The sequence below is a fragment of the Gossypium raimondii genome, chromosome 8 (assembly GCF_025698545.1).
Source record: "Gossypium raimondii isolate GPD5lz chromosome 8, ASM2569854v1, whole genome shotgun sequence".
Lineage (NCBI taxonomy): Eukaryota > Viridiplantae > Streptophyta > Magnoliopsida > Malvales > Malvaceae > Gossypium > Gossypium raimondii.
Window position 1 is genome coordinate 62,261,936 of NC_068572.1, and position 72,089 is coordinate 62,334,024.

Genomic DNA, 72,089 nt, shown 5'->3' on the forward strand with positions numbered 1-72,089 from the left:
TAGAATTAAATTAGCTTGTAACTTAAATTATACTATAATCTACTTTTCAACATCGTTATCATCGGATCCTAGCTCATCAACTTTTATATTATTATACAATCCAAATTAACTTACTCACAAGCAGCATTATCTGGATCAAATAAATTGCAATTAAAAATAAAGCAAGATTTCCAGATCAACCAAAATTTCAAGTAAACTAAATCTTAAATTGAGCTAACCAGACCACCGCCAATTCTCAAAAGCGCCCTTCTAACACGCGCATCAACGCTCTCAGGTACCCGCATTTGAATCCTCATAAGCTCCCCTACAGTCGTCGGCCGCTTAGACTTTCCCTGGCCCGAGCTTGGAGCTGAACCGGGACTCTTCTTCGATCCAGGTGATTTCAAACCTAAAGCCTTCTTCATCTTACTAGCAGCTGCTGACGTAAGCGAGCGTTGCAACGCGGGGGAGCTAGGCGAGTGGTTGTGGTTTTGACCAGGCGAGTTCTGACTCGACGAATCGGAAATGGAAGAGGCGGAAGTGGAGAGAGGTTTGGAAGCTGAGGTACGGCATACGGCGAGGAAGACGTCGTAAGCGGTGAGTCGAAGGTCGGAATCGGTGAGTTGAGAGGCGAGTTGGCCGAGTGGAGATTGGAGATCGGGGGAGGTAAGCTTGTTCGTCGGCATTGGTGGTGGTTTAGTTTGAAGTGGCGGTGGCGGGGGCGTTGACTCTCTCTTTGAGTGGCCGAGTGAAAGGTCTCTAAAGAGATGCGCCATTGTGTGTGACTCAGTGAGAGAACATGAAACTATTCGGACTTAAAACGGAAGATAAACAGAAAGATTAAAAATTGCAATATAATAGCTGTTTATCGACTTTTAAAAAAATTTAAATTCGAATTAATCGGTTATTAATATTCGATAATCATACCATGAATCCATGACTGAAATACCCATATATATATACACTTCAATCCATATTTTTTTATTTAAGGAAAGTGAGTATGGATAAGGTATTTGTATTAAGAATGAGGTTGTATTTTGTTTTTTATTTAATAAAAATTAATACATTAGATCAAAAAGTAAATTTATATTTCTGTTAAAATTAGTTTTTATACATAACCATGAGGTACATGCTAGTTTATAACAATATAAATAGATGAAACTTTTAACAGAAATGATTAATTTGCTCATGGGTCTCGGTAGATGATTGTCGAATTATTGCTTAAAATTTACTAATTGGATTTTAAAAAAATTATGAAATAGTTAAATGAGGATATTGGAATATTTTATGATGGTATATGACATTTGATTTTGAAGGAGAGGGCAGCATGAGTTTTGATGGAAATGGGAGATAATTTTTTATCAAAAAGAAGAGTGGATTGTGGATCGTTGATTGGTGGGGTCCAGGCGCACCTGTAAGCAGAGTAATGCACAGCAACAAACAGCCTAGATTGAGAGTTGAGAGTTGCAAAAATTAATATTATTTGCCTCACAGGCCAAAAAGGAAAACAAATTCCATCCTGTTGAATTTGTTTGTTTTAAATTGTAGTGAATAAGATAAAAGCCAAAAGAGGGATGCGAAACTGTGATGAGGATAGTAGTGCTTTATGTCGGCAGCAATGAAGAAGACCAACATGCTTTCTGTCATGAAACGACAACGTACCACATGCATGTGCCCAATGAGCCTACATTCAGGCTTTTAAGTAGATTAATTGGCCTGTTCACCCAAGGTCATTAAACTTAAAATATTTACAAAATGATTATCGAATTATTCAGAAATTTTCATCTAAGTTATTGGACTGTTAAAATCGATGTTGTATGGCATTTTCGATTTGCACCGTCTGCACATATTGAAATTTCTCCTTCTTAGTCTCTTTTATAGTTCAATCTTTTTTCATGAAATAGCTTTTATCATCACGAATTTGTGAATTAAAATCCAAATAGTTTTCTTCTTCGATCTTTGAAACTAACCGTCAAGTCAACTTAGATCTAAGGTATGTTCTTTCACTTGTTGATGAGTATCGATCCACCGTACTAATCATTAAATCGTTACTTGAAGCTCGCTAACCGAAAATTTTCAAAAAACTTAACAACCCAGTGACTTAAATAAAATTTTTGAATAGTTCAATGGCTTAAATGAAAACTTTCGAATAGTTTAGCACTCATTCTGTAATTTTTAAAAGCTAAGTGACTAAAACGTAAACTCACTAGTAGTTTACTGACATCGGGTGTAGTTTACCCAAAAAAATTGAAAAATTGAAAATATGAATTAATAATTTTTATATTTTAAGTTGATCCTTAAATTTTAAAATGTTCTAATTGAATCTTAAAAGAATAAGTATGTATCATGAATCAAGTCATTCCGCCAATGTAACTATTAGCTTGAGCATCAAAAGGTCAACTCAAATTTGACATGAAGCACATTTAAAACACTTGAATTAAATTGTAAACATGTGTGTACCTACCATGTATATAACATGAATCTTATGCATAATAAAGCAAATAGTGTCAATAAAATTTAGAAGGGCTAATTATTTTAACACATTATATCCAAACTGTCCACATAATAGGTACATACATATTTATAATTTAATCCAACTGTTTTAAATATATCTCATGTCAAATTTGAATTGACTTTTAATGCTCAAACTAATAGCTACATTAACGGAAAAACTTAACTAATGCAATTTTAATACATCAAGGGCTCAATTAAAATGTCTTGAAATTTGAAAACCATTTTAAAATCATAATCATATTTTTGATGTCATCCGGCGAGTTTATAAATTTAGTGTTTGGACAATTTATTGTGGATTTATAACAATTTAGATGTTATTAATTACATTTCACGAATAATTTTTCTTCAATTAAATGTTTTATATTGCGTCGATTGGGTCTTATCTAGATTGACATCGATATTGTTGTCAGTACAAGAGAACGTGGATTCGAGTGCGCTAAAACGTATTATCCTTTTATTTAAGGGTCAGGGAGGGGTTATGGGTAGTTCTAGGTATTGTATAAAAAAGAACAACTATGATAATAACCTATAATGAGACTAATGTTAAAAAAATGGCTTAGATCACAAAGTATACTATAATTTTTTTATTGTGATGATATTAACAATAATATTTTGGACAAATCCCTAGGATTTATCTTTTTTTATTGAAAATTAGTATAATTTTGGACCATTCTTTGCATTGAGTTAATTATTTATTTGTGTTAACTTACAGAGCAAAAATTTTTAGGTTAAAATTTATTTTAAGTCACTAAACACTTCATATATTTGGAATTTAGTCACCTTACTTTTATGAATTTAGTCCCTTTATTTTTGGACTTAATTACTACTAAAATTCTTCTATTAAATTATCTGACGTGACATTTTAAATTTTTAAAAAATTCACTTAATAATAATGTAACAATAAAAATAATGCTGGAAATATAAATTTAGATTTTTTTCTTAAAACACTCATTTGAACTTGTCATGATAAAAATATAAATTTTTATTGGAATAGTGTTCTTAAAAAATTGATGTTAACATTTTAATTAAAATTAACAGTATTAACTATTTAAACTAATTAATATTATTATAAATATATAAGAATGAAATTATGTTATAAATTAATTTAAAGAAATTTTGGTAGGTTCAAACCTTTTATATATCGGTATATAAATTTAAAGAATGGACCAATCGTTTCAAGGGATCTGTCATGTTGCATTATGGTAATCTTTAATTCAGCAAATTACAAATTAATAACAAAATATTTAATATAATTTTTGTATATTTTCATTTTTGCTACTTTTCATCATTTTTATAGTTTTTGACATGCTTTCTAATTTTTTATGCTTTCACAATTAAGTTTAGAAAATAAAATAAATTTTGGTATAAAAATATTACTTTTAGGTACTAAGAAATTTGGTTGAGATGAACATACAAAATATTATTTTGCATACTAATAAATTTATTTATATACAAGGATAAATTAACAAATATTGAAAAATAAATAAGTAAATTAATCAAATTTTCAAGTTTCAATTGTTAATAAATTGTTAAATCGAAAATTTGACACGTATAATTTTTATTATTATGTTACACGAGCTGTCACATTAGTGTTTAGTAAAATTTGGAGATTTAAGATCAAAGTGATACAAAAATTAAGAGTAAAAGTGAGAAAATAAAGGGTAAACTACACCCATGGTCACTTTTGTTTACCTTAGGTTACGTTTTAGTCACTTATGTTTGAAATGTTACGTTTTAGTCATTTACGTTATCATGTTGTAACATTTTAGTTACTGAGCCATTAATCGTCGTTAATGGTGTAACGGTAAGCTGACGTGGCACGTTAAATCATTATTTCAAACAAAATTTTAGGTTAAATTATACAATTGATCCCCATATTTTTTAATTTTAAGTAATTTTTTTTATTTTATGTTCTTTAAACTTTCCTCTTTTTTTCCATTCTCTTTTGTTTCTCCCTCTGTTTTCATATCTTTCCCATTTCTTTTTACATATTAGGAAGTCGAATTAGCAGTGAAAAAAGAAGTAGGAAATCGACTATCATCATTTGCCTATAACTAAAACCCATAAACCCATACCATGCTTCTTTCTTCATTACCAATTCGACTTCCTGGTATGTTAAAACAAATAAAGAAGGTAGGAAAACAGAGGGAGAAGAAGAAGAGAATGAAAAATAAAGAAAACAAATAATGAAAGTTAAAAGAACATAAAAGAATTAAATTGCTCAAAACGAAAAATTATGGGGACCAATTGTATAATTTAACCTAAATTTTTTGTTTGAAATGATAATTTAACGTGCCACGTCAGCTTACCATTACACCATTAACGACAATTAACGGCTCAGTGACTAAAATGTTACAACACAATGACGTAAGTGACTAAAACGTAACATTTCAAACATAAGTGACTGAAATGTAACCTAAGGTAAACAAAAGTGACCATGGGTGTAGTTTACCCGAAAATAGATAAAGGTTAAATTAATTATTATAAAAAAACATTAAAAAAAGAAATCAATTACATAGTTGAATATAAACATGATTATGACAAGGTTGCCACTACGGAGAAGTCTATGTAATTGTCTGAATTCCTTGTGGTTTGGTGACATCCATAAGCGGATGACTCCGAAAAGTAGGGCAAAGGGGATAGCAGCGGTTACATTGGCAAGAATATAATTAACGTCTACCCAAAACGACGAGGGTGATATTATTGTCATCGAATAAAAGTAGGAGACGCTCAGATAATAAAGCGGGATCAGGAGTAAACGAGGAACATTGGAGAGGAGAAAAACTGTTAGAAGAACCGGCAAGCCATATGCTATAAGATTATAAACCCAAAACCCATAATACATGTCGGGATTCATCACTGTTGTACCGGTTTTCCTTGTTTCTTCACCCAACAGGTGTTTGAATCTGGATTTATTGTAATTGTCGTCTAAGATTTGAAGAGTATTTGAGTTGGTGGTGGGGATACTGTTATTATCACCTTGCCAAACACCTCTCGGTGGGCTTAAAGATGATTGGTAAACTGCTGTTATAACTAGCGTCGCAACCACCAACGTTGCGTTGATCATGTCCCCCGACAACCCGTTTCTTGCACGAACCAACATTGTTAATCTTCTTTTATGCCAATGGGTTCCTTTTTAATGTGTTTAATCTTGGTGGCGGTGGCGTCACTCATGTTCAAACCTCTTCTTTCGACCTTTTCTATGATTTCTCGACTTGTTAAACCATCTGAGTTCTTAGCTGTTACGTCTAAGTATTTCCCGACATATAATAACATTTTTAGTGCCTGCGTAATTAATATATTATCACACTATTAGATAAATATATCAACAGCTAGCATAAATATATATTATCACACTTTATAGCTGCAATGTGTAACACAGTGTTGCCATCATCATCTCTCCAATTGATAACCTTCTTTTCCAATTCATTGGCTCCTCTACGACGATTACTTTGAAGCCATCCGGTTAAGAGATTAAACGCTTCGAGGAGATCGTTTTTCAAAGCAAGATGTAACGCAGTCTCGTCTCGAACCGTCACATCTTCAATGCATTCAGGGCAAGCTTCGAGGAAGTGGAATAAAAGATTAGAGTTCCCCATTGTGGCTGCACAATGGAAAGGAGTCATCCCTTCCCTTCCTTTGACTCGAGCCAGATCTTTATCGGTCTTCAAGAGTCGAAGCAGTAGCTTGGTGTGGCCGTTTCTGAAGGCCAAGTGCATGGGGCTAAATCCATCTTGGCTTAGCTTCCTAGCAAACGAAGGCTTCAAGTTCATCATCTCCATTGCCAGCTTAATTTGGCCTTCAGTTGCAGCTATGTGAAGTGGAGTATCAATGAAAGGAATGTGGTCAATGCGCTCCAACATGTACGGATCCTTTTGAATTAAAGCATAAAAGGCATCAATATTTCCTGTTGCAGCTGCTTCTCTCAAGCTATCATTCATGCTCATCTCCTTGACTTGTAAAATAACATACCACCAATGACCCTTATTTAAAACATTATAAAGTACGTCCTAATTGCTTGACTTTTACGTAAAGAGTGATTTAAAGAATAGAATAAATTAAATATTAAGCAAGGAATAGAATAAATTACTCTTAGAAGTAAAAGTTGTTTGTATCCACCGCCACAATTACTCTTCTATAGTGAGAAAGAGTAGAATAACACAGGTAATAGATTTTATTCTATTTTTATTTTTAGAATTTTAACTTCTTTATTTTTAAATTTAATTGTTAACACATGTAATATTTTTTGTTACATTTAGGTTCGTTACAACTCTAAATTTTTGTTTCATAGCTACTAAGTGAATAATTTTCTTTTATTTCAAAATGTCACGATAATGAATTTAATGAGAAAATATAGTTAGAGTTAACAATTAGACTTAAATTTTGAAATCTAAAATATAGAAAGACTAATTTTTAAAAATAAAATAGAGGCATTAAACTATAAATATATAACGATACTTGATCAAATCGAGAAATTATCTTAATTAGAGTGACTAAATTGACAAAAAAATTTAGAGTGACCAAAATAGGAACGACACTATTTTAGAGTGAGTTGTGATGTAGTTTACCTTTTAGAAATAATAAAACTTAACTTAATTAATTTAACAGTTATTGCTTGGTAAGGACTATACAAAGACTAAAAATATCAAATTAAAGTATAAGGATTTAATCCATAACTTTTATAAAGTATAGGGACTAATAGCAGAATTTAACCCAAATTTTGTGATGTTTGATTCTCTTGCTTTACTTTCTGTTCTCTCCCATTTTCTAATTCAAACATAAAGTTAGAAAAGGGAGATTCCTATGCTGCTCCAAATTGTAAGGTTTATATTTTGTAGTGAAACAAAATTACAAAATTATAATTTTGTCATGTGCCCTTGGATTTTAATTTTTTTAATATATGGTAGTATTATAATTTCATTATCGATGTATAAAATAATAATCCAACTATAATTGAGACCCTGGTAAAAAGCCAGAAAATTTATCTTATCTTATCTTTCTGCTCTTTTAATCCTTTAATGATCTGTTAATTTTTGAGAAAGGTACAAATGAAATTCTACGTGTGACAGGAATGTTAAACTAAGTCGTGATTCTCTAAACTCTCGCATGTATTGCAATTGAGGTGATGGATACAATGAATGTTTTGTAGAGTGTAAATTCTTCTTCTTCTTCGATTAAAGTTCAATTTATCACTTTGTATAAGATTAAGGGAAAGAGTATGTATGAGTATAGCTTAAGATTGTTTTTTTATCTATAAAAAAAATGGTGATCTATTTTATTTTATTCTTTGCTTAAGGATCGCGTGATATCCTTGAAAAAAATATAAAGTAGTAGGAATAAATCCCAAAATTATATATAAATTATGGTTTAATGTGTAATTGTATAAGTGAAATTTTGATTTGATCTAATTTTTCTAAATTATTAACACAATTATCGATGTAACATCATTTTATGTTTATATATTGCATACATAAATAATTATATTCATCGGATATAAAAATAAATTGATATATTTATTTCTTTAAATGTGCGTGACTAAATCAAAATTAAAGTTTCAAGTATACATTTGAACCACAATTAGAGTTTTATGTGTATAATTGCACCAAATTAAAATTTATGTATACAATTACACATCAAATCAAAGCTCATATATAATTTTGAAATTTATCCTTAACTAATATAAAGAATGGAGATTTATTAGCGTAACGGTTTATTTCATTCATTAATTACTTAACTTTTCTTATTGTTGTCCATGATTATTATTTTTGTTCACATTAGTACTAAAACTTGGTTATTTTTTCAATTTGATTTCGAACTCAAATTTTTTAAGTTACGATGATGTGACATTATGAGATGATGCAATGTCATCACTTGAATATTTTAAAGTTTTCTTTATGGTTTCCTCCCTTAAATTGTTTCATTTTATAAAATTATTATTTTAATAAACAAATTTCATGTTAGAAACCGAGAAAAGTATTTACTTATAAATATTTTTATAATTTTGTATTTTTTATAATCTTATGTATTTTTATCAAGAATGAACTTGTAAATAGTTTTTTATGTTTTGAAGTTTTTAACTTTTAAGAATTAAGACTAAATCGATAAAATGTGTGAAGTTGAGGGTCAAATTTGTTAATTTTTTACATTTAGAACTAAATTGATAAAATCTGTAAACATTTGAAGGCTAAATTTTTATTATGCCAATAAAAGAGGCCATTATTAGAGATTTAATGGATGAGTGACCAAAATATTAAATTTCAATAACGTTACCGACTAAAATAGTAACTTTTAAACTGCGTGAAACAAAACAAAAATATGCTAGTAATTGGATGTCTATTTTATAATTTACCCATAATAATATTAAATGCAAGATGCAAAGGTAAGAAGAATCAAATTAAATTATTATTTTTTAAGAAACCCAAAAATACAAAATTAAAAGACTAAAAAAGAAAATAAATGAAATTATTAATTTTTGAGAAGGATCATCTAAAAGGGGTGAAGGCACTTACATGTTCCTTCGATAGTCTATGATTTGAGAGGAGTTAGACGTAAATTATTCTGATTCTTTGAATAAGATTCAGTTTATCACTTTGGATAGATTAAGGAAAAGAGTAGCTATGGAGATTGCTTAAGATTGTTTTTCATCTTATTCTACCCATCACTTTGAATCATTCTTTACTTCAAGTCGAGCAATTAGAACATACTTTACAACTAATTTTTGCAATTTTCAAATAAATGATAGTTGTGGTTCATGTCATTTTGCAACTCTCCTATTTTGTTCATCACTTTCATTACTTAAAAGAGTACGTACTATATAATAATTCTTCACTTCACATAGCAGCTGGAACAGGAAATATTGATGCCTTTTACGCTATAGTTCGAGAGCATCCATACATGTTGGAGCATATTGATCAGATTCCTTTCATCGATACTCCACTTCACATAGCAGCAAATGAAGGCCAAATTAATTTTGCAATGGAGATGATGAACTTGAAGCCTTCATCTGCTCGGAAGCTGAACCAAGACGGGTTTAGCCCCATGCGCTTGGCGTTCAGAAATGGGCACCCCAAGCTAATGCTTCGAGTACTGTTGAAAATGGATAAAGATCTGGTTCGCGTCACAGTGGGGAACTCTAAACTTTTATTCCAGTTCCTTGAAGCTTGCCCTGAATGCATGGAAGATGTGACGGTTCGAAACGAGACTGCATTACATCTTGCTTCGAAAAACGACCACATCGGAGCTTTGAATCTCTTGATTGGATGGCTTCAAAGGAACTGTCGTGGAGGAGCCTTTTATTTGTCAGAAAAGGTTGTGAATTGGAGAGATGGATATGACAACACCGTGTTGCACATTACAGCTAAAAAGGAACAACATGAGGTATCTGCAATGCAACTATATTATCGTTTACTTTGCGGTTTGAATTTCTTTTTGCTGCCGGTATTTATCTGATTGTGATAAGTCGGATTCTAAAATTCCTTTTGGTAGTATTTGTAAGAGGAATTTGGATTTGAATTTCTGTTTTATAAATTCATTATTTCTAATTTTTTTTTGTTTAGAAATTAAAATATTTGATATTTAAATTTTTTGTTTAGATGACTCAAATTTAGATCTGAGATTCAACAACTTAAATTTTTTTAAACTTCATTATTAAGGAGGATTTTGAATAAAATTGTCTGAACCCGACCAGTTAGACCGGAAACTAATCAATGTATTGATCCAAAGAAAGACATTAAGTCGATTGAATTGGACAAAAAACCCCTTGATCAAGTGGTTAAAACAGACATTTTTATTTTACGAACCTTTAATGATTTATTTAATAAAACTGAACTGATCGGTTGAACTATCAATTTGATCATTAGTTTTCATAACAAAGTGGAAAAAGTATTTTATTCATTCAAAATCTAGGTTTTCAGAACCAAACTATAGTGGTCAAACCTATCAAACTGATTGCTTTTTCCCACTTTGTTTCATTAAATCAAGGTTTTCAAAATAAGTAGTTTGATCGGTTTGACTATTAATTTGATTATGAAAACCTTGATCTTGAATGAATAAAATGATTTTTCCACTTTGTTAGGAACAGTTTAGGCTAAAACTAATTGATTTTTGTATATTATTTGAAAGAGGTTTTTTTTTTTCTGTTTTATATATTTTATAAGTTTTTGGGTTAAAATATTAGAAAGGACTCTCAATTTTATTGTATTATTTATACTTTGTTTACACTTAAATAAAATCATATAATTTGATTTGTACTTAAATAAATGGACTTAGATGTAAATTAAGAGTCGAGGGTTTATAAATTAAAATCGTGAAAATTATGGTATAAATGAAAATTTTAAATATTTATACTGTATTAAATTAAATGCATTAAGCTTCGTCACTGTTTTCAAAATTGGACTGGCTTGTCAAATCGATTGGATCGTGAACCAACCGGGATACCAATCCAGAATAAAGAGTCACACCAGTTGAACCGATCGGATCAGTCGATCGGATTAGTCAAACTGGTCGGATAAATCAACGATCGAATAGATTGAACAAATTTTCTCTATTTTTTAATATTTTTAATAATTTATTAAATTAAATTGGTCGAATCGATTGAAACAGGAACCTGTGGTCTAACTGATTCGCTCATCATTCTGGTTCTAAAAACCTTGAATTTTGTTGATGATATATTTTAAGTAAAATTAATTATTTATTATTTAGGTGTAAAGGTAGTGTCAAAGAAGAGGCTACAAAAAAATTTGTTTTTTTAATAAATTTAAGTTTTAAAAATTTCAAATTTTAAAATCCACAAATTTAACTCGGATTTGCACGAACTCAAATCCAATTTTTTTTTTTTTTGTTATGAAATTAGATTTACGTTTCCAAAGAGTGGATTTGATAATTGTATTAATTATGCAGGCACTGAAGCTGTTGTTATATACCAATGTTGGGTTACATGTAACAGCTAAGAACTCGGAAGGTTTGATGGCTCGAGAAATCATAGAAAATGTTGAAAGAAAAGGCTTGAACATGAGTGGTGAAGATGATGACACTGCCGACAAGATTAAGCGCATTAAGAAAAAACTTGATACCCTAGAACTAATATTAATAGTGTTAATTCGTGCAAGGAATGGATTGTCGGAGAACATGATCAACGCAACGCTGGTGACTGTGGCACTGGTTATAACAGCAGTCGACCAATCATCTTTCAGCCCACCCAGAGGTGTTTGGCAAGTTGATAACAACAGTATCCCCACCACCACCTCAAACGTTACTACTACTGCTCTTCAAATCTTTGACGACAATTACAATAACTCCAGATTCAAACACCTGTTGGGTCAAGAATCAAGGAAAACAGGTACAACAATCATGAATCCCGACTTGTATTCAATGTTTTGGGTTTGTAATCTCCTGACATTTGAGCTTCCGCTCCTCTCCAATGTTCCTTCTTTTCTTCTCATCCCGCTTTATTATCTAAGCGTCTCCTACTTTTACTCGATGACACTAATATCCCCGTCGTCGTTCTGGGAAAACGTCAATTATATTCTCACGTGGTTAGCCATTCTTCTCCCACTTTGCTTACTTCGCTTAATCATACGACCACTTATGACACCAGCTTACAAGGAGTACATACGCTTACGTAGAGCTGTTACTAGAGCTATTCTTAGAGCCAACAATAGCGGGATCATCAAACCCTTGCTAAGGGGTAATCTAGTTGATATTATAATATTATGTCCTTAGATTTTTTTTAATTGAACTTCATTTTCTTTTTGTTTATGTAATTGCTTGGGATAAATTTAATAAATAAAATTACTTTGGTTAAACTACATCAATAGTCTTTTAATTTTGTTTATATTTATGTTTAATCACTTAAATTTTAAAACTTATAAATTTATTATTAATGTTATCGGATTGTTATTAGGATAACACAGGTTTGATGTGAAACGTTAAATATGCCATATGTTTAAAAAAATTTCCTTTCTCTCCTTTTTCGGATATTAAAATATTTCTTCTTTTCACCTTATCCTCTCTTCCCCTTCTTCTTTCTCCACCATTAATGGTCTCACCATCTTACTACTGCCAGTACTCACCACTATCAACAATTTCACCATCTCACCACAACCATACATGAACCAACAACCGACTTTACCCATAATAATACTCATAAGGTGTTTTTCTCTTCCCTTTATGAACATAATTGGTTCGATTTTTTGGTTCAAAGAAGGTTCAAACAATCAACACTCAAACAGTCAATAGACTGTGGGAAAGATAACGTGCAAAACCAACCTAACCTATGAGTATATCCAGAAGAGAAAAATTATACAAGTCCAACCCCCCAAGAAGTTCCCAGTCGGCTCATCCCATTGACCTTTCCACACCTTCGAATTGATTGGTGCAATTGGAATTGCATTGCCAAATGTAATACATGAAGCTCAAGTGCTGACCATCTACTAGAGGTGGACCAAGTAAAGACCAATCCAGTGTTGATTCTCCAAGGCCCTCGAAGAGCCACCAACGCTGACATCGCCTCCAGACTTGATTGTTATTATTATATTCTTTTCAAATTATTTTAGTTGTTGTTTAGCATGGATCGTGACTAATTTTTATTATGTAAACAAGTTTCGAAAATTTTATATAATTGAGAGACTTGTATGGATGATTATATTGAATTTAGAGAGCAGTTAAATTATTCAAGTGAAAAACGTTATTTTGTAATAGTGCATTTGATTGTAAAATCGTTTTGTTGTGATTTTATAGACTAAGTTCTCAGGTGATAGATCTAGTCTTCAAGGTACAAGAGTAACTAAGGATTTTAAACCGGGATGTGTTAGAATTATGTTCAATGGTTGTAATTGTTGAAAAATAATGGATTCTTCTCACTGAATTAGGCATAGTAGGCATAGAGAAATTGAATTGCATCAACAACCTTGTTATCCTCTATTTTAATTTTGGTATCACAATGCTTGCAGAAGTACCCACTTCTGCAATCACTTTTGCTCGTAATTGCGTAAATAACATTGTTATCCTCTTATTTTGCCATTGTTTTTATAATTTAAAAACTTATTTTATAACTTTAAAATGTAAATTTTAGGATTTTAGAGCTTTTGATGTTTTAGATTTTTAAAAACTTTTTAGAATTATTGTTTAAAAATTTTAAAAGTATTAAAACAATAATTTTAGTTATAGTTAAGGGGTCAATTTTGTTATTAACCCTTTGAATTAGCGTGTCACATTATCCTCTTAACAGAAGTTAAAGGATGGGTGACCAAAATTTAACAATTTAATAACGTTAGTAACTATGACATAAATTTTGAAAGTTAAGCGACTAAAATATAATTTTAAATTTTTTAGGAATTATTGTTAAATTGAAACCAAGAAGCATCTATTTTTATTGTTTTCAGAAGATAAGAATAAATGTGTGTCTTTATATTTGGTTTATTGGCTATAGGTATTCACTCTTCACTCTCGTAAGTTTGAGTCGCAAGCGATTTATGTCATAAGTTCCAACAAAAGATATAAAATAAATGAAAAAGTATCAAACAAATCATATAAAACATGTTTGTAATTCATATATATTTTTCATGATTAATTATGTATGTGTTTTAATTTAAATTTTATTAAGCCTTATTCATATTTATTTCGATTATTACTTTATTCTAATTATAAGCGGATGAAAGTGTAACCCTCTTATACTTCTAAACCCCTAAGCATGTTTTCATTTAAGAAACCACCTTCCATAAATAAAAAGAAGAGAAGAAGATGAAGATTGATTGGTTATTGAGCCACTAAAAGAGGCGGCGGAGGAGGGGTCGCCTAAAATTGGAAATTTGTATTTTTTTTTATAATAAAATGATTCTCCTTTGAATATTCCAAGTGTCCATTAGTTTGAATGGTAAAGTCTATATGAAGTATGGATAGTAATGTCTATGGATATTATTCCAAATCATCAACTTTATCCACCAACATAGTTGAGCTATTGACACGTGTCTATTTATTTGCTTTTTTAGGTTTTTTAGGAATTATTGTTAAATTGAAACCAAGAAGCATCTATTTTTATTGTTTTCAGAAGATGAAAATAAATGTGTGTCTTTATATTTGGTTTATTGGCTATGGGTACTCACTATTCACTCTCGTAAGTTTGAGTCGCAAGCTTTGTACTTGATTTATGTCATAAGTTCCAACAAAAGATATAAAATAAATGAAAAGTATGAAACAAATCATATAATTCATATATATTTTCACGATTCATTATGCAAGTGTTTTTAATTTAAATTTTATTAACCCTTATTCATATTTATTCTAATATAGAGTTGAATATATTTCGATTATTACTTTATTTTAATTATAAGCGGATGAAAGTGTAACCCTCTTATACTTCTAAACCCCTAACCATGTTTTCATTTAAGAAACCACCTTCCATAAATAAAAAGAAGAGAAGAAGATGAAGATTGATTGGTTATTGAGCCACTAAAAGAGGCGGGAGGAGGAGGGTCGCCTAAAATTGGAAATTTGTATTTTTTTTTATAATAAAATGATTCTCCTTTGAATATTCCAAGCTGTCCATTAGTTTGAATGGTAAAGTCTATATGAAGTATGGATAGTAATGTCTATGGATATTATTCCAAATCATCAGCTTTATCCACCAACATAGTTGAGCTATTGACACGTGTCTATTTATTTGCTTTTTTAGGTTTTTTAGGAATTATTGTTAAATTGAAACCAAGAAGCATCTATTTTATTGTTTTCGAAGATGAAAATAAATGTGTGTCTTTATATTTGGTTTATTGGCTATGGGTACTCACTATTCACTCTCGTAAGTTTGAGTCGCAAGCTTTGTACTTGATTTATGTCATAAGTTCCAACAAAAGATATAAAATAAATGAAAAAGTATGAAACAAATCATATAATTCATATATATTTTTCACGATTCATTATGCAAGTGTTTTTAATTTAAATTTTATTAACCCTTATTCATATTTATTCTAATATAGAGTTGAATATATTTGATTATTACTTTATTTTAATTATAAGCGGATGAAAGTGTAACCCTCTTATACTTCTAAACCCTAACCATGTTTTCATTTAAGAAACCACCTTCCATAAATAAAAAGAAGAGAAGAAGATGAAGATTGATTGGTTATTGAGCCACTAAAAGAGGCGGAGGAGGGTCGCCTAAAATTGGAAATTTGTATTTTTTTATAATAAAATGATTCTCCTTTGAATATTCCAAGTCATCCATTAGTTTGAATGGTAAAGTCTATATGAAGTATGGATAGTAATGTCTATGGATATTATTCCAAATCATCGACTTTATCCACCAACATAGTTGAGCTATTGACACGTGTCTATTTATTTGCTTTTTAGGTTTTTAGGAATTATTGTTAAATTGAAACCAGAAGCATCTATTTTATTGTTTTCGAAGATGAAAATAAATGTGTGTCTTTATATTTGGTTTATTGGCTATGGGTACTCACTATTCACTCTCGTAAGTTTGAGTCGCAAGCTTTGTACTTGATTTATGTCATAAGTTCCAACAAAAGATATAAAATAAATGAAAAGTATGAAACAAATCATATAATTCATATATATTTTCACGATTCATTATGCAAGTGTTTTTAATTTAAATTTTATTAACCCTTATTCATATTTATTCTAATATAGAGTTGAATATATTTCGATTATTACTTTATTTTAATTATAAGCGGATGAAAGTGTAACCCTCTTATACTTCTAAACCCTAACCATGTTTTCATTTAAGAAACCACCTTCCATAAATAAAAAGAAGAGAAGAAGATGAAGATTGATTGGTTATTGAGCCACTAAAAGAGGCGGCGGAGGAGGGGTCGCCTAAAATTGGAAATTTGTATTTTTTTTTATAATAAAATGATTCTCCTTTGAATATTCCAAGCTGTCCATTAGTTTGAATGGTAAAGTCTATATGAAGTATGGATAGTAATGTCTATGGATATTATTCCAAATCATCAACTTTATCCACCAACATAGTTGAGCTATTGACACGTGTCTATTTATTTGCTTTTTTAGGTTTTTTAGGAATTATTGTTAAATTGAAACCAGTAAGCATCTATTTTTATTGTTTTCAGAAGATGAAAATAAATGTGTGTCTTTATATTTGGTTTATTGGCTATGGGTACTCACTATTCACTCTCGTAAGTTTGAGTCGCAAGCTTTGTACTTGATTTATGTCATAAGTTCCAACAAAAGATATAAAATAAATGAAAAGTATGAAACAAATCATATAATTCATATATATTTTCACGATTCATTATGCAAGTGTTTTAATTTAAATTTTATTAACCCTTATTCATATTTATTCCAATATAGAGTTGAATATATTTCGATTATTACTTTATTTTAATTATAAGCGGATGAAAGTGTAACCCTCTTATACTTCTAAACCCTAACCATGTTTTCATTTAAGAAACCACCTTCCATAAATAAAAAGAAGAGAAGAAGATGAAGATTGATTGGTTATTGAGCCACTAAAAGAGGTGGCGGAGGAGGGTCGCCTAAAATTGGAAATTTGTATTTTTTATAATAAAATGATTCTCCTTTGAATATTCCAAGTCATCCATTAGTTTGAATGGTAAAGTCTATATGAAGTATGGATAGTAATGTCTATGGATATTATTCCAAATCATCACTTTATCCACCAACATAGTTGAGCTATTGACACGTGTCTATTTATTTGCTTTTTAGGTTTTTAGGAATTATTGTTAAATTGAAACCAGAAGCATCTATTTTATTGTTTTCGAAGATGAAAATAAATGTGTGTCTTTATATTTGGTTTATTGGCTATGGGTACTCACTATTCACTCTCGTAAGTTTGAGTCGCAAGCTTTGTACTTGATTTATGTCATAAGTTCCAACAAAAGATATAAAATAAATGAAAAAGTATGAAACAAATCATATAATTCATATATATTTTCACGATTCATTATGCAAGTGTTTTTAATTTAAATTTTATTAACCCTTATTCATATTTATTCTAATATAGAGTTGAATATATTTCGATTATTACTTTATTTTAATTATAAGCGGATGAAAGTGTAACCCTCTTATACTTCTAAACCCCTAACCATGTTTTCATTTAAGAAACCACCTTCCATAAATAAAAAGAAGAGAAGAAGATGAAGATTGATTGGTTATTGAGCCACTAAAAGAGGCGGCGGAGGAGGGGTCGCCTAAAATTGGAAATTTGTATTTTTTTTTATAATAAAATGATTCTCCTTTGAATATTCCAAGCTGTCCATTAGTTTGAATGGTAAAGTCTATATGAAGTATGGATAGTAATGTCTATGGATATTATTCCAAATCATCAACTTTATCCACCAACATAGTTGAGCTATTGACACGTGTCTATTTATTTGCTTTTTTAGGTTTTTTAGGAATTATTGTTAAATTGAAACCAGAAGCATCTATTTTATTGTTTTCGAAGATGAAAATAAATGTGTGTCTTTATATTTGGTTTATTGGCTATGGGTACTCACTATTCACTCTCGTAAGTTTGAGTCGCAAGCTTTGTACTTGATTTATGTCATAAGTTCCAACAAAAGATATAAAATAAATGAAAAGTATGAAACAAATCATATAATTCATATATATTTTCACGATTCATTATGCAAGTGTTTTTAATTTAAATTTTATTAACCCTTATTCATATTTATTCTAATATAGAGTTGAATATATTTCGATTATTACTTTATTTTAATTATAAGCGGATGAAAGTGTAACCTCTTATACTTCTAAACCCCTAAGCATGTTTTCATTTAAGAAACCACCTTCCATAAATAAAAAGAAGAGAAGAAGATGAAGATTGATTGGTTATTGAGCCACTAAAAGAGGCGGAGGAGGAGGTCGCCTAAAATTGGAAATTTGTATTTTTTTTATAATAAAATGATTCTCCTTTGAATATTCCAAGTCATCCATTAGTTTGAATGGTAAAGTCTATATGAAGTATGGATAGTAATGTCTATGGATATTATTCCAAATCATCAGCTTTATCCACCAACATAGTTGAGCTATTGACACGTGTCTATTTATTTGCTTTTTTAGGTTTTTTAGGAATTATTGTTAAATTGAAACCAGTAAGCATCTATTTTATTGTTTTCGAAGATGAAAATAAATGTGTGTCTTTATATTTGGTTTATTGGCTATGGGTACTCACTATTCACTCTCGTAAGTTTGAGTCGCAAGCTTTGTACTTGATTTATGTCATAAGTTCCAACAAAAGATATAAAATAAATGAAAAAGTATGAAACAAATCATATAATTCATATATATTTTTCACGATTCATTATGCAAGTGTTTTTAATTTAAATTTTATTAACCCTTATTCATATTTATTCTAATATAGAGTTGAATATATTTCGATTATTACTTTATTTTAATTATAAGCGGATGAAAGTGTAACCCTCTTATACTTCTAAACCCCTAACCATGTTTAATTGATATGGTTTCATTTAAGAAACCACCTTCCATAAATAAAAAGAAGAGAAGAAGATGAAGATTGGCTGTTTATTGAGCCACTAGAAGAGGCGGAGGAGGAGTCGTCGCCTAAAATTGGAAATTTGTATTTTTCTTATAATAAAATGATTCTCCTTTGAATATTCCAAGCTGTCCATTAGTTTGACTAGTAAAGTCTATATGAAGTATGGATATTATTCCAAATCATCAACTTTATCCACCAACATAGTTGAGCTATTAACACGTGTCTATTTATTTGCATAAATCGAGCCAATGGTTTTGGAATACTTTCTATGGGAATGGGTATATCCTTTTTTGGGGTCAAATAAATCTGAATTACTATTTTGGTACAAAATAATTGATAAAAATTTATAATTTAAAAAAGAAAAGAAAAGAAGTAACAAATGTTATAAATGTTCCATATCTTCAATTATTTACCTCAAAATTTGTTTTATGATCAATTTTTTAAAATTAAATAAGATTGATTAAAATATTCACCATATAATTCAAAATTTTAAACATTTTATTTTCAAACTCGTATTCCTTAATAAATAATATATTTTAAACTATCTTGTTAATACTAATTTCTTGATAAATATGTTTTAAATTAATTACTTTTTTTCAAGATTATCTTAAAATTTTTAAGTTTGTGTTTGTTTAAATATTGAAATAATAGTTGGTTCACTACTGTGTGGAGTTTTTAAATTCCACAAGCAAGATTAAGGTTGCTGTAAAATAAAAAAAAAATATTTTTAAAAAGAGACATTTGACAATTTTTTAAGGTTGCTTGTGATGGAAAATGAATCACACCGCGTTTTTTTAATTAAGTGTTATAGTCGGTTTGTTGACTCCTATTTTTTAGCAAGACTGTTAGACAAATAAGTTTGTCTAATCTTTATGGGGTTATTCTATTTTCATTAGTCTGTTAGTGGAGGATCTTACTTCCACGATTTAATTGCATAATTGTTGAAGTTAACGATAGTGAGTTGATTTTGATTATCTTCCTCTCTTGTGTTAAGAATTCCTTTAAAGTTTGTCATCAATGGTATTAGAGCCAGGTTTAGCGTGTTTTGTATTATGTTCCAAATACGATGTCACAACATCCGAGTGATTACGATAAATTTGTTCAACCTGCTCTTCCTTGCTTTGATGGTCATTATAATCATTAATGGGGCATGTTAATAGAAAATTTCTTAAGGTCAAAAGAATATTGGTCTGTTGTTGAGGATGGAATCCAAGAGCTAGAAGTTGGAACCAGTTTGACAGATGCACGGAAGATGGAGACTAAATTCTTAGAAATAACAATATATGGACTAATATTTAAATTTGTAAAAAGTACAATGACTTATGATATATTTTAACATTTTATTATGTTTATACTATAATTTAATTTGAATATTTGTTAATGCCAAAATGATAATAATAACATGACATAATAATGATAATGATGATGATGTGTGAAAATAAAAATACTTCACATTTAAATTGATTATAATTTAAATTTATATATTTCGTATATCATAATATTAATGAATTTGAGTTTATATATTCTATATATTATAATATTAACAAATTTGAGTTTTTTAGTATTTCTTATTCATTTAGTTTTAATTTTGGAAGTGATAATTTTGGAAGTGATTTCAGTGATGGTTTTGACCTCGTCCTCTCCAGTTTAGTGGATATTCGATTCTTTTGCCGATTTTATCTACTACTTTAGATCATCCGAGATTAATTTTCTCATAGTGTTAAATGTTTGCAATCACTCCAAATAACCATACTTGAGTTGTAATGGAGACGATTGCTAACTTGCTATATATTATCGATTTTATAGCATAATATTTAAAAGTAATTTTTTTCCGCCATACTAAAAATTTTAAATATTTTAAGAGTACAATTTTTAAAAGCGAAGCTGGTCAACTTGCCCTAAAGCAAATGGCGAAAATGCGTCGAAATTATATTGAAGTGAGAAATGGGGAGTGGGAGTCAAGATATTGATGTCTGTAATAGGCGGCCATCGATTCATATCCGTCGTTAGATATAAATATATTAATCATTTTTTAAAATATTCGATATTTTTATGCAATATAAATATACCCTTGAGGGATTAGTTTAGTGTCAGATTGAGCTAAATCAGTAAGGATAGTCATTTTGCAACTCTCCTAATTTCTTCATCATTTAAAGAAGGAAACAAAAGCATGGATCCAAGCTTATTGAGAGACATAGCTGGAACAGGAGATACTGATGCCTTGTACGCTCTAATTCGAAAGGATCCGAACATGTTGGAGCATATTGATCAGATTCCTTTCATCGATACTCCACTTCACATAGCAGCAAATGAAGGCCAAATTAAGTTTGCAATGGAGATGATAAACTTGAAGCCTTCGTTTGGTCGGAAGCTAAACCAAGACGGGTTTAGCCCCATGCACTTGGCCTTCAAAATGGGGCATACCAAGCTAGTGCTTCGACTGTTGCAGACCGATAAAGACCTGGTTCGCGTCAAAGGAAGGGAAGGGATGACCCCTTTCCATTGTGCAGCTGCAGCGGGGAACTCTAATCTTTTATTCCAGTTCCTTGAAACTTGCCCTGAATGCGTTGAGGATGTCACGGTTCGCAACGAGACTGCATTACATCTTGCTCTGAAAAACGACCACACCGACGCTTTTAATTTCTTACTTGGATGGCTTCGAAAGAACCGTCGTGGAGGAGGCAAGGATTTGGAAAGAAAGGTTATGAATTGGAGAGATGATGATGACAACACTGCGTTGCACATTGCAGCTACAAAGCAACAACACCAGGTATAGATGCATTATAATGATAAGTTGCGTATATTCCTTTGATAATCTTACTAATGACTGTTTATAATATTCTACGCAGGCAGTACAACTGTTGTTGGATTCCTTTTATGGGTTAGATGTAAAAGCTAAGAACTCGGAAGGCTTGACAGCTCGAGAAATCATAGAAAAAGTTGGAAGACAAGGGTTGAACATGAGTAGCGCCGAAGACGATGATAAGACCACCGCCAAGATTAAGCGCATTAAGAAAAGAACTAGTCGGTCTGAAAGAGCATTAGTAAGGTTGATTCGTACAAAGAATGGGTTGTCGGAGAACATGATCAACGCAACACTGGTGGTAGCGGCGCTGGTCATAACAGCGATCTACCAATCATCTTTAAGCCCACCGAGAGGTCTTTGGCAAGGTGATAAAATTAGTAACTCCACCACCACCTCAAACCTTACTACTACCACTAAATTTGGACGCTTTAACGACATATACGATGAAAAACGTTCTAAACATGTGTTGGGTGATGAAACAATGAAACCTGGTACAGCAATCATGAATCCCAACTTGTTTATGTGGTTTTGGTTAGTCAATTTTATAGCATTTGGGCTTCCGGTTCTTCTAACCGTTTTCCTTCTATACGATGTAGCTCATATTCTTCTTATCCCGCTTTATTTTCTATCCGTCTCCTACTTTCACTGCATGACAATAATATCTCCGTCCATGTTTTGGGCAAACCTCAACTTTGTTGTCATGTGGACAGCCATTATTCTCCCGTCTGTCTTAGGTTTTGGAGGCGTATGGTTATGGAAGCGGCTAAAGTACCGGGAAATGACACAAATACGCAAACGTGTCCGCAATGACAAATAATATCGGAATAATTCAATACTTGCGAATGTCAGTCTAATTCATATATTATATTACGTACTCTTTTCCATTTTCTCTGTATTAATATCTTTTGTTTTTGAGAAAAAACAAAACACTATGTAATCGCTTTGGATAAATTTAATAGGAATAAAATTACTTTTCCCGACCGATATATTTGAAGTATCGTTTGTTCAAAATCAACTGATTTCTAAATGTGTTAATAATATTTTCAAGTTATTAATTAAAAATATCTTTAACATAAAGATATATATGTAATATATATTTATTATATTATTACATATTTATTATTTTGTTTATATAATAAAAGAGTTATATATTGATTAAAAGATGAATTAAAAACTAGAAATTAATATATTTATTAATTAAAAATTAACATGAAATAAAAATACAAATATGAGTAGGAGATGAATTAAAACCGAGACTCAAAAATAAAATTACTAACATTTAATTATTTGACCAAATAAATTAATGTGCCAAGTTATTAAAGAAAACACATTTTATCCTACAAGACACATTTTACATTTCTGTCTCCAATATTCCTATAAATATTAAAAAAATCCACTAAAAAGGACATATATTGCTAGTATACCCTAAACCTAGGAAGGGTGGCTGTGGTGCGCCACGCTTTCTAACGCAAATAATAATAACATCTAAATTTCATGAGAGTTTGGTGTCCCTGTTCTTAATTCTAAAAAATAGAATCTCTCAAATAAGAATAATAAAATAAAATAATCTTAAGTCTCGTATGCGAAATTGAGTTTTTGTGTCAAATTTTTTGTGCAATTTGTATATTCGTTAGTTTCCGACTCATTGAACAAATAATTGTATTTATATAGAAATGATAAATTAAGTAAAATATGTCAATTAAGCATATTATCATCTATATATTATAATATTAACTAATTTGACTATCACTTAAATATATATTATCTACTTTATTTATCTTTTGAAATATATATATATATATGTATGTAATACCCAATTGGTGCCCGGGGCCCAAACTTAATACAAACCCAAATACAACACTCATCCCAAATACTTTTAAACCCAAAAAATGGCCCAAAACACAATAGTTCAACATTTGCCCAATACCCAGCCCTAACAATTTTCAACAAAAGAAACCCTAGGCAACTTTCATGCCTCAGCGCCGCGGCTGCACACCCCACGTCGTGGTTACCGTCTCACGTCGCAGCAACTCCAGCACGTTCTTCCTGCAGCAAACAACAAATTACAGCCACGAACAATAGTAGAAAAATGTAAGGAAAACTGTGAAAAAGGAGCAGCAGTTTTTTGGCTCTCTTATTTCGGCGATTAAAGCCAAATAGGAATGGGTAAAAAGGGGGGCAAAAATATTGTATACAGATATATTGGAAAGAAGAAAAAGAATAAAAAAGCAATTTTGAAGGTAATCAGGGGTTCCATTTTTTTCTTTTTTTTTCTGTCTTGTTTTCTTTATTTTCTTTCTTGTTCTTTAAAACAAAAAGAAACAAAGAGAAAGAGAGAAGGCTCTTACCAGAAGAGGTGCGCCGTTGACATTGTTGCTTGATTTCGGTGTGAGGAGCAAAGGAGAAGATGAAGCAGCCCTTGTGGCTGCTGTTGCTAAAAATGAAATGGGGTTTTAATTAGGTTTTAAAATGGGTTTTAAACATTGATGGGTTATTTACGTCTTTAACCCTTTCATGTTTTCCATCATTGCAAAACCATTGTTTTTTTGTCTTCAAATTTTTCCATGACATATTAAATTTGTATATATTTAAATGTTTTCGTATGTTACAATATTTATATGCTTATACATTATATATATATATATTAAATGGATTTAAATACATATACATATCTTTTATATTTACTATTATTTTATTTTCATAGTTTTATATATGTATATATCTATACGTTTATGTTTTATAATATTCATACATTTCCCATATTTTATAATTCATACATTTATATATAGTTTTTATATATATATATATATATATATATATATATATATTATTCAAAACTGTTATAAATACATTTTCACATTCGTTTTATATATACCTACATATACATGCTTTCAAAATTTATTAATATTTTTATATACTTTTACTTTTATAAATACAGGTACAACTTTTATATTTTATTTTCATAATTTTGTATAAACATAATTTAAATTAAAATATTTGTCCCATATCGCATTGACATTTTTAATACATGTTTTAAATACATTTTGATTTTGTCAAAATATTAAAATTATTTTATGATTCAAAAATTTTCAAAATAAAACAATATTCAAAGTTAGGAATTTTCGAGGAAAATTGAGCCCTAACGTATTGGGTTCCGATTTTCTTTGTTAATTCCAAATAACCGAGAATATTCGTTATTTAAAATATAAACAAAAATTATTTTCGGGAATTCGATATGTTATGTCCTAATGCATTGGGCATAACATATTATTTTTTTTTTTTTTTTTTTCGAAATAAAATTTTTCTTTAAAAAATAATTAAAAGAGATATTCAAAATTCGGGGATTTTGAGAAATTGTACCCTAACGTATTGGGTCTCAATTTCTTCACATGACTTGAATAATTGATTATCCTTTTTAGATTTCAAAATTTGAGTTTAACAAAATCTTTTTAATTTTCGACACTAAGACATTAAACAATCAATTTGGTACCGATTTTTGGGCGTTACGAGGGTGCTAATCCTTCCTCGTGCGTAATTGACTCCCGAACCTCTTTTCTCAAATTTCGCAGGCCAAAATTGCTTTTAAGGTGAGCCGATCACACCTCAATTAAGGATCGGTGGTGACTCCAATTTTTGTTTTTAAAGTCGAGAACTAAATTTTTGTTTTCAAAAAAATGGTTTCGACAGCTTGGCAACTCCGCTGGGGACTTTAGAGAGTCGAGCCATAAATTGATTATATTTGTCTTTGTGTCGAAAATCAAAAGTTTTTTTTAAAAAAAAATTCATGAGTTCCCTTCGCACTCATTGATGTTTTATCATGGTATTTTGGCAACTTTGCATCTGCATATTGCATTACATAATCGCTTGATTATTCCCTTCTAAGTGGGAGTGAGAAGCTACTCCTTCGTGAGGTTTTCACCTCCGTGCAGGATAGTGGATCACTTTCGGGATACATCCGTACCTATGTCTTCATGAGATTTTCATCTCCGTGCAGCCATAGGGAAATGTATCCCCCTGAACTGAATTCGGTCTGTATGAGCCTATAATGGGTGAGGATCGAGGAATCTGCTGGTTCAGGTACCCTTGCCCTAGAAGCCAAACCTCATATAGTGAACCTTAGGAACCCACCCTAGGTAGAATTACTTTGAGCCTCAGTAGACACCTAATTAGGAGTTTTTACTATTTATTGGTTGTATTGCATTTAATTGTTACTGACTTTTTGTGTTTTATTCTGATTACATGGCATTCCATTATAAAGAGGCGTTGTTTCGTATTCGGTTGCTAGACAGAAAGTTTATCATGGGAAATGAGTTTCTTGATAAAGTGGAAGATAATACGGCTGCCTGAATATATTCCAAGAAACGCAAGAAGGGTGATGGAAGAATACATGACTTTACTTCGTGCCTCAAGGTCAAGTTGATTATTCAAGAGTTTCTGACATTCCAACTGCCTTAAAGAAGCTGAGGAGCATTACGGGGATGGATAGACGTTGGACCAGGATCAAGCAAAAAGGAGGTAGAAGAGATACCCCTTTTGAAGAATTCGCAAGATTTATCTTAGCATCCAGATGAAGAAGGAGAATATGTCTTCTCCTGGAGTATGAGGGCAAAGACGTATATATATCCGCTTTATGTAAAGAAATTTGTCTTCTAGTAAAGTTCGAACAGTTCCAAAAAGAAATGCATGAGCAACTTCAGCAGCAGATGCAGGAGCAGCTCGAGAAGGTTCAAGAGAAAATGATGGATAAAATGATGGAATCTCAAGGAAGTATGATGACAAAGTTAACGCAGTTGTTGACAGAATGGAAAAATAAAGGAAAGAGCCCCATGGCCAATGTTGAGGAGGAAGGTGATGACGGACCCTTGTATCCTCCAGGCTTTAATCCCCCAGATGTACAGCCCCAAGTGGAAATGTACCCTCGTAAATCTTCTGTTACCATTAGGCCTCAGCAATTTCAGGCCGATGCTTCAAAGGCGATGAATTACCAAACTAGATCAGGCTCTAGCCCTGAGAATATCCCCGTCAATCTTGTAGTCCCTGACTTCGATGAGGTGGTCGAAAAGGAAAAAGCAAAGGAAGAATTGCGAAAGCAATTGGAAGAAATGTGGAAATGGGTCGAAGAGAAGTTCAAGGCGATGGAAAGTACTGAGAGATATGGTGGGATTGATGCTAAAGATCTGAGTTTGGTACCAGATTTGGTGCTACCTCACAAGTTCAAAATGCCAGAATTCGAGAAGAATAATGGGACCTGTTGCCCTGAGGCCCACATTACCATGTTTTGTAGACGAATGACTGGGTATGTCAATAATGAGCAGTTATTGATACACTATTTTCAGGATAGCTTCATGGGAGCAGCGTCTAAATGGTATAATCAATTGAGCCGTGCTAAGATTAGTTCCTGGAGGGATTTGGCACAGGCTTTTATGAAGCAGTACAGTCATGTGGCAGAAATGGTTCTTGACAGAATTACTTTGCAAAACATGGAGAAGAAGTCGAATGAAGGTTTCAGGCAGTACGCTCAGAGATGGAAGGAGGTTGCAGTTCAGGTCCAACCACCGCTCCTTGCAAGAAAAATGGTGATACTCTTTATAAATATGTTGAAGGCCCCATTCATCACACATATGTTGGGAAGTGCCACAAAAGGCTTTTCTGACATAGTTATGAGTGGTGAGATGATTGAGAGTGCTATTAGGAGCGGAAAGATTGATGCTGGAAGAAATAACAGAAAGTAAGCCCCAAAGGAAAAAGAAAATAAGGTGAACAGCGTGAACACGTACAGCAAATCGATTATGGTGAATCAGCCAGGAAAGGTGGTTACTAATCAGCAAGGTTCATCAAAACAAGAATCAGGTGTGAAGCCAGGTACTGAGAAGCTCCAGTTCACACCAATTCTGATATCCTATAAGGAGCTGTATCAAAGCTTGTTCGATGCGCATGTTGTTGCTCCTCATTACTTAAAACCTCCACAACCTCCGTATCCTAAGTGGTATGATGCGAACGCGCAATGTGACTACCACGCGGGAATTACGGGGCACTCAATAGAGAATTGCATTACCTTTAAAAAACTAGTTGAAAAATTCATCAACATGGATATTGTCAAGTTGGGTGACTCATCTAATGCAGAAAATCCGCTACCCAATCATGATTGACAATAAGGTGAATGCGATGTATGAAGAGATGTGGGGAAGCGTTCACATCAATGACATGTATGAAGACACAACTGAAGAAAGGGCCTTGTTAGATGTCTGCCTTTATAAATTTGAGAGTGTTCTAAGCAATTTGGATTGCGGAAGAGACCCCTGTAGTTTTTAGAGCTTATTTAGAGTAATGTTCGGATCATTTTTGTTGTTTTTAGCCTAAAAATAATAGAAATTCCTTTGTGAAATAGGCTCATGTCTGAACGTCATTATTCTAATGAAATGCATCCTTGCGATTATTTGTGAACTAATATTCTTTCAGTCTGTCTGAATAGTTATTCTTTCATTCTTTTGGATTTTCTTCCACATCATTCATTCATTCATAATCATATTGTACAGATAGTTCTTCATAAATTTATACATTCTTTTGTATATTCTTTGGTATTTATTATGGGCCCCCAGTTATCAATGACATGAATGACACTACTACATGAAATTATATTCTTTAATTCACAAGGTGAATAAATCTACAGTATCACTTATACATATTATCCCAAGCTTAGTAGGATTTTATATAACTTTAACTCTTCATAATTTCTTTATTTTCATTTGCATTTCTTTACTTTCCACGCTTATTCCATATATATGCATGACACACAAGTCATAAACATATCATTCAACCATGGTTACAAGCTAGTGCATTTAACCAAAGCCTTTTTCGAATTGATCACATGATAAGGCATTTCATAAGAAATTGCATAATTTAAACCTTACCACTTTTTTATGAGCACTAGTATATTTTCACTTAAATACTTACCAATTCAATGCATTATATAAATAATAATTCAACCAATAGCCTGACACTTGCCTAAGCATCAAGCAGCAACACCGGTTAGTGTCTTTGCACACATTACATATAAACTCATCATGCATAATTTTCTTGTATCAACATATTAAAGATAATCATACATTCACATGTCATGATACATATCATTCTCTTATCGTTTCTTCATAGGCATATATCATTCATTTCATTATTTCGATATTTCATGTACCATCATTTTCATGAATTTCGCGTACATACCGATAATAGTTCATTTCAAACTCATGTTATCTCACTTCAGAAATTTGCCCGTTATATCATTTAAATATCAATGGTTACATTTATTTCAGATCAATACCAATAATAATCTATAAATGTTTCAATTCAATCACATAAGTCTTTTACTGTTTCTTTCTAAATCAAAGAACGACTTACAGATATGAGTACATCGTTCTTTTTATGCCATAGTCCAACTATGGTCTTACACATGCATTGCCATGGCCCTGCCATGGTCTTTCATTAGTTAATATCATATACTATCACATTGAGCCATTATTTATCTCATGAATATTTAGTTCATGCTTTCTAATCACATTTTCATATTCAATTCACATTTTCAAATTATATTCCACAATCACGTTTCTTTTCAATGGCTCAACTGATTCATTTCGTTCAATTTAACTTTTCAATTAATCAACCCTATTAACAGACTCGGACTTTGACGGATACAAGGATCCAACCCAAACACACCAGTACAACATATTGTGCCTAAAACGGTACATAGTACCTGATTAGTAATCAGTAATGGTAGCAGTAACAGTAACAGTAACAGTAACAATATTCAACACACAAAGTGCTGAATCTATAACAGTAACGGTAACAGTATTCGACACACAAAGTGTCGAATTGGTAACAGTAACAGTAGTCGGCATATAAATGCCTGATTAGTAAGCCGGCAAAAACTTGTACTCTTCCATATCCTATGGCATGCCAACTATATCTGACTCAGCCCGACTAGTTAATAGGGTATTAAATTCACTTTTCAATACAATTTCCATCTTAATTCAGTATCAATTATAATTCCTTATTTCAATCAATTTCACAGTATTGCAATAATTCATTACTTCAGTAATTTCACAGTTCAATGCAGTACACATAACAGTATTCAGTAACTTCACAATTCAATTCAGTACTCAAAAACAATATTTAGTATTCCATAATGCAGTTCAGTATCAGTCTCACTTTCAATACCCAATCATAAATTTTCATTTGATTCAATTTCACATTTCAATCGATATTTCATTCAATTTCGATAAGCAAATTCACTTCCAACATCAGTATCACATATCAATTTCCTCTTTCTCAATTCAATTCCAATAAAATCCATATCAATCACCAATTTCAATATTCCAGTTCAATACCACAATAGTTCAATAGTTCAATTCAAACCATTTCAATTTCTATTCAATAATCACATTTCAATTTCACTTTCTTAATTCAATATTCATCTCAATTAGTCACATATAATCACAGTTCAATCTAATTTCATTCAATTCAATATCAATACTTAATTTCAATAATCATATTCACTTGAAATCAACTCCATTCAAAACAATGTTATCATACCAAATTTCTTACCTTATTTATTTACCATGCTTTTCAATTAAAACACAATAATTAATAATAATTAGATTTTAAATACAGTAATACAAACTTATTAGGCTAAATTGTAGAAATACTAAAATTTAGGGACATTTTGGTAATTTTTCATTTTCCTCAATTTCCACCCAATCTTGATCTAAATCAATATTTCATTCAATTTATTAATTAAAACAATTCATTTCATGCAACTTGGTCTTTTTGAATTTTTACAAAATTACCCTAAAATTTTACTTTTATTCAATTTAGTCCCGAACCTAAAACATGTAAATTAGCTATTTTTTTAAATAAACTCATATTAGCTGAATATTCACATATATTTTCCTCCTCCTCCATTCCATTCCACATCCTTGATATATAACACACTCAATTATCATTATCCAAAATTTCACTATTTGCTCATATGTAAATTCAAAGTTGTTTATTTGAGTCGAGTCACTAAATTATTTATAACTCGAGGTACAGGACTCAAAATTAAGATCTGTTAATTTTCCTAAAACTAGACTCACATATCTTATTACCATAAAATTTTTAGAATTTTGGTTTAGCAAAATATTACATTTTATTCATTAAAGTCTCCCTGTTTCACTGTTCAATAATTCCAACCACTCTTCACTAAAATTAATTATCTCATAGTACAGAATTCAGTATAATGTTCTTGTTTGCTTCTTTTAAAAATAGACTCATTCAGGATTTTAAACATATAAATTTTAGCCCATAATTATTTTTTAAAATTTTTATGATTTTCCAAAATCAGAACAGGGAGCCAATTCATTCTGACCTTATCTCACAAAATTTATTATATCTCATGATTTAAAATTCCATTACTTACACCGTTTATTTTATAAGAAACTAGACTCAATAATATTTAATTTCATATTTTTTCATCTTCTAATTCGATTTTCATGATTTATTGTGATTTTTCAAAGTTAACCTACTGCTGCTGTCCAAAACTGTTTTAGTGCAAGATGTTGATTACTAAGTTTATAATTCTCTTATTTCCTTCCTCTATAATATTTCCCATCACTTTCACTTATTTCCTTTACTAACATAACAAGAATATAGAGCTTTATATAATGAAACTCTACATTAACATTAATTTCCTACTTTTTCAATATTATCAAACTCAAAAATATATTGAAATCTTGATGTTCTTACATTGTGTTATTGATTTCAATCTTTAACTTGATTTTCTCTCTCCTACAGCTTCTATTTCTTGAATCTAACTTGATATTCTAGCTCCCCATAGTCTCCTTGTTGTCTTTCTCTCTTGATGGCTATGGAAATTCTTTTGATTTCTAGGTGAAAATGGTAAATTTTTTGTGAAAGGACCAAATTGTAAAGAAAACAAAACTTTCTTTCTTTCTCTCTTCTTCTCACGTTGGATGCATGGGAAGATGATGATTTCTTTCATCCTTTTTATATTAATAATTTAATAATAAAATAATACTAAAAATCTTAATAAAATATTAATTAAATAACATTTATCTAATTAATTAATTAAAAATATCACCAACATATCATTACCTTCTAGAGTTCTCTCTCTAATTGACCATTTTGCCCTTCATAATATTTTAAAATTTCAACCTTGAGTCATCACTTAATTTGGTAAAATTACAATTTAGTCCCTTAAAATTCTTCACCTTTTCAATTTGGTCCTAAATTTTCTTAATTTCTAGATTATTCCACCCATAAAATATTTGCACTATTGGTCCTTCAAATTTTCATATTTACACTTTATCCCCTCAAATTTTGAGTATTTACTTTTGGTCAACAAAACTTTTCTCACTTTTGCGATTTAATCCTTTCTTGAATTAATATGTCATAATATACTTCCCAGTGTTGCCATAACTCAAAATTTCCCTTTTTGTCACTTTATTTCCTTATTTTACTATATCAAGAATATCTACTTTCTTCTGTAGTAATTTTCGGTATTACATAAAACACTTGAATTAAACTGTAAACATGTGTGTACCTACCATGTATATAACATGAATCTTATGCATTATAAAGCAAATAGTGTCAATAAAATTTAGAAGGGCTATTTATTTTAACACATTATATCCAAGTCATCCACATAATAGGTACATACATATTTATAATTTAATCCAATTGTTTTAAATATATCTCATGTCAAATTTGAATTGACTTTTAATGCTCAAACTAATAGCTACATTAACGGAAAAACTTAACTAATACGATTTTAATACATCAAGGGCTCAATTAAAATGTCTTGAAATTTGAAAACCATTTCAAAATCATAATCATAATTTTGATGTCATCCGGCGAGTTTATAAATTTAGTGTTTGGACAATTTATTGTGGATTTATAACAACTTAGATGTTATTAATTACATTTCACGAATAATTTTTCTTCAATTAAATGTTTTATATTGCGTCGATTGAGTCTTATCTAGATTGACATCGATATTATTGTCAGTACAAGAGAACGTGGATTCGAGTGCGCTAAAACGTATTATCCTCTTATTTAAAGGTCAGGGAGGGGTTATGGGTAGTTTTAGGTATTGTATAAAAAAGAACAACTATGATAAATAACCTATAATGAGACTAATGTTAAAAAAAATGGCTTAGATCACAAAGTATACTATAAATTTTTTTATTGTGATGATATTAAGAATAATATTTTGGACAAATCCCTAGAATTTATCTTTTTTATTGAAAATTAGTATAATTTTCGGACCATTCTTGCATTCAGTTACTTATTTATTTGTGTTAACTTACAGAGCAAAAATTTTAAGGTTAAAATTTATTTTAAGTCACTATACACTTCATATATTTGGAATTTAGTCACCTTACTTTTATTTTAGGAATTTAGTCCCTTTATTTTTGGACTTAATTATTGCTAAAATTCTTCTATTAAATTATCTGACGTGAAATTTTAAATTTTTAAAAAATTCACTTAATAATAATGTAACAATAAAAATAATGCTGGAAATATAAATTAGGATTTTTTTCTTAAAACACTCATTTGAACTTGTCATGATAAAAATATAATTTTTTTGTTGGAATAGTGTTCTTAAAAAATTGATGTTAACATTTAATTGAAAATTAACAATATTAACTATTTAAACTATTTAATAATATTATAAATATATAAGAATGAAATTATGTTATAAATTAATTTAAAGAAATTTTGGTAGGTTCAAACCTTTTATATATAGGTATATAAATTTAAAGAATGGACTGTCATGTTGCATTATGGTAATCTTTAATTCAGCAAATTACAAATTAATAACAAAGTATTTAATATAATTTTTGTATATTTTCATTTTTGCTACTTTTCATCATTTTTAATAGTTTTTACATGCTTTCTAATTTTTTTATGCTTTCACAATTAAGTTTAGAAAATAAAATAAATTTTTGGTATAAAAATATTACTTTTAGGTACTAAGAAATTTGGTTGAGATGAACATACAAAATATTGTTTTTGCATACTAATAAATTTATTTATATACAAGGATAAATTAACAAATATTGAAAAATAAATAAGTAAATTAATCAAATTTTCAAGTTTCAATTGGTAATAAATTGCTAAATCGAAAATTTGACACGTATAATTTTATTATCATGAATTGTTACACGGGCTGTCACATTAGTGTTTAGTAAAATTTAGAGATTTAAGATCAAAGTGATACAAAAATTAAGAGTAAAAGTGAGAAAATAAATAAAGGTTAAATTAATTATTATAAAAAAACATTAAAAAAAGAAATCAATTACATAGTTGAATATAAACATGATTATGACAAGGTTGCCAGTACGGAGAAGTCTATGTAATTGTCTGAATTCCTTGTAGTTTGGTGACATCCATAAGCGGATGACTCCGAAAAGTAGGGCAAAGGGGATAGCAGCGGTTACATTGGCAAGAATATAATTAACGTCTACCCAAAACGACGAGGGTGATATTATTGTCATCGAATAAAAGTAGGAGACGCTCAGATAATAAAGCGGGATCAGGAGTAAACGAGGAACATTGGAGAGGAGAAAAACTGTTAGAAGAACCGGCAAGCCATATGCTATAAGATTATAAACCCAAAACCCATAATACATGTCGGGATTCATCACTGTTGTACCGGTTTTCCTTGTTTCTTCACCCAACAGGTGTTTGAATCTGGATTTATTGTAATTGTCGTCTAAGATTTGAAGAGTATTTGAGTTGGTGGTGGGGATACTGTTATTATCACCTTGCCAAACACCTCTCGGTGGGCTTAAAGATGATTGGTAAACTGCTGTTATAACTAGCGTCGCAACCACCAACGTTGCGTTGATCATGTCCCCCGACAACCCGTTTCTTGCACGAACCAACATTGTTAATCTTCTTTTATGCCAATGGGTTCCTTTCTTAATGTGTTTAATCTTGGTGGCGGTGGCGTCACTCATGTTCAAACCTCTTCTTTCGACCTTTTCTATGATTTCTCGACTTGTTAAACCATCTGAGTTCTTAGCTGTTACGTCTAAGTATTTCCCGACATATAATAACATTTTTAGTGCCTGCGTAATTAATATATTATCACACTATTAGATAAATATATCAACAGCTAGCATATATATATATATATATAAAAGGAAATTAGTATACCTGGTGTTGTTCCTTTATAGCTGCAATGTGTAACACAGTGTTGCCATCATCATCTCTCCAATTGATAACCTTCTTTTCCAATTCATTGGCTCCTCTACGACGATTACTTTGAAGCCATCCGGTTAAGAGATTAAACGCTTCGAGGTGATCGTTTTTCAAAGCAAGATGTAACGCAGTCTCGTCTCGAACCGTCACATCTTCAATGCATTCAGGGCAAGCTTCGAGGAAGTGGAATAAAAGATTAGAGTTCCCCATTGCGGCTGCACAATGGAAAGGAGTCATCCCTTCCCTTCCTTTGACTCGAACCAGATCTTTATCGGTCTTCAAGAGTCGAAGCAGTAGCTCGGTGTGGCGGTTTCTGAAGGCCAAGTGCATGGGGCTAAATCCATCTTGGCTTAGCTTCCTAGCAAACGAAGGCTTCAAGTTCATCATCTCCATTGCCAGCTTAATTTGGCCTTCAGTTGCAGCTATGTGAAGTGGAGTATCAATGAAAGGAATGTGGTCAATGCGCTCCAACATGTACGGATCCTTTTGAATTAAAGCATAAAAGGCATCAATATTTCCTGTTGCAGCTGCTTCTCTCAAGCTATCATTCATGCTCATCTCCTTGACTTGTAAAATAACATACCACCAATGATCCTTATTTAAAACATTATAAAGTACGTCCTAATTGCTTGACTTTTACGTAAAGAGTGATTTAAAGAATAGAATAAATTAAATATTAAGCAAGGAATAGAATAAATTACTCTTAGAAGTAAAAGTTGTTTGTATCCACCCACAATTACTCTTCCATAGTGAGAAAGAGTAGAATAACACAGGTAATAGATTTTATTCTATTTTTATTTTAGAAATTTAACTTCTTTATTTTTAAATTTAATTGTTATTTTTTTGTTATATTTAGGTTCGTTACAACTCTAAATTTTTGTTTCATTGCTACTAAGTGAATAATTTTCTTTTTATTTCAAAATGTCACGATAATGAATTTAACAGAAAAAATATAGTTAGAGTTAACAATTAGACTTGAATTTTGAAATCTAAAATATAGAAAGACTAAATTTTTAAAATAAAAATAGAGGCATTAAACTATAAATATATAAAGATTACAGTGATTCAGAGCATATTTTAACTCAAATCCAACTCTTTTATTATTATTATTATTATGAAATTAGATTTACGTTTCCAAAGAGTGAATTTGATAATTTTATTAACTATGCAGGCACTAAAGCTGTTGTTATATTCCAATGTTGGGTTACATGTAACAGCTAATAACTCGGAAGGTTTGATGGCTCGAGAAATCATAGAAAATGTTGAAAGAAAAGGCTTGAGCATGAGTGGTGAAGATGATGACAAGATTAAGCGCATTAAAAAAAAACTTGATACCCTTGAACTGATATTAGTAATGTTAATTCGTGCAAGGAATGGATTGTCGGAGAACATGATCAACGCAACGCTGGTGACTGTGGCACTGGTTATAACAGCAATCTACCAATCATCTTTAAGCCCACCCAGAGGTGTTTGGCAAGTTGATAACAACAGTATCCCCACCACCACCTCAAACGTTACTACTACTGCTCTTCAAATCTTTGACGACAATTACAATAACTCCAGATTCAAACACCTGTTGGGTCAAGAATCAAGGAAAACAGGTACAACAATCATGAATCCCGACTTGTATTCAATGTTTTGGGTTTGTAATCTCCTGACATTTGAGCTTCCGCTCCTCTCCAATGTTCCTTCTTTTCTTCTCATCCCGCTTTATTATCTAAGCGTCTCCTACTTTTACTCGATGACACTAATATCCCCGTCGTCGTTCTGGGAAAACGTCAATTATATTCTCACGTGGTTAGCCATTCTTTTCCCACTTCGCTTACTTCGCTTAATCATACGACCACTTATGTCACCAGCTTACAAGGAGTACATACGCTTCCGTAGAGCTATTCTTAGAGCCAACAAAGTCGGGATCATCCGACCCTTGCTAAGGGGTAATCTAGTTGATATTATATTATGTCCTTGATTTTTTTTAATTGAACTTCTTTTTCTTTTTGTTTATGTAATTGCTTGGGATAAATTTAATAAATAAAATTACATCAATAGTCTTTTAATTTTGTTTGTACTTATGTTTCAATCACTAAATTTTTAAAAATTATAAATTTATTATTAATGTGATCGGATTGTTTTTAGAATAACACGGGTTTGATGTGAAACTTTAAATATGTCATATATGTTTAAAAAAAATTCCTTTCTCTCTTTTTTCGGATATTAAAATATTTCTTCTTCTCACCTTATCCTATCTTCTCTTTTTTCTTTCTCCACCATTAATGCTCTCACCACCTTACTATTGCCAGTACTCACCACTATCAACAATTTCACCATCTCACCACAACCAAACATGAACCAACAACCGACTTTACCCATAATTATACTCATAAGGTGTTTTTCTCTTCCCTTTATGAATATAATTGGTTCGATTTTTTGGTTCAAAGAAGGTTCAAACAATCAACACTCAAACAGTCAATAGACTGTCGGATAGATCACGTGCAAAACCAACCTAACCTATGAGTATATCCAGAAGAGAAAAGTTATACAAGTCCAACCCCCCACAAGTTCCCAGTCGGCTCATCCCATTGACCTTTCCACACCTTCGAATTGATTGGTGCAATTGGAATTGCATTGCCAAATGTAACACATGAAGCTCAAGTGCTGACCATCTACTAGAGGTGGACCAAGGCCCTCGAAGAGCCACCAACGTTGACATCGCCTCCAGACTTGATTGTTATTATTATATTCTTTTCAAATTATTTTAGTTGTTGTTTAGAATGGATCGTGACTAAATTTTATTATGTAAATAAAGTTTTGAAAATTATATTGAACTTAGAAAGAAGTTAAATTATTCAAGTGAAAAAACGTTATTTTGTAATAGTGCATTTGATTGTAAAATCTTTTTGTTCTAATTTTATAGACTAAATTCTCAGGAGGATAATTTAGCAGTGATAGATCTAGTCTTCAAGGTACAAGAGTAAAGATTTTAAACTGGGATGTGTTAGAATTATGTTCAATGATTGTAATTGTTGAAAGATAGTGGATTCTCCTCATTGAATTAGGCATGCATAGAGAAATTGAATTACGTAACCAACCTTGTTATCCTCTATTTTAATTTTGGTATCTCAATGCTTGCAGGAGTACGCACTTTTGCAATCATTTTTGCTCGTAATTGCATAAATAACATTAATATCTTTTTTTTGTCATTGTTTCTTTTGAATGGTATGATGAAATAACTTTGTATAACTTTAAAATGTAAATTTGAGGATTTTAGATCTTTTTGATGTTTTTAGATTTTTTTAAATTGTTTTTTTAGAGTTATTGTTTAAAAATCTTAAAAGTATTAAAATAAATCATATAAAAACATGTTTATAATTCATATTTTCACAATGAACTAATAATTTGATCATACTTTATTCTAATTATAAGGATGTGATTGGACAGCATATAATAATTAGATGGAAGTGTAATTATTAATGTAGTAACTAATAATGACACCCTCTTATACTTCTAAATCCTAAATATTGTTTAATTGATAGAGTTTAATTATATCCTAATTCTTTATATTGTTTTTGTAATACAAATTATAATTAAATAACTAAATACTTTTAAATTCTATAATCAAACCATCATATGATATGTTAATTAAGAAAGTATTCAACAATACAATTATAAATAAAAAAACATAAAAATATTGTATACAATTTTATCAAATTGCTGTGGCATTCTATATTTGTTGGGCTATTTTCTTAGTAACATTAAGCATATACGTAGGTCATTTGCTAAGTATAGATAATTAATCATAAATAATATGTATCAGATTTTAAATTATTTAAACAAAATTAGTAAAATAACAATAATTATATTTTAAAAATATATGTTATAAAATTAAAATACTATTATTATTGAATAGAAAAACTTAAACTAGAATCGTGTACTGGTGTATTTAGAAAGTCATGATATAATTAGATTTAAGCGTAATTGTCTGTAATTAGTTGCATAATTTCCACAATTCTCACCCTCTCTAGGAATTGAAAGAGTGTAATTGACACCTTGGCTACCAAAATCTGAAACAACAGTGACAGACCAAATCCGTTACAGATGTTGCGACTCCATCACTGTTTCCATTTGGTGACGGTTTGTGATGGATTTTTGTGACATCGATACCCCTCACTAGTAAAGTGTATCAGTGAGTGTATGATGGAAGTATCATCACAATTTTTGCATATTATTTTTGAGTTTGCGATAGTATATAAAATATCACCTCGTTCCGTCACAAATTATAAATTCTGTCACTAACCAACCATAACCTACTACAAATGGGTTGGAAACCAGCAGAAAGAAAATTATATTTCATTTTCCATAAATAGATTTATTTGTTGTTTATGGAGCCACTAGGAGGGGCGGCGGCGGAGGAGGAGTCGCCTATTGTAGTTTTTATAATAATTCAACACATTCAGTCTAATAAGCAAAATTAATAATATAATAATTTAAAGAAGAGCAAAACAAAATCCACACCCAATGAAAAAAATCGCTTCTTTCTTTCTCCTTCGAAGATTCCAAGCAAGTATCCAGACATTAAAAACAAAAGCCAATATATAATAAAAACAAAAAGTATGGATATTGCTCCAAGTCATCAACTTTGAATATAAATCCCATAATATTTACTTTTTTAGGTATTTAAATATTCTTCCGTTTTTCATTTAAATCGAGCCCATGGTTTTGGAATACTTTCATATAGCCTTTTTGGGGTCAAATCAATCTGAATTACTATGTTTATTTTACAATATTATATTTATCTCCAAAATTTTTAAATACAACGATTGAAAAAGTGTAGAAAATAATTAATTTAAAAAAGAAAAAGAAAAGAAGTAGCAAATGTTGTAAATGTTCCATATCTTCAATTATTTACCTGAAAATTTGATACCTTATGTCAACATTTGTTTTATGATCAATATATATCAATACTTTTTAAAATTAAAATATTCACCAAAGTGATAAGAATATATATAATCCAAAATTTTAAACATTTTTATTTTCAAACTCAATAAATAATATATTTTAAGCTATTTTGTTAATACTAATTTCTTGATAAATATGTTTTTAAATTAATTACATTGAAATAATAGTTGGTTTAGTTTTTAAATTCCACAAGCAAGATTAAGGTTGCCTGTGAAATAAAAAATTATTTTAAAAAAGAGACATTTGACAATTTTTAAGGTTGCTAGTGATGGAAAATCAATCGCACCACGTTTTTTTAATTAAGTGTTATAGCCAGTTTGTTGACTCCTATTTTTTAGCAAGACTGTTAGACAAATAAGTTTGTTTAATCTTTATGGGACTATTCTGTTTTCATTAGTCTGTTAGTAGAAAATTTTACTTCCACGATTTAATTTCTCTGTAAACCTATATAAAGGCATAATTGCTGAAGTTAATGATAGTGAATTGATTTTGATTATTTTCCTCTCGTGTTAATTATTCCTTTAAAGTTTGTCATCGGCGATATCAGAGCCAGGTTTAGAGTGTTTTGTGTTGTGTTCCAGATACGATGTCACAACATTCGAGTGAATCCGATAGATTTGTTCAACCTACTATTCCTCGCTTTGATGGTCATTATGATCATTGGAGCATGTTGATGAAAAATTTCTTAAGGTCAAAAGAATAATGGTCTGTCGTTGAGGATGGAATCCAAGAGCTAGAAGTTGGAACCAGTTTGACAGATACACAGAAGATGGAGACTAAATTCCTAGAAATAAAAATATATGGACTAATTTTTAAATTTATGAAAAGTACAAGGACTTATGACATATTTTAACAATTTATTATGTTTATACTATAATTTAATTTGAATATTTGTTAATGCCAAAAGGATAATAATAACATGACATATTAATGATAATGATGATGATGTGTGAAAATAAAAATACTTCACATTTAAATTGATTATAATTATAATTTATATATTTTATATATCATAATATTAATGAAATTGAGTTTATATATTCTATATATTATAATATTAACAATTTGAGTTTTTTAGTATTTCTTATGCATTTAGTTTTGCTTTTGGAAGTGGTTTCAGGGATGGTTTTGACATCGTCCACTCCAGTTTAGTGGATGTTCGATTCTTTTGCCAATTGTGTCTACTACTTAAGATCATCCGAGGTTAATTTTCTCATAGTGTTAAATGTTTGCAATTGCTCCAAATAATCATACTTGAGTTGTGATGGAGACGATTGCTAACTTGCTATATATTATCGATTTTATAGCATAATATTTAAAAGTAAATTTTTACCGCCATACTAAAAATTTTAAATATTTTAAGAGTAAATTTTTTTAAAGCGAAAATGCTTCGAAATTATATTAAAGTGAGAAATGGGGAGTGGGAGTCAAGATATTGATGTCTGTAATAGGCGGCCATAGATTCATATCCGTCGTTAGATATAAATATATTAATCATTTTTTAAAATATTCGATATTTTTATGCAATATAAATATACCCTTGAGGGATTAGTTTAGTGTAAGATTGAGTTAAATCAGTTGAGGTTTCAAATAAGGATAGTCAGTTTGCAACTCTCCTAATTTCTTCATCATTTAAAGAAAGAAACAAAAGCATGGATCCAAGCTTGAGAGAAGTAGCTGGAACAGGAAATATTGATGCCTTGTACTCTCTAATTGGAGAGGATCCATACATGCTGGAGCATATTGATCAGATTCCTTTCATCGATACTCCACTTCACATAGCAGCAAATAAAGGCCAAATTAAGTTTGCAATGGAGATTATGAACTTGAAGCCTTCGTTTGGTCGGAAGCTAAACCAAGATGGGTTTAGCCCCATGCACTTGGCCTTCAAAATGGGGCATACCAAGCTAGTGCTTCGACTGTTGAAGACCGATAAAGACCTGGTTCGCGTCAAAGGAAGGGAAGGGATGACCCCTTTCCATTGTGCAGCTGCAGCGGGGAACTCTAATCTTTTATTCCAGCTCCTTGAAACTTGCCCTGAATGCGTTGAGGATGTCACGGTTCGTGACGAGACTGCATTACATCTTGCTCTGAAAAACGACCACACCGACGCTTTTAATTTCTTACTTGGATGGCTTCGAAAGAACCGTCGTGGAGGAGGCAAGGATTTGGAAAGAAAGGTTGTGAATTGGAGAGATGATGATGACAACACTGCGTTGCACATTGCAGCTACAAAGCAACAACACCAGGTATAGATGCATTATAATGATAAGTTGCGTATATTCCTTTGATAATCTTATTAATGACTGTTTATAATATTCTACGCAGGCCGTGCAACTGTTGTTGGATTCCTTTTATGGGTTAGATGTAAAAGCTAAGAACTCGGAAGGCTTGACAGCTCGAGAAATCATAGAAAATGTTGGGAGACAAGGGTTGAACATGAGTAGCGCCGAAGACGATGATAGGACCACCGCCAAGATTAAGCGCATTAAGAAAAGAACTAGTCGGTCTGAAAGAGCATTAGTAAAGTTGATTCGTACAAAGAATGGGTTGTCGGAGAACATGATCAACGCAACACTGGTGGTAGCGGCGCTGGTCATAACAGCGATCTACCAATCATCTTTAAGCCCACCGAGAGGTCTTTGGCAAGGTGATAACACTAGTAACCCCACCACCACCTCAAACCTTACTACTACCACTAAATTTAAACTCTTTAACGACAATTACGCTGAAAAACTTTCTAAACATGTGTTGGGTGAAGAAACAATGAAAACTGGTACGGCAATCATGAATCCCAACTTGTTTTTAGGGTTTTGGTTATTCAATTTTATAGCATTTGGGCTTCCGGTTCTTCTAACCGTTTTCCTTTTATACGATGTAGCTCGTATTCTTCTTCTCCCGCTTTATTTTCTATCCGTCTCCTACTTTAACTGCATGACAATAATATCTCCGTCCATGTTTTGGGCAAACCTCAACTTTGTTGTCATGTGGGCAGCCATTATTCTCCCGTCTGTCTTTGTTTTTGGAGGCGTATGGTTATGCATGCTGCCAAAGTACCGGGAAATCAGACAAATGCGCAGACGTGTCCGCAATGACAATAATATCGGAATAATTCAGTACTTGCGAATGTCAGTCTAACTTATATATTATATTATGTACCCTTTTCCATTTTCTTTGTATTAATATCTTTTCTTATTGAAAAAAAAACACTATGTAATTGCTTTGGATAAATTTAATAGAAATAAGATTACCTTTCCCGACAGATATATTTGAAGTATCGTTTGTTCAAAATCAACTTATTTCTAAATGTGTTAATATTATTTTCGAGTTATTAATTAAAAATATCTTTAACATAAAGATATATGTAATATATATATATTTTATTATTTTGTTTATATAATAAAAGAGTTATTGATTAAAAGATGAATTAAAAATTAAAAATAATATATTTATTAATTAAAAAGTACTATTTTTAAAATAATATGAAATAAAAATACAAATATGAGTAAGAGATAAATTAAAACCGAGACTCAAAAATAAAATGACTAACATTTAATTATTTGACCAAATAAATTAATGTGTCAAGTTATTGAAGAAAATACATTTTATCCCCACATTTCTTTCTCCAAAATTAATCTATTTCTACAAATATTAAAAAAATCAACCTTAACACTAATTATTTTCTAAAAAGGACATACGTTGCGAGTATGCCTTAAACCTAGGAAGGGTGGCTGTGGTGCGCCACACTTTCTAACGCAAATAATAATAATAATAATAATAATAATAATACATTAATCTAAATTACATGAGAGTTTGGTGTCCCCTTTTCTTAATTCTAAACAATAAAATCTCAAAAATAAGAATAATAAAATAAAATAAAATAATTGTATTTATATAGAAATGATAAATTAAGTAAAATAAATAATAAAAATATGTCAATTAACTAATTTCACTATCATTTAAATATATTTATCTTTTGAAAAATACTTTTTCTTTTTTAAACAAAGGGTGGACATCATCAAAAATAACTTAGAAAAGTAGAAATTGTAGCCGTACTAGAACATTTTTCATCTAAACATCAGAATATTAAAATGCTGAAAAACCTCCAAATTTACCGTTCTCTACATCCATTACTAATCGTAGACGGTGACAAAGACATTCGACAGATGATAAGCATAAAAAAAATACTCTTTTAACTACAATACTAAAAGCGTCCGCTAACCATTTTTCAATTAAGATATTAATCAAGACGGATTAATTTAGTGTTAAATAGAGTAAGTCTAGGGGTGGGTTTGGATGGGTGATTGGGTGCGGTGCGGTGCGTTTAGTTTACTTTTTGTCTCACGCTACAGTGTCTAATCTCACCGCCACCGCTGTTTTTACACTAACCTCAAATAAACCCACCGCCCATCCAAACTCACCCTAGACTAAGTCCGTGGATGAATTTCCGCATCTTTTTTTAGGCATTAAATTGAGAGCCAATCAGAGCCTTCCCCTTACTACCAATCTATAAAAAATTGGATCTTTGGTTTGATTTTATCAATAAAAGAAATTCCTTCCTCGGTTTCTTAAATTTGATAACTTTTATCATTATCATTATTTTATTATATAAAATAATTTTGTTCACTTTTCATCAATAATGAGATCAATTGTTTCGCTAATAGAATAGAAAATAGATAGTTACTCAATATTATAATGGTACCATGTGTTTTTATGTTTTTAATTTTTAATATAATTAATGTTATAACCCTCCTTATGAAGCTAGTTAATGTAAAGGATAATAATTCTAATTATCTGTGCTTAAAATTAATTCAGTTGTGCTTTCAATCAATGTCTGATTTTGATATTGCAAGAGGTGTCCAGCTATGTGGTGAGATCTTGAAGGTGTGTCTTTGTAACAACTTGAGAAGCTTTTTGGATTTTTTTCTTCTTCTTTTAGGTTTATTATTAGTAAATGATTTTTTGCTGCGAAAAATTAGCTTAAAAACAAAATATAAAAATGATAGGAAATATATGTTAATTTTATACAACGACAATTAATGACATTGCAATATTACTTAACAACATGAACAATCCCCACCATCGTATTGTCATTCCCAAGTAATGGCGTATTCTCTTTACTTGGAAAATATCCCTCCTAACGCTGGCCGAAATTGGTTGAAACATTATGCAGCTAATTTGGTAAGATCATGGACGTGTTTATTGCATCAAAAAGAAATAGAAGAGGTCGTCGGTTTTGTTTCGTTAGGTATGGTAGGCTGGAAGAAGCAAAGAGAGCATTGTGGAGTCTAGATGGAAGGTGGTTCTCTAATCATAGATTGACGGTCAGTATGGCGAAGTTTAAACCTAGAGATGCTTTGTGGAGGAAGGCAAATGGGAGAGAGGTCAGACAACATACATAGAATATGGAAAGAAGATGTGTTGAAGGAAATACGGGATCGCATGTAGAGAAGAATGCAAGTGAGATTATGGCAAATAATAAACAACATGAAGAAAATGACCCAATCAAGTTGGACGAGATGGTGGAAGATTTATGAATTTCCAGAAAAGATAAGAGAACAAAGTAGTAGAGGGAGCCATTGATGGAGAGAACTTGAAGTGGCTTGAAAAATGTATTGTGGGTAGAATGAGAAACAATGCTACTGTGGGGTTATGGGGTGATGCTGGAATTTATAAAATTGGAGTCCAAAGATCATCGGGTAATGATTGGTATGAATTGGAAGCCAATGAATGGGGAGATGTTTTGCAAGTGTTCAGAAAGTTGAACGGTGGACAACGAAGATGAAAGATTAAGGTGGTTATCCTGTTACGAGATTCCAATACATGCTTGGTCTTCGAAGATTTTGACGTACTGTATAGGCGGCCACCGATTTATATACCTCGTCATATATAGATATATTAATCATTTCTTAAAATATTCGATATTTATATTCAATATAAATCTACCCTTGACGGATTAATTAGTTTAGTGTAAGCCTGGTTTAAATCAGTTGAGGTTTCAAATAAGGATAGTCAGTTTGCAACTCTCCTAATTTTTTCATCATTTAAAGAAAGAAACAAAAGCATGGATCCAAGCTTGAGAGAAGTAGCTGGAACAGGAGATACTGATGCCTTGTACGCTCTAATTCGAAAGGATCCGTACATGTTGGAGCATATTGATCAGATTCCTTTCATCGATACTCCACTTCACATAGCAGCAAATGAAGGTCAAATTAAGTTTGCAATGGAGATGATCAACTTGAAGCCTTCGTTTGGTCGGAAGCTAAACCAAGATGGGTTTAGCCCCATGCACTTGGCCCTCAAAATGGGGCATACCAAGCTAGTGCTTCGACTGTTGAAGACCGATAAAGACCTGGTTCGCGTCAAAGGAAGGGAAGGGATGACCCCTTTCCATTGTGCAGCTGCAGTGGGGAACTCTAATCTTTTATTCCACTTCCTTGAAACTTGCCCTGAATGCGTTGAGGATGTCACGGTTCGTAACGAGACTGCATTACATCTTGCTCTGAAAAACGACCACACAGACGCTTTTAATCTCTTACATGGATGGCTTCGAAAGAACCGTCGAGGAGGAGGCAATGGTTTGGAAAGAAAGGTTGTGAATTGGAGAGATGATGATGACAACACTGTGTTGCACATTGCAGCTACAAATCAACAACATCAGGTATATATATGCAATATAATGATAAGTTGCGTTCCTTTGATCATTTTATTAATGACTATTTATAATATTCTACGCAGGCAGTACAACTGTTGTTGGATTCCTTTTATGGGTTAGATGCAAACGCTAAGAATTCGGAAGGCTTGACAGCTCGAGAAACCATAGAAAGGGTTGAAAGACAAGGGTTGAACATGAGTGGCGCCGAAGACGATGATATCTCCACCGCCAAGATTGAGCGCATTAAGAAAAGAACTAGTAGGTCTGAAAGAGCATTAGTAAAGTTGATTCGTGCAAGGAATGGGTTGTCAGAGAACATGCTCAACGCAACACTGGTGGTAGCGGCGCTGGTCATTACAGCAATCTACCAGTCATCTTTAAGCCCACCAAGAGGTCTTTGGCAAGGTGATAACACTAGTATCCCCACCACCAACTCAAACCTTACTACTACTACTAAATTTAAACTCTTTAACGACAATTACAGTTAGTATCGTTTTAAATTTCTGTTGGGTGAAGAAACAAGGAAAACTGGTACTGCAGTCATGAATCCCAACTTGTTTTTAGGGTTTTGGTTTTTCAATTTTATAGCATTTGGGCTTCCAGTTCTTCTAACCGTTTTGCTTTTATCCAATGTACCTAGTATTCTTCTCATCCCGCTTTATTATCTATCTGTCTCCTACTTCAACTGCATGACAATAGTATCTCCTTCCACGTTTTGGGCAAACCTCAACTTTGTTGTCATGCGGACAGCCATTCTTCTCCCGTTGCTCTTAGTTGTTAGAAGCGTATGGTTATCGAAGCAACCAAAGTACAGGGAAATCAGACAATTACGTAGACTTTTCCGCAAGTAGAATAATGTTGGAATCATTCAACGGTTGCGAATGTCAATGTAGTTTATATGTTCTCTTATGTTATGTACTTTTTTCCATTTTCTCTGGATTATCGGTAAAAAATTTATGTAATTGCTTTGGATAAATTTAATAAATAAGATTACTGTCGAAACCGCTTTTTTGAAAAACAAAAATTTGGTTGTCGACATTAAAAATAAAACTGGAGTCGCCACCGATCCTTTATTAAGGTGCGATTGGCCCACCTTAAAAATTATTTTGGCCTACGAATTTTGAGAAAACGAGTTCGGGAGTCAGTTACGCACGAGGAAGTGTTAGCACCCTCGTAACGCCCAAAATCGGTACCAAATTGATTATTTGATGTCTTAGTGTCGAATGTTAAAAAGATTTTTAAAACAACTCAAATGATGAAATCTGAAAAGGATACTCAATTGTTCAAGTCATGTAAAGAAATCGAGTCCCAATACGTTAGGGTACAATTTCTCAAAATTCTCGAACTTTGAATATCACTTTTATTTTATGCGAAAATTTTCATTTTGGGAAAGTAACATGCCACACCCAATACGTTAGGACACGACAAGTTAAGTTCCCAAAAATGATTTTTATTCTCATGCATTTTGAATAAAGAATATTCCCAGCTTTTTAAGATTGACAAAGAAAATCAGAACCCAATGCGTTAGGGCTCAATTTTCCTCGGAAATCCCAAACTTCGAATAATGCTTTTATTAAAAAAACCTTTGAATCATGAAAATAACTTTGATATACGGTTAAAACCAAAATATATTTTCAAAAGGGTACATTGAAAAGTTAGTGTACAATATGATACAAAACTTCAATTTAAAATACATGTATATATGTGTCTTTTCAAAATATAAGTATGAGACATAAATAAATTTTGAAAACGTGTATGAGCATATATTAAAACGGGTATATATAAGTATACGTATATATAAAAAAAATGAAATATATAAAACAAAACAAAACCTATTATAATTTTCTAAGAAAATATGCATGTATGTATATGTATGCGAAATTTATGAAAATAAGATAAAAGTATAAAAATATGTACATGTGTATATATTTACAAAAAGTATACATATAAAATATAAAGTATATATAAAAGTAAATAACAAAAATAAAAAAAACATAGGTATAAAATATATGCATTTATTTATAAAACTTTAATATATATATATATACCTATATAAAAAAAACCCATATGTATATTATATATAAAAAAACTATGCGTATATATATATGTATAGAAAATATGATAATAATCAATAATAATAACTAATATAATAAAAATAATTAATTTTAATGATAAAATAATTAATAACAAGGGACCCAAATTGAAACTACAGGAAACTTTCAGGTAAACATTTAAAATAATAAAAGCTGAAAACTAATTTGTAGTGCCCTGGAAACATCAGGGAGTAAACGAGCAAATATACTAGCCCCTTATACGCAGCGTTTTCATGTTGGACCAAATTGAAACAGGAAACAGACGTGCGGTCAAAATTAAAAATAAAAAAAATTGTATTGAAGGTGACTCAAAAACAGAGGGACCAGTTGCGCAAATTCCCCATTCAGGGCGAACGCGGACCACCTTATGGTCGGGTCGACGCGGATCCGCCCCTTGCAAAACGGCGCCGTTTCACTCTTATTATTTAAAACAGTTTTCTTCTTCTTTTTTTCTGAAATCTGTAGCCAACAAACAAAAAAACTTTTAACCCTCTGCTAGGTTTTTTTTTAAAAAAAAACTCCTTTTGTTTTTTGCTGTCATCATCGGCCACCGGAGTCTCCGATGACGGCAGAGATGGTAGCAAACGGCGGCCCGAACACAGAGGTAAACTCCTCTTCACTCTCTTCTCTTTATAAATCAACAGTAAACATGGAAGAAAAAAAATAAACGCCGAACAAAAAAACCACCTTTATATTCAAGAAAAGTTTGTATTTTCCTTTCTTTTTCTCTGTATTTTTCAGTGTTTTTGTGTGCACTCCTTTACACCGAAAATCCCCCCTTTATTCTCTTTACAAATCTGTTTATATATAACCGAAAAATATAAAAAATGTAAAATCAAAGAAATATTTTCATTATTCTTGCACTTTCGCCATTTTCTAGTTTTTTCTCGCGTATGGGCACTTTGTTGGGAGTGCTCACGCTCGTGAGGCGCAAATCGCGGAGGAGGACTCGCCCGCATTGTCTGCGGTGGTGGGTTGTTGGAGGCCGCCATTAGGGTTTGGGGTATGGGGTTGCTAGTTGGGCCAGGTTTAGGGTTATTGGGCCTGTATATTTGGTTTTTTAGTGGGCCGGACAATTTGGGCTTGTACAGTTGCCCCTCTTTGCTGGTTGTCGTATAACGGCAACAGAGCAAAGACTACGAGGCCCAATTGTGCCCGGTCTTCCTGAGTCTTAACTTCTTCCATGCCTCTCTTCTTTAGGTAGCCTCATTCATTCCTACTGCATTTTCAGAGGTATAGGAACTAGCTTCAATCCACTCCACCGCAATGTCAGGGAGATAGGCTTCGTACGTTTTAGCTTCTCAAAAAGAACAAAATTTGCTATCTTTAATCTGCTCCATTGCAACTTCAGGGAGATAAGATTTGTAGCTTCAATTTGTTCTGCTACAACTTAAAGATAAGTCCGATGCGATCTGCTTTACTGCAACTTCAGAGAGATGAGATCTGTGGTCTTAATCCACTCCATTGCAACTTCAAGGAGATTGGATTGGTTACTTTTGTATGCTCCACTGCAACTTTAGGGAGACAAGACTTGTATCTTCGATCTACTTCACCACCAGTATGGGAAGACAAGATCTGCTTTCTTCGATCTACTTCACGCCAATACATGAAGACAAGATCTGCTTTCTTCGATCGATTCCACTACCGATCGGGGAGATAGAATAACTGGCTTCAATATACTCCACTGCAACTTCAGGGAGGTAAAATTCGCCATCTTCGATCTGCTCCACTACTGCTTAGGGAGGCAAAATCTGTAATCTTCAATCTATTCCACTGTTGCCCAGGGAGATATAATTACTGGCTTCAATGTACTCCACTGTAACCTCAGGGAGGTAAAATCTGCCATCTTCGATCTGCTTCACTACTGCTTAGGGAGGCAAGATCTGTAATCTTCAATCTACTTCGCCACCAGTATGGGAAGATAAAATCTGTATATTCGATCCACTTCACTACCGATATAAGAATACAAGACCTACTATCTTTGATGAAGACAAGATCTGTTTTCTTCGATCTACTTCGCCACCAGAAAAGGAAGACAAGATCTGGTATCTTTGATCCACTTCGCTACCAATATAGGAAGACAGGATATAGTATCTTTGATCTACTTCACGCCAGTACATGAAGACAAGATCTGTTTTCTTCGATCTACTTCGCCACCAGTATGGGAAGACAAGATCTGGTATCTTTGATCTACTTCGCTACCAATATAGGAAGACAGGATCTGGTATCTTTGATCTACTTCACGCCAGTACATGAAGACAAGATCTGTTTTCTTCGATCTACTTCGCCACCAGAATAAGAAGACAAGATCTGGTATCTTTGATCCACTTCGCTACCAATATAGGAAGACAGGATCTAGTATCTTTGATCTACTTCACGCCAGTATATGAAGACAAGATCTGTTTTCTTCGATCTACTTCGCCACCAGTATGGGAAGACAAGATCTGGTATCTTTGATCAACTTCGCTACCAATATAGGAAGCCAGGATCTGGTATCTTTGATCTACTTCACGCCAGTACATGAAGACAAGACTTGCTGAAGAGCTTTCTGGGCTTGACATGTGTTTAGGAGATCTACCATACTCTATCGATGGCCCAAGATGTCGCATACCCTTTCCTGCTGATTCTGGTATAGCAAGACCACTGTATATCCCATTTTGATCAGTATTTGAGCTGCTCTGATTACTTCATGCCCTATTCTGATCAATATTTGAGCCGCCCTTTTCGGGTTTTCAACTCAAATCCCTTTTGGTCTAAGGCGCCCTTTGCGAGTTTTCACCTTAACCTCTCCATTTTTTACTCAAAGCTCCCTTTGTAGGGTTTCACATTGGCCTTTTTTTTAACTCAAAGCGCCATTTGTAGGCTTTCACCTTGGTCCCACCTTTTAGGAAAAGTACTTCCTAACGGAATTTGAGTTTACATAGCTTGGAGAATCTTTACCATCCATCTTACTCAGGATCAAAATTTTCCCCAGAAAAGGCTTTCTTTATGACATATCCTCTTAATTTGGCATCCATCTTCCTCTAAAATCCTTTTGTATAGGAAGGATTTGCTTCCCCTTGTGAAAATTTCTAAGACGAGCCTTTGGATCTTCCTCTTAGGATAAAAATGCAGAGAAATGACAATTCGACTTCAATGAGCAAAGCTATGATAAACCAAAGTGAAAGACATTGCCCCAGTAAAGGAATTTCACTGAGCATATCCGGGTATAACCATGTGAAGACATCATTGAATTCCTAGGGTAACTCATAAGGTCTTGCTTTGCTTCTTCAGTCATACATGTTCCTTCAAGGTCACAGTCTTCATTGTCTTTTCATGAGGTAAAATCTTCTTCCTGCTCTACCATCCTTAATAAATCCAGAAATAAGCTACGATCCATGTCATCTTCAAAGTTGTGAGATCCCTCTAAACACATGTCTCACTCAAAAGGAGATTCTAAATCTGTAGCAGTGTCATTCATGTCATTGATATTTGGGGACCTATAGTGGGTACCAAAAAAAAGAATGTATGAATAATATGAATGAACGAATGAATGATTTGGCAGGAGAAATCCAATAGAATGAAGAAAACGTAAAGACTGAAAGAACATTTGCTCAAAGATTATTGCAATAATGTATTCATTAAAAATAATAATGTTCAGACATGAGCCTATTTCACAAAGGAGTTCTTATTGATTTTAGGCTAAAAGCAACAAGTGTGTTCTGAACATTACTCTATCAAGCTCTAAATAACATAGGAGTTTCCTCTGCAGTCCCATTATTTATAACACCTCCCAGGCGGATATCTGACCAGAACCCTTTTAATTGCGTCTGCACATATGGCGTCGATGTGAAAATCTCATCACTTCTCTACACATCACACACCCCCCATTATCAATCATGATTGGGTAATGGACTCTCTGCACTTGATGAGTCACCAAATTTAACAACACCCATGTCGATGAGTCTTTCAACTTGCTTCTTGAAGGCAGTGTAATTCTCAATCGAATGTCCCCTAATTCCCGCATGGTATTCACATTGCGCGTTCGCATCATACCATTTGGGATACGGAGGTTGTAGAGGCTTCACAGGAAAAGGGGAAACAACATGGGCATCAAACAGATTTTGATACAGTTTCCTATATGGTATTAGAATTGGCGTGAATCGGGGCCTCTCTGTGTTTTGTCCTGTACTAGCTTCCTATCTCGATGAACCTTGCTGGTTAGCAGCCACCTTTCTTAGCTGACTTACCGTAACTGATTTAGAGTAACCCATGTTGTTCACCTCATCTTCTCTTCTCCTTGAGACTGACCTCTTGTTACTCTCTCCAACATCGATCTTTCCACTTCTTATGGCATTTTCGATCATCTCGCCATTCATGATTATGTCGGGAAAGCTTTTTGTAGCACTCCCCAACATATGTGTAATGAACGGTGCCTTCAGGGTGTTAATGAACAACATGGTCATTTCTTTTTCCAGGAGCGATGGCTGAACTTGGACTGCGACCTCCCTCCATCTCTGCGCGTATTGTCTAAAGCTTTCACTCGGCTTCTTCTCCATATTTTGAAGGGTGATCCTATCAGGAGCCATGTCCGTCACATGACTATACTGTTTCATGAATGCTTGTGCCAAGTCCCTCCATGATCCAATCGTGGCACGACTCAATTGATTGTACCACTTGGATGCTGCCCCAGTAAGGCTGTCTTGGAAACAGTGTATCAAGAGTTGGTCGTTGTTAACATAACCCGTCATTCGCCTGCAGAACATGGTGATGTGAGCTGCTGGGCAGCTTGTCCCATTGTACTTTTCAAATTCAGGCATCTTAAACTTATGAGGGAGAACAAGGTCTGGCACCAAACTCAGCTCTTTTGCGTCAATGCCCCGATTACTTTCAGTGACTTCCATCGCTTTAAACTTCTCCTCGAGCCACTTGCATCGATCCTCTAACTGTTTCGGTAATTCCACCTTTATTCTTTCCTTCTCAACCACTTCATCAAAGTCAGGAATGGTAGAGTTAACATGATTATTTTCAAGATTAGAACTCGGCCCAGTTTGGAGGTTCGAAATACCAGCCCGAAACTGCTGAGGCATGATAGTGACAGTAGATTTGCGCGGGTATTCAGCTTGGGCTCGCGTATGTGGAGGGGTGAAACCTAGAGTGTAAAGAATTTCATCATCATTTCCCTCATCGACATTTGCCATGGGACCCTTTCCTTTATCACTTCCCTTAGTTATCAGTCGGGTTAACTTTTCCACTATATCCTCCTGAGATTCCCGTATCTTCTCAGACATTTCTTGCTTCATTTTGTCTAACCGCTCCTGCATTTGTAGCTGAAGCCGGTCTTGCATCTCCTTCTGGTACTGTTCGAGCTTCTCTAATCTCTGATCCATATCTTTTGTCTTTGCTCGAGTGCCGTAACGGTGCTTGGTAGGTTGGTTGGTTTCCAGGTTAACTGAGCAATGATTTTAATTAATTAGGATCATTTAGAGGTGTTTAATGCATATGATGCAATGTGATGCAAATGCATGAAATGAATGCCTAAAGAGATGTTAACTTTGATTCAATTACATTCAAAAAACTTACTAGAAGACGAATTTCTTTACATAAAGTAGATATATATATACGACTTTGCCCTCATATTCCAGTCGAAGACATCTTCTCCTTCTCTATCCGGATGCTAGGATAAACCTTGCGAATTCTTCAAAAGGAACGTCTCTTCTACCTCCTGGGCTGTGACTCGTTGCTCCTTTATCGTCGCGATGCTCGTTGGCTTCCCTTAAAAAAAAGTTCAGCGGCTCTCGAATAATCTTCATCTGTAATGGCCCAAATTCAAAATTATCGGAATAGTGGTTTCGTAACCACAAATCCGATTTAAAGAGAAATTTATTTTAATATTTTTGCATGAATATTGATATGATAGGAAAAATCGTATGAAAATATCGATAGAAAAATTTAACTGATTAAGTGGTTAGTTAGAAAAAGAAATTATTGAAGGAATTAGGTAAAAATAAGATATCGAGACTTCGATCTCGTAAAACCGAGTCAAAAATATTTTTATAAATATTTATGAAGTGTTAGTAATATGGTATTAAAATTTCGTTAGAAAATATTAATGTTTGGGTAGTCAATTAAGTGAAAAGGACTAAATTGAAAAAGATGTAAAAGTTACTAGAGGGATTAAATAGCTCAATTGTGAAATGAGGAGGGACATAAATTGCAAATAACCTCAAAAGGAGATATTTTGGGCGGCATACGCTGAGAAAAATCAGGAGAATTGAAGAAATAAGGGTAAAATTGGAATATTACAAAATTTGCTTTAAAAGTTAGGACTAAAGTGGAATTATCTAGATTTCTCTTTAATTTTCTGCACTCTCATCAGCCACAAACGTCCTAAGGGTTTCTTCAAGCTGGTTTTTCATAATTTTTGCACCAAGTGAGTTAATTCTTGCCTTTTTCTTGTAATTTTTGCATTTCTAAGACTTTTACAACTAGGTCCTATTACTTAATTCATTAGTTTTTGATTTTATGAATGATATTGAAAGTTGATATGAATATGTACTGGAATTTTATGAGGAAATAGGATGAAATTGAAGCTTTAATTTGTTTATGAGATGATTTTATTAGGTAATTCCAATAGAAATTGATTTGTAGGACCTAATTGTGAAAAAGTTTGGAATTAAAGTTTAGTGCTGAAATTCTTATTTCCAAAGGTTATAAGGTAGTTTAAAGTGATATAATAAAGTGTTGATTGAGAAAAATTAGCTCAATTGAGAGGTTAATTGAGCAGGGACGAAATTATCATTGTTGAAAGTTTAGGGGAAAAATGGTAATTAACACCATGCACTAAAACAGTTTTGGACAGCAGCAGTACTTAACTTTGAAAAATCACAAAATATTAAAGGTTATTGAGTCTAGTTTCTTATAAAAGAAACGGTGTAAGAAATGGAATTGTAAATCATGAGATATAATAGAATTTGTGAGACAAGGTCAGAATGAATTCGGGTTCCCCTGTTCTGATTTTGGAAAATCATTAAAAATTGTAAAAAAACGATTATGAGTTATAATTTATATGCTTAGAATCCTTAATGAGTCTATTTTCTGAGGAAATAAAGGGAAGCATCATCCTAATTCTGTACAGTGAGATAATTAATTTTTAGTGAAGAGGGGTCAGAACTGTCATACAGTGAAACAGGGGAAACTTTAAAGAATAAACTGTACTTATTGGCTAAACCAAAATTCTGAAATTTTATGGTAAGAAGATATGTGAGTCTAGTTTCAGGAAAAATTAACGGATCTTAATTTGGAGTTCTGTAGCTCAAGATATAAATAATTTAGTGACTGTGACTCAGTGAGGCAGCTTTGAATGCACTATAAATAATAATGGAATTGTAGAGAAAGTTACATATGAACATGAAATGTATTAGATTAATGATTAAATTTATTTATTTAGATCCGGAAAATTCAAATACGAAGCAAGATCGAGGAAAAGAAAAAGTTCGGGATTAGTAGATTTTTGTTACGAACAAGTGTCGAGGTAAGTTCGTGTAACTTGAATTATATTCATAAATGCTTGAAATGTTTGTTATTGATGTGAATATGAGTTGGATGTTTATTGTATGATAATTGATGAAGTATTGATATTCTTGATGAAAAGAGAAAATAAATCCCGGTTGAATGAAAGGAAAATTCGATGGATCTCTGAAAAGGAATTGACGGTAAAAAGGATCTAGCCCGGACGGGTGATCCTATTCTGATATAGCCCTCCCGAAGAATATGTGGAAAATGGATTTAGCCCGGACGGGTAATCCGAATTAGGGTCTGAATTTAGCCTGGACTGGTAATTCAGATCCAAGCTCATTAGAGTAATTGTCGTTGTGGATTTAGCTTTGGTGGTAATCTGACAATACTCTATGAGTTTATATTACTGAGGATTTAGCTCGACCGTAATCCCATTGTAAGGATGAGGTTCATGGAGTGTGCTCTCTGAAATAGAAATGTGCACATGAATATGAATTGACGGACCGGTTTGTACACTTAGGTGTACCCAGAATATCCATCGAAATTCCAAGTAGTTCAACGGGATAAATGTGGAAAAATAATAAGGAAATGGAAATCATGGAATTGATGAGCTCATCAATCATTTATCTTTGTAATGAATTTGTATGAGGTTGAGTTTGTATGTGATAGGTATATGTTTATGTGAATTGGATGTGTGCTTGTGTTATTAAATGATGGATGTATAAGTATGGTAAGTATAATTCCTGTTGCATGAACTTACTAAGCACAAAGTGCTTACCCTGTTTTTTCCCTGTTTGTAGAGTTAAGAGCTCGGAAGTCGGATTTGGTCGGAGACACATCACACTATCAATCTCGAGATCTCGGTACATAAAGGAACTTTATTTTGGAAATCAATGGCATGTATAAGCTAGTAAATTAGATGTTAATGTGAAATGAATGTATGGTTAGCCATTGGTATGGCTAACAAATTTTGGTTTTGGTATGTGATGAAATTATCTTATGAATATGATAAATCTATCTTAAAAAAAAAAATTCGGTAAAATCTGGTAATGCCTTATACTCTATTTCGGCGACGAATACGGGTAGGGGGTATTACATCATCAGCTTGAGTCTTCGGGCAACGGAGCAATGGTTATGTAGTCCTCCATTAAACTATCATCTTCCTCTAGTTGTGTTTTCTCGGAACATATTCGGGCAACCGTATTATTTTCCACTTTATCAAGAAACCCATTTCCTTATGACAAGCTCTCTATTAACAACCGAACGTGAATCAACACCTCTTTTATGATGAAAAATGCAATGCAATCATGATGTCATGCAATCAAAACAAAATGCAACAAGTTAGTATCGGGTATAAACATTAAATCCAATATAAGCAAGAAATAATAAAAACTCCTAGTCAGGTATCTCCTAAGGTTTAGAGTACTTCTACCTAAGGTAAGTTCCTAAAGCTCACTATATGAGGTTTAGTTTCTAGAGTAAAGGTACCCGAACCAGCAGATTCCTCGATCCTCACCCATTATAGGCTCATGTGGATCAAGTTTAGTTCAGGGGGATACATTTCCCTATGGCTGCACGGAGATGAAAATCTCACGAAGACATAGGTACGGATGTATCCCGGAAGCGATCCACTACCCTGCACGGAGGTGAAAACCTCACGAAGGACTAGTTTCTCGCTCCCACTTAAAGGGTAAAATGCAAAATGCAAATGCAGAGTTGCCAACATACCAAAACTCAATGAATACGAAGGGAACTCATGAAATTTTTTTTAAAACACTTTTGATTTTCGACACAAAGACAAATATAATCGGTTTATGGCTCGACTCTCCAACGTCCCCAGTGGAGTCGCCAAGCTGTCGAAACCGCTTTTTTGAAAAATAAAAATTTGGTTGTCGACTTTAAAAATAAAACTGGAGTCGCCACCGATCCTTTATTAAGGTGCGATCGGCCCACCTTAAAAATTATTTTGGCCTACGAATTTTGAGAAAATGAGTTCGGGAGTCAGTTACGCACGAGGAAGTGTTAGCACACTCGTAACGCCCAAAATCGGTACCAAATTGATTATTTGATGTCTTAGTGTCGAAGGTTAAAAAGATTTTTAAAACAACTCAAATGATGAAATCTGAAAAGGATACTCAATTGTTCAAGTCATGTAAAGAAATCGAGTCCCAATACGTTAGGGTACAATTTCTCAAAATTCTCGAACTTTGAATATCACTTTTATTTTATGCGAAAATTTTCATTTTGGGAAAGTAACATGCCACACCCAATACGTTAGGACACGACAAGTTAAGTTCCCAAAAATGATTTTTATTCTCATGCATTTTGAATAAAGAATATTCCCAGCTTTTTAAGATTGACAAAGAAAATCAGAACCCAATGCGTTAGGGCTCAATTTTCCTCGGAAATCCCAAACTTCGAATAATGCTTTTATTAAAAAAAACATTTGAATCATGAAAATAACTTTGATATACGGTTAAAACCAAAATATATTTTCAAAAGGGTACATTGAAAAGTTAATGTACAATATGATACAAAACTTCAATTTAAAATACATGTATATATGTGTCTTTTCAAAATATAAGTATGAGACATAAATAAATTTTGAAAACGTGTATGACATATATTAAAACGGGTATATATAAGTATACGTATATATAAAAAAATGAAATATATAAAACAAAACAAAACCTATTATAATTTTCTAAGAAAATATGCATGTATGTATATGTATGCTAAATTTATGAAAATAAGATAAAAGTATAAAAATATGTACATGTGTATATATTTACAAAAAGTATACATATAAAATATAAAGTATATATAAAAAGTAAATAACAAAATAAAAAAACATAGGTATAAAATATATGCATTTATTTATAAAACTTTAATATATATATATATATACCTATATAAAAAAAACCCATATGTATATTATATATAAAAAACTATGCGTATATATATATATATATGTATAGAAAATATGATAATAATCAATAATAATAACTAATATAATAAAAATAATTAATTTTAATGATAAAATAATTAATAACAAGGGACCCAAATTGAAACTACAGGAAACTTTCAGGTAAACATTTAAAATAATAAAAGCTGAAGACTAATTTGTAGTGCGCTGGAAACATCAGGGAGTAAACGAGCAAATATACCAGCCCCTTATACGCAACATTTTCATGTTGGACCAAATTGAAACAGGAAACAGACGTGCGGTCAAAATTAAAAATAAAAAAAATTACATTGAAGGTGACTCAAAAACAGAGGGACCATTCATAAATTCCCATTCAGGGCGTAACGCGGACCACGCTTATGGGTCGGGTCGACGCGCGGATCTGGCCCCTTGCAAAACGGCGCCGTTTCACTCTTATTATTTAAAACAGTTTTCTTCTTCTTTTTTTTTAAAAATCTGTAGCCAACAAACAAAAAAACTTTTAACCCTCTGCTAGGTTTTTTTTTTAAAAAAACTCCTTTTGTTTTTGTGCCGTCGCTCGTCGGCCACCGGAGCCCCGATGACGGCAGAGATGGTAGCAAACGGCGGCCCGAACACAAAGGTAAACTCCTCTTCACTCTCTTCTCTTTATAAATCAACAGTAAACATGGAAGAAAAAAAAATGAACGCCGAAAAAAAAAACCACCTTTATATTCAAGAAAAGTTTGTATTTTCCTTTCTTTTTCTCTGTATTTTTCAGTGTTTTTGTGTGCACTCCTTTACACCGAAAATCCCCCCTTTATTCTCTTTACAAATCGGTTTATATATAACCGAAAAATATAAAAAAATGTAAAATCAAAGAAATATTTTCTGTTATTGCTGCACTTTCTGCCATTTTCCAGTTTTTTCTCGCAGGTATGGGCACTGTTGGGGAGTGCTCACGCTCGTGGAGGCGCAAATCGCGCGGAGGGAGGACTCTGGCCCGCATTGTGCGGCGGCTGGAGTTGCTGGAGGCTGCCATTAAGGTTTGGGGTATGGGGGTTGCTAGTTGGGCCAGGTTTAGGGTTATTGGGCCTGTATATTTGGTTTTTTAGTGGGCCGGACAATTTGGGCTTGTACAATTACTTTTCCCAACAGATATCTTTGTCCTTTGCAACCAAAAAAAAAAAAAAACAAAGAAAAACCAACCATCCTATTTTCTAATTTAAAAAAATATTTTCCTTTTTGTGAAAATAGATGTTTTCAAGTATTGTTGATTCAAAAGTAACAAATTTTTCAACAAGTCGATATTTTTCTCTCAATATTTTCTAAAAGAATGACAATTTCATAAACAACAGCTATACTCATGCTATTCAAATGTATCTTAATAAAACCCTATCATCATTGATGTCTAAAAGGAATTTTTATCCCATTTAAAGCTAAAAGCAACTATTTTTTAAAAGCCAAATTAGCTTTTCAAAACCATCTTTTTAAGTCAAATCAAAACTTCAAATTTCGTTTTACTTTTCTAAAGCTAGTTTTGAGTGTCTAAATACAATTTTATCTCTCATTTAATCTATAACTTTTATAAAGTATAGGGACTAATAGCAGAATTTAACCCAAATTTTGTGATATTTGATTCCTCTCCCATTTTCTAATCCAAACATAAAGTTAGAAAAGGGAGATTCCTATGCTGCTCCAAATTGTAAGGTTTATATCTTGTAGTGAAACAAAATTACAAAATTATAATTTTGTCATGTGCCTTTGGATTTTAATTTTTTTAATATATGGTAGTATTATAATTTCATTATCGATGTATAAAAAAATAATCCAACTATAATTGAGACCCAGGTAAAAAGCCAGAAAATTTATCTTATCTTATCTTTCTGCTCTTTTAATCCTTTAATGATCTGTTAATTTTTGAGAAAGGTACAAATGAAATTCTACGTGTGAGAGGAATGTTAAACTAAGTCGTGATTCTCTAAACTCCTGCATGTATTGCAATTGAGGTGATGGATACAATGAATGTTTTGTAGAGTGTAAATTCTTCTTCTTCTTCGATTAAGGTTCAATTTATCACTTTGTATAAGATTAAGGGAAAGGGTATGTATGAGTATAGCTTAAGATTGTTTTTTTATCCATAAAAAAAATGGTGATCTATTTTATTTTATTCTTTGCTTAAGGATCGCGTGATATCCTTGAAAAAAAATATAAAGTAGTAGGAATAAATCCCAAAATTATATATAAATTATGGTTTAATGTGTAATTGTATACATAAAATTTTAATTTGATCCAATTCTTCTAAATTATTAACACAATTATCGATATAACATCATTTTATGTTTATATATTGCATACATAAATAATTATATTCATCGGATATAAAAATAAATTGACATATTTATTTCTTTAAATGTGCATGACTAAATCAAAATTGAAGTTTCAAGTATACATTTGAACCACAATTAGAGTTTTATGTGTATAATTACACCAAATTAAAATTATGTATACAATTGCACATTAAATCAAAGTTCATATATAATTTTGAGATTTATCCTTAACTAATATAAAGAACGGAGATTTATTAGCGTAATCGTTTATTTCATTCAGTAAATCACTTAACTTTTCTTATTGTTGTCCATGATTATCATTTTTGTTCACATTAGTACTAAAACTTTGTTATTTTTCTCAATTTGATCTCTAAACTCAAAATTTTTAAGGTATGATGATGTGACATTATGAGATTATGCAATGTCATCACTTGAATTTTTTAAAAGTTTTCTTTATGGTTTCCCCTTAAATTGGTTCATTTTATAAAATTATTATTTTAATAAACAAATTTCATGTTAGAAACTGAGAAAAAATATTTACTTATAAATATTTTTATAATTTTATATATTTTTATAATCTTATGTATTTTTATCAAGAATGAGCTTGTAAATAGTTTTTTATGTTTTGAAGTTTTTTACTTTTAAGAATTAAGACTAAATTGATAAAATGTGTGAAGTTGAGGGTTAAATTTGTTAAAATTTTTATTATGCCAATAAAAAGAGGCCATTAAAGTGATTTAATGGATGAGTGACCAAAATATTAAATTTCAATAACGTTAATAACTAAAATAGTAATTTTTAAACCTGCGTAAACCAAAACAAAAATATGCTAGTAATTGGATGTCTATTTTTATAATTTACCCATAATAATATTAAATGCAAGATGCAAAGGTAAAAGAATCAAATTAAATTATCATTTTTATGAAACCCAAAAATACAAAATTAAAAGACTAAAAAAGAAAATAAATAAAATTATTAATTTTTGAGAAGGATCATCTAAAAGGGGTGAAGTGCACTTACATGTTCCCTCGATAGTCTATGATTTGAGAGGAGTTAGACGTAAATTATTCTGGTTCTTTGAATAAGATTCAATTAATCACTTTGGATGGATTAAGGAAAAGAGTAGCTATGGAGATTGCTTAAGATTGTTTTTCATCACTTTGAATCATTCTTTACTTCAAGTCGAACATACTTTACAACTAATTTTTGCAATTTTCAAATAAATGATAGTTAGTGGTTCATGTCATTTTGCAACTCTCCTATTTTGTTCATCACTTTCATTACTTAAAAGAGTACTATATAATAATAATTCTTCACTTCACATGGCAGCTGGAACAGGAAATATTGATGCCTTTTACGCTCTAGTTCGAGAGCATCCATACATGTTGGAGCATATTGATCAGATTCCTTCCATCGATACTCCACTTCACATAGCAGCAAATGAAGGCCAAATTAATTTTGCAACGGAGATGATGAACTTGAAGCCTTCATTTGCTCGGAAGCTGAACCAAGACGGGTTTAGCCCCATGCACTTGGCGTTCAGAAATGGGCACCCCAAGCGAATGCTTCGACTGTTGAAAATCGATAATGATCTGGTTCGCGTCAAAGGAAGGCAAGGGATGACCCCATTCCTTTGGGCTGCCACAGTGGGGAACAGGGATTTAAATTGCGGTCGCATTGCGTTTATCGTGGTTGCGGGCATAACGGATGCTATTGCGGTTATTGCGAGTATCGAGGTCGTGAATTTTAAAAAAAATTCACACAACTTATTGTAAAATATAATAGCAGTTTCGGACGGTGCCGCTACCGCTATTTAACGGCGCTATTTCGGTAACGGACCGCTATTTAAATCCCTGGACTGGACTGGGGAACTCTAATCTTTTATTCCAGTTCCTTGAAGCTTGCCCTGAATGCATGGAAGATGTGACGGTTCGAAACGAGACTGCATTAAGCTTCGAAAAACGACCACATCGGAGCTTTGAATCTCTTGATTGGATGGCTTCAAAGGAACTGTCGTGGAGGAGCCTTTGATTTGTCAGAAAAGGTTGTAAATTGGAGAGATGAATATGACAACACTGTGTTGCACATTACAGCTAAAAAGGAACAATATGAGGTATCTGCAATGCAACTATATTATCGTTTACTTTTGGGGTTTGAATTTCTTTTTGCTGCCGGTATTTATCTGATTGTGATAAGTTTGATTCTTTTGGTAGTGTTTGTAAGAGGAATTTGGATTTGACTTTCTGTTTTATAAATTCATTATTTCTATTTTTTTTTTTGTTTGGATTTTTTGTTTAGATGACTCAAATTTAGATTTGAGATTCAACGACTTAATTTTTTTAAAATTTCATTATCAAGGAGGATTTTGAATAAAATTGTCTGAACCCGACCAGTTAGACCGAGAACTAATTAATGTATTGATTCAGAGAAAGACATTAAGTCGATTGAATTGGACAAAAAACCCCTTGATCAAGTAGTTAAAACAGACATTTTTATTTTATGAACCTTTAATGATTTATTTAATAAAACTGAACTGATCGGTTGAACTATCAATTTGATCATTAGTTTTCATAATAAAGTGGAAAACGCATTTTATTCATTCAAAATCTAGGTTTTCAGAACCAAACTATAGTAGTCAAACCTATCAAACTGATTGCTTTTTCCACTTTGTTTCATTAAGTCGAGGTTTTCAAAATAAGTAGTTTGATCGGTTTGACTATTAATTTGATTATGAAAACATTGATCTTGAATGAATAAAATGATTTTTCCACTTGGTTAGGAACAGTAGTTTAGGCTAAAACTAATTGGTGTTTGTATATTATTTGAAAGAGTTTTTTTTTTCTGAAAGAATGTAACTTTCTGTTTTATATTTTTATAAGTTTTTGGGTTAAAATATTAGAAAGGACTCTCAATTTTATTGTATTATTTATACTTTGTTTACACTTAAATAAAATCATATAATTTGATTTGTACTTAAATAAATGGACTTAGATGTAAATTAAGAGTCGAGGGTTTATAAATTAAAATCGTGAAAATTATGGTATAAATGAAAATTTTAAATATTTATACTGTATTAAATTAAATGCATTAAGCTTCGTCACTGTTTTCAAAATTGGACTGGCTTGTCAAATCGATTGGATCGTGAACCAACCGGGATACCAATCCAGAATAAGGAGTCACACCAGTTGAACCGATCGGATCAGTCGATCGGATTAGTCAAACTGGTCGGTTAAATCAACGATCGAATAGATTGAACAAATTTTCTCTATTTTTTAATATTTTTAATAATTTATTAAATTAAATTGGTCGAATCGATTGAAACAGGAACCTGTGGTCTAACTGATTCGCTCATCATTCTGGTTCTAAAAACCTTGAATTTTGTTGATGATATATTTTAAGTAAAATTAATTATTTATTATTTAGGTGTAAAGGTAGTGTCAAAGAAGAGGCTACAAAAAAATTTGTTTTTTTAATAAATTTAAGTTTTAAAAATTTCAAATTTTAAAATCCACAAATTTAACTCGGATTTGCACGAACTCAAATCCAATTTTTTTTTTTGTTATGAAATTAGATTTACGTTTCCAAAGAGTGGATTTGATAATTGTATTAATTATGCAGGCACTGAAGCTGTTGTTATATACCAATGTTGGGTTACATGTAACAGCTAAGAACTCGGAAGGTTTGATGGCTCGAGAAATCATAGAAAATGTTGAAAGAAAAGGCTTGAACATGAGTGGTGAAGATGATGACACTGCCGACAAGATTAAGCGCATTAAGAAAAAACTTGATACCCTAGAACTAATATTAATAGTGTTAATTCGTGCAAGGAATGGATTGTCGGAGAACATGATCAACGCAACGCTGGTGACTGTGGCACTGGTTATAACAGCAGTCGACCAATCATCTTTCAGCCCACCCAGAGGTGTTTGGCAAGTTGATAACAACAGTATCCCCACCACCACCTCAAACGTTACTACTACTGCTCTTCAAATCTTTGACGACAATTACAATAACTCCAGATTCAAACACCTGTTGGGTCAAGAATCAAGGAAAACAGGTACAACAATCATGAATCCCGACTTGTATTCAATGTTTTGGGTTTGTAATCTCCTGACATTTGAGCTTCCGCTCCTCTCCAATGTTCCTTCTTTTCTTCTCATCCCGCTTTATTATCTAAGCGTCTCCTACTTTTACTCGATGACACTAATATCCCCGTCGTGGTTCTGGGAAAACGTCAATTATATTCTCACGTGGTTAGCCATTCTTCTCCCACTTCGCTTACTTCGCTTAATCATACGACCACTTATGTCACCAGCTTACTAGGAGTACATACGCTTACATAGAGCTGTTACTAGAGCCAACAAAGTCGGGATCATCCAACCCTTGCTAAGGGGTAATCTAGTTGATATTTTATTATGTCCTTGATTTTTTTTTTAATTGAACTTCTTTTTCTTTTTGTTTATGTAATTGCTTGGGATAAATTTATGAATAAAATTACTTTGGTTAAACTACATCAATAGTCTTTTAATTTTGTTTATATTTATGTTTCAATCACTAAATTTTTAAAACTTAAAAATTTATTATTAATGTTATCGGATTGTTATTAGGATAATACGGGTTTGATGTGAAACGTTAAATATGCCATATGTTTAAAAAAATTTCCTTTCTCTCCTTTTTCGGATATTAAAATATTTCTTCTTTTCACCTTATCCTCTCTTCTCCTTCTTTCTCCACCATTAATGGTCTCACCATCTTACTATTGCCAGTACTCACCAGTCACCACTATCAACAATTTCACCATCTCACCACAACCAAACATGAACCAACAAACCGACTTTACCCATAATAATACTCAATATAAGGTGTTTTTATCTCTTCCCTTTATGAATATAATTGGTTCGATTTTTTGGTTCAAACAATCAACACTCTAACAGTCAATAGACTGTGGGATAGATCACGTGCAAAACCAACCTAACCTATGAGTATATCCAGAAGAGAAAAATTATACAAGTCCAACTCCCCCACAAGTTGCCAATCGGCTCATCCACCTTCGAATTGATTGGTGCAATTGGAATTACATTGCCAAATGAAATACATGAAGTTCAAGTGCTGACCATCTACTAGAGGTGGACCAAGTAAAGACCAATATTCCAGTGTTGATTCTCCAAGGCCCTCGAAGAGCCACCAACGCTGACATCGCCTCCAGACTTGATTGTTATTATTATATTCTTTTCAAATTATTTTAGTTGTTGTTTAGAATGGATCGTGACTAATTTTTATTATGTAAACAAGTTTTGAATATTTTATATGATTGAGAGACTTGTATGGATGATTATATTGAATTTAGAGAGCAGTTAAATTATTCAAGTGAAAAAAGTTATTTTGTAATAGTGCATTTGATTGTAAAATCTTTTTGTTGTGATTTTATAGGCTAAGTTCTCAGGTGATAGATCTAGTCTTCAAGGTACAAGAGTAATTAAGGATTTTAAACCGGGATGTGTTAGAATTATGTTCAATGGTTGTAATTGTTGAAAAATAGTGGATTCTTCTCATTGAATTAGGCATAGTAGGCATAGAGAAATTGAATTGCGTCAACAACCTTGTTATCCTCTATTTTAATTTTGGTATCACAATGCTTGCAGAAGTACCCACCTCTGCAATCACTTTTGCTCGTAATTGCGTAAATAACATTGTTATCCTCTTTTTTTGCCATTGTTTTTATAATTTAAAACCTTTTTTTATAACTTTAAAATGTAAATTTTAGGATTTTAGAGCTTTTGATGTTTTAGATTTTTAAAAACAAAATTTAGAATTATTGTTTAAAAATTTTAAAAGTATGAAAACAATATTTTTAGTTATAGTCAATTTTGTTATTAACCCTTTGAATTAGCGTGTCACAATCCTCTTAACAGGAGTTAAAGGATGGGTGACCAAAATATAACAATTTAATAACGGTAGTAACTATGACATAAATTTTGAAAGTTAGCGACTAAAATATAAATTTGAAGTTTTTTAGGAATTATTGTTATAAGTTGCCCTGATTTTAAATTGAATGAGAAAAAGAGGTATTAGTTATAGAAAGCAGTAGAATGACAGACAACAAGCATCTATTTTTATTGTTGGTTTAATGGCTATGGGTATTCGTACTTGATTTATGTCATAAGTTCCAACAAAAGATATAAAATAAATGAAAAAGAGTATCAAACAAATCATATAAAACAGGTTTATAATTCGTATTTTTCACGATTAATTATGTACGTGTTTTTAATTTAAATTTTATTCTTTATTCGATATGATTGGACAGCATATAATTACTGTAGTAACTAAAAAATGACTAAATCCCTAAACATGTTTAATTGTAATGTAAATTATGGTTTCAATTTAAGAAACCAGCTTCCATAAATAAAAAGACTGGTTGTTTATTGAGCCACTAGAAGAGGCGGCGGAGGAGGAGTCGCCTAAAATTGGAAATAAAATGATTTAACGTCCTTCTTTCTCCTTTGAATATTCCAAGCTGTCCATTAGTTTGACTAGTAAAGTCTATATGAAGTATGGATATTATTCCAAATCATCAACTTTATCCACCAACATAGTTGAGCTATTAACACGTGTCTATTTATTTGCATAAATCGAGCCAATGGTTTTGGAATACTTTCTATGGGAATGGGTATATCCTTTTTTTTGGGGTCAAATAAATCTGAATTACTATTTTGGTACAAAATAATTGATAAAAAATTTATAATTTAAAAAAAGAAAAGAAAAGAAGTAACAAATGTTATAAATGTTCCATATCTTCAATTATTTACCTCAAAATTTGTTTTATGATCAATTTTTTAAAATTAAATAAGATTGATTAAAATATTCACCATATAATTCAAAATTTTAAACATTTTATTTTCAAACTCGTATTCCTTAATAAATAATATATTTTAAACTATCTTGTTAATACTAATTTCTTGATAAATATGTTTTTAAATTAATTACTTTTTTTTTCAAGATTATCTTAAAATTTTTTAAGTTTGTGTTTGTTTAAATATTGAAATAATAGTTGGTTCACTACTCGTGTGGAGTTTTTAAATTCCACAAGCAAGATTAAGGTTGCCTGTAAAATAAAAAAAATATTTTTAAAAAGAGACATTTGACAATTTTTTAAGGTTGCTTGTGATGGAAAATGAATCACACCGCGTTTTTTTTTAATTAAGTGTTATAGTCGGTTTGTTGACTCCTATTTTTTAGCAAGACTGTTAGACAAATAAGTTTGTCTAATCTTTATGGGGTTATTCTATTTTCATTAGTCTGTTAGTGGAGGATCTTACTTCCACGATTTAATTGCATAATTGTTGAAGTTAACGATAGTGAATTGATTTTGATTATCTTCCTCTCTTGTGTTAAGTATTCCTTTAAAGTTTGGTATTAGAGCCAGGTTTAGCGTGTTTTGTATTGTGTTCCAAATACGATGTCACAACATCCGAGTGATTTTATTAAATTTGTATTTTTTTTATAATAAAATGATTCTCCTTTGAATATTCCAAGCTGTCCATTAGTTTGAATGGTAAAGTCTATATGAAGTATGGATAGTAATGTCTATGGATATTATTCCAAATCATCAGCTTTATCCACCAACATAGTTGAGCTATTGACACGTGTCTATTTATTTGCTTTTTTAGGTTTTTTAGGAATTATTGTTAAATTGAAACCAGTAAGCATCTATTTTTATTGTTTTCAGAAGATGAAAATAAATGTGTGTCTTTATATTTGGTTTATTGGCTATGGGTACTCACTATTCACTCTAAGTAAGTTTGAGTCATAAGCTTTGTACTTGATTTATGTCATAAGTTCCAACAAAAGATATAAAATAAATGAAAAAGTATGAAACAAATCATATAATTCATATATATTTTTCACGATTCATTATGCAAGTGTTTTTAATTTAAATTTTATTAACCCTTATTCATATTTATTCTAATATAGAGTTGAATATATTTCGATTATTACTTTATTTTAATTATAATTATATAGATGAAGATTGATTGGTTATTGAGCCACTAAAAGAGGCGTATGAGGAGGAGGGTCGCCTAAAATTGAAATTTGTATTTTTTTATAATAAAATGATTCTCCTTTGAATATTCCAAGTCATCCATTAGTTTGAATGGTAAAGTCTATGAAGTATGGATAGTAATGTCTATGGATATTATTCCAAATCATCGCTTTATCCACCAACATAGTTGAGCTATTGACACGTGTCTATTTATTTGCTTTTTAGGTTTTTAGGAATTATTGTTAAATTGAAACCGAAGCATCTATTTTTATTGTTTTCGAAAGATGAAAATAAATGTGTGTCTTTATATTTGGTTTATTGGCTATGGGTACTCACTATTCACTCTAAGTAGTTTGAGTCGCAAGCTTTGTACTTGATTTATGTCATAAGTTCCAACAAAAGATATAAAATAAATGAAAAGTATGAAACAAATCATATAATTCATATATATTTTTCACGATTCATTATGCAAGTGTTAATTCTTTATATTTGGTTTATTGGCTATGGGTACTCACTATTCACTCTCGTAAGTTTGAGTCGCAAGCTTTGTACTTGATTTATGTCATAAGTTCCAACAAAAGATATAAAATAAATGAAAAGTATGAAACAGATCATATAATTCATATATATTTTTCACGATTCATTATGCAAGTGTTTTTAATTTAAATTTTATTAACCCTTATTCATATTTATTCTAATATAGAGTTGAATATATTTCGATTATTACTTTATTTTAATTATAAGCGGATGAAAGTGTAACCTCTTATACTTCTAAACCCCTAACCATGTTTTCATTTAAGAAACCACCTTCCATAAATAAAAAGAAGAGAAGAAGATGAAGATTGATTGGTTATTGAGCCACTAAAAGAGGCGGCGGAGGAGGGGTCGCCTAAAATTGGAAATTTGTATTTTTTTTTATAATAAAATGATTCTCCTTTGAATATTCCAAGCTGTCCATTAGTTTGAATGGTAAAGTCTATATGAAGTATGGATAGTAATGTCTATGGATATTATTCCAAATCATCAGCTTTATCCACCAACATAGTTGAGCTATTGACACGTGTCTATTTATTTGCTTTTTTAGGTTTTTTAGGAATTATTGTTAAATTGAAACCAAGAAGCATCTATTTTATTGTTTTCGTAAGATGAAAATAAATGTGTGTCTTTATATTTGGTTTATTGGCTATGGGTACTCACTATTCACTCTCGTAAGTTTGAGTCGCAAGCTTTGTACTTGATTTATGTCATAAGTTCCAACAAAAGATATAAAATAAATGAAAAGTATGAAACAAATCATATAATTCATATATATTTTCACGATTCATTATGCAAGTGTTTTTAATTTAAATTTTATTAACCCTTATTCATATTTATTCTAATATAGAGTTGAATATATTTCGATTATTACTTTATTTTAATTATAAGCGGATGAAAGTGTAACCCTCTTATACTTCTAAACCCTAACCATGTTTTCATTTAAGAAACCACCTTCCATAAATAAAAAGAAGAGAAGAAGATGAAGATTGATTGGTTATTGAGCCACTAAAAGAGGCGGGAGGAGGGTCGCCTAAAATTGGAAATTTGTATTTTTTTTTATAATAAAATGATTCTCCTTTGAATATTCCAAGCTGTCCATTAGTTTGAATGGTAAAGTCTATATGAAGTATGGATAGTAATGTCTATGGATATTATTCCAAATCATCAGCTTTATCCACCAACATAGTTGAGCTATTGACACGTGTCTATTTATTTGCTTTTTTAGGTTTTTTAGGAATTATTGTTAAATTGAAACCAGTAAGCATCTATTTTTATTGTTTTCAGAAGATGAAAATAAATGTGTGTCTTTATATTTGGTTTATTGGCTATGGGTACTCACTATTCACTCTCGTAAGTTTGAGTCGCAAGCTTTGTACTTGATTTATGTCATAAGTTCCAACAAAAGATATAAAATAAATGAAAAAGTATGAAACAAATCATATAATTCATATATATGTTTCACGATTCATTATGCAAGTGTTTTTAATTTAAATTTTATTAACCCTTATTCATATTTATTCTAATATAGAGTTGAATATATTTCGATTATTACTTTATTTTAATTATAAGCGGATGAAAGTGTAACCTCTTATACTTCTAAACCCTAACCATGTTTTCATTTAAGAAACCACCTTCCATAAATAAAAAGAAGAGAAGAAGATGAAGATTGATTGGTTATTGAGCCACTAAAAGAGGCGCGGAGGAGGGTCGCCTAAAATTGGAAATTTGTATTTTTTTATAATAAAATGATTCTCCTTTGAATATTCCAAGTGTCCATTAGTTTGAATGGTAAAGTCTATATGAAGTATGGATAGTAATGTCTATGGATATTATTCCAAATCATCGCTTTATCCACCAACATAGTTGAGCTATTGACACGTGTCTATTTATTTGCTTTTTAGGTTTTTAGGAATTATTGTTAAATTGAAACCAAGAAGCATCTATTTTTATTGTTTTCGAAGATGAAAATAAATGTGTGTCTTTATATTTGGTTTATTGGCTATGGGTACTCA

General features: G+C 31.7%; 8 protein-coding genes and 1 long non-coding RNA gene across 10 annotated transcripts in view; 5 read left to right on the forward strand and 4 right to left on the reverse strand.

Moving 5' to 3' along the window:
• LOC105792979 (protein unc-13 homolog) overlaps positions 1–836 on the reverse strand; it is a 5,544-nt gene extending 4,708 nt beyond the window's left edge. For both annotated transcript variants that reach the window (XR_001133391.2, XM_012621861.2), the window contains exon 1: positions 219–836. Coding sequence is in view for 1 of the 2 variants with exons in the window: in XM_012621861.2 (XP_012477315.1) it covers positions 219–755 (537 nt within the window). In the remaining variant the exon portion in view is untranslated. The remainder of the gene's footprint in view (positions 1–218) is intronic.
• Positions 837–4,987: 4,151 nt separating this feature from the next.
• Positions 4,988–6,445, reverse strand: LOC105793756 (ankyrin repeat-containing protein BDA1). Its single transcript, XM_052634914.1, has 3 exons — positions 5,831–6,445; positions 5,676–5,741; positions 4,988–5,625 (listed from the first exon to the last, which is right to left on the reverse strand). The coding sequence occupies exons 1-3, from the start codon at positions 6,438–6,440 to the stop codon at positions 4,988–4,990; spliced, it is 1,314 nt and encodes a 437-aa protein (XP_052490874.1). The 5' UTR covers positions 6,441–6,445.
• Positions 6,446–9,228: 2,783 nt separating this feature from the next.
• Positions 9,229–12,299, forward strand: LOC105793494 (ankyrin repeat-containing protein BDA1). Its single transcript, XM_012622401.2, has 2 exons — positions 9,229–9,870; positions 11,392–12,299. Exons 1-2 carry the CDS (start codon positions 9,229–9,231, stop codon positions 12,211–12,213), a joined length of 1,464 nt encoding a protein of 487 aa, XP_012477855.1. The 3' UTR covers positions 12,214–12,299.
• An 8,760-nt stretch (positions 12,300–21,059) lies between these two features.
• LOC105792980 (ankyrin repeat-containing protein BDA1) lies at positions 21,060–22,774 on the forward strand. Its single transcript, XM_012621862.2, has 2 exons — positions 21,060–21,752; positions 21,832–22,774. Exons 1-2 carry the CDS (start codon positions 21,153–21,155, stop codon positions 22,603–22,605), a joined length of 1,374 nt encoding a protein of 457 aa, XP_012477316.2. The 5' UTR covers positions 21,060–21,152; the 3' UTR covers positions 22,606–22,774.
• Positions 22,775–23,532: 758 nt separating this feature from the next.
• LOC105793757 (uncharacterized) lies at positions 23,533–24,344 on the reverse strand. Its single transcript, XR_001133566.2, has 2 exons — positions 24,137–24,344; positions 23,533–23,834 (listed from the first exon to the last, which is right to left on the reverse strand). It is a non-coding gene; the product is annotated as an uncharacterized LOC105793757 (long non-coding RNA).
• A 5,195-nt stretch (positions 24,345–29,539) lies between these two features.
• Positions 29,540–35,601, reverse strand: LOC105793758 (ankyrin repeat-containing protein BDA1). The gene is made up of 3 exons (XM_012622601.2): positions 35,004–35,601; positions 34,180–34,915; positions 29,540–29,688 (listed from the first exon to the last, which is right to left on the reverse strand). The coding sequence occupies exons 1-3, from the start codon at positions 35,598–35,600 to the stop codon at positions 29,540–29,542; spliced, it is 1,482 nt and encodes a 493-aa protein (XP_012478055.2). The 5' UTR covers position 35,601.
• Positions 35,602–36,213: 612 nt separating this feature from the next.
• LOC105793759 (uncharacterized) lies at positions 36,214–37,017 on the forward strand. Its single transcript, XM_012622602.2, has one exon. It carries the CDS (start codon positions 36,214–36,216, stop codon positions 37,015–37,017), a length of 804 nt encoding a protein of 267 aa, XP_012478056.2.
• A 4,537-nt stretch (positions 37,018–41,554) lies between these two features.
• On the forward strand, positions 41,555–43,270 carry LOC128031922 (ankyrin repeat-containing protein BDA1-like). The gene is made up of 2 exons (XM_012621864.2): positions 41,555–42,253; positions 42,333–43,270. The coding sequence occupies exons 1-2, from the start codon at positions 41,657–41,659 to the stop codon at positions 43,140–43,142; spliced, it is 1,407 nt and encodes a 468-aa protein (XP_012477318.1). The 5' UTR covers positions 41,555–41,656; the 3' UTR covers positions 43,143–43,270.
• A 2,683-nt stretch (positions 43,271–45,953) lies between these two features.
• Positions 45,954–47,640, forward strand: LOC128031952 (ankyrin repeat-containing protein BDA1-like). Its single transcript, XM_052634579.1, has 2 exons — positions 45,954–46,665; positions 46,743–47,640. The coding sequence occupies exons 1-2, from the start codon at positions 46,069–46,071 to the stop codon at positions 47,145–47,147; spliced, it is 1,002 nt and encodes a 333-aa protein (XP_052490539.1). The 5' UTR covers positions 45,954–46,068; the 3' UTR covers positions 47,148–47,640.
• Positions 47,641–72,089: the final 24,449 nt, after the last annotated feature.

Coding starts and splice junctions, on each gene's coding strand:
- LOC105793756 (XM_052634914.1), bottom strand. CDS start 6,440: ATGAGCATGAATGATAGCTTGAGAGAAGCAGCTGCAACAGGAAATATT. Junction 5,742..5,830: donor GTGTGATAATATATATTTAT/GCTAGCTGTTGA, acceptor GGAAATACTTAG/ACGTAACAGCTAAGAACTCA. Junction 5,626..5,675: donor AGAAAAGGTCGAAAGAAGAG/GTTTGAACATGA, acceptor CACATTAAAAAG/GAACCCATTGGCATAAAAGA.
- LOC105793494 (XM_012622401.2), top strand. CDS start 9,229: ATGATAGTTGTGGTTCATGTCATTTTGCAACTCTCCTATTTTGTTCAT. Junction 9,871..11,391: donor CTAAAAAGGAACAACATGAG/GTATCTGCAATG, acceptor TTAATTATGCAG/GCACTGAAGCTGTTGTTATA.
- LOC105792980 (XM_012621862.2), top strand. CDS start 21,153: ATGGATCCAAGCTTATTGAGAGACATAGCTGGAACAGGAGATACTGAT. Junction 21,753..21,831: donor CTACAAAGCAACAACACCAG/GTATAGATGCAT, acceptor TATTCTACGCAG/GCAGTACAACTGTTGTTGGA.
- LOC105793758 (XM_012622601.2), bottom strand. CDS start 35,600: ATGAATGATAGCTTGAGAGAAGCAGCTGCAACAGGAAATATTGATGCC. Junction 34,916..35,003: donor CTATAAAGGAACAACACCAG/GTATACTAATTT, acceptor TTAATTACGCAG/GCACTAAAAATGTTATTATA. Junction 29,689..34,179: donor ACATAGACTTCTCCGTACTG/GCAACCTTGTCA, acceptor CTTACTAATCAG/GCATTTATATGCCGACTACT.
- LOC105793759 (XM_012622602.2), top strand. CDS start 36,214: ATGCAGGCACTAAAGCTGTTGTTATATTCCAATGTTGGGTTACATGTA.
- LOC128031922 (XM_012621864.2), top strand. CDS start 41,657: ATGGATCCAAGCTTGAGAGAAGTAGCTGGAACAGGAAATATTGATGCC. Junction 42,254..42,332: donor CTACAAAGCAACAACACCAG/GTATAGATGCAT, acceptor TATTCTACGCAG/GCCGTGCAACTGTTGTTGGA.
- LOC128031952 (XM_052634579.1), top strand. CDS start 46,069: ATGGATCCAAGCTTGAGAGAAGTAGCTGGAACAGGAGATACTGATGCC. Junction 46,666..46,742: donor CTACAAATCAACAACATCAG/GTATATATATGC, acceptor TATTCTACGCAG/GCAGTACAACTGTTGTTGGA.